Source organism: Callospermophilus lateralis, chromosome 1, assembly GCF_048772815.1.
Source record: "Callospermophilus lateralis isolate mCalLat2 chromosome 1, mCalLat2.hap1, whole genome shotgun sequence".
Lineage (NCBI taxonomy): Eukaryota > Metazoa > Chordata > Mammalia > Rodentia > Sciuridae > Callospermophilus > Callospermophilus lateralis.
Window position 1 is genome coordinate 127,574,252 of NC_135305.1, and position 69,965 is coordinate 127,644,216.

Genomic DNA, 69,965 nt, shown 5'->3' on the forward strand with positions numbered 1-69,965 from the left:
GCTGCCTGCGTTATTCTATAATTTGGAATAATTGGTTGGGGGAAGGGGTCGGGGAAACCAGGCAGGGGCCAATACTTATTGGAGATTACAAGTCCCAGTGGCTGAAGCAAGGTCTGAAAGCGAAGAGCCTGGTCCACTGCAGGAGGACGCCTTCTGGTGGGGAACTTAACGGGATGGTGAAGAGGGGAAAGGGGCATGGTGTGTGTGTGTGTGGGGGGAGGCTGCAGGGCCTAAGTTTGGGAATCTGTGGGAATCGGAAGAGGAATTTGAGAGTGAGCCTGTGCGTTATAAATTATTCTCTTCTGATCCTCTTAGAGGTACTGAAGCCAGATTTAAAATTAGGTAGTCAGTGTAGTAAATTGGGTCTAATATCATATCGAGTGAAATCTAAAATGGAGGCCATACTGACAATAAAACGCAGGACAACTCATGGAATGTTAATGAAGTCTCGGAAAGGCCTCAGGCCAAAGTCCACCCCAAAGAAATGTTAATGGAACCCAGGAAACAGTCCCCAACAGATTTGGAGATAGCCCATCCCAGAGAAGTGATAAGCCCATCCCAAAAAGTGATAATTAAGTCCTTCCTGCCCATACTACTTGTTTGGCCCACCTGTGTCCTAACCCTTCCCCCTTACATTCCAACACCAAAACTATAAAAAGGGGAGACAACCGCACTTCCACGGATTCCACCTCTTGGGTCCCCTTCTTCCTCCGGGAGAAGTCTTTTCTGCTGTCCTTTAATAAACTTCTAATTTCTACTCTGACCTTGCCTCCTCCAGCTTCTTTGGTGTTATTCTTCAACATTGGGGAAGCAAGGACTCCTCACCGGCCAACAGTGGTAACAGTACCTTAATAAAGACTGACATCATTTTTAATTTTTTGACTGCAGGGCGCTTTTTCCTTGAAAGAGTCACAAACCCTGGGCACCGGAGCGCCCTGTTCAGCCTCGGGAAAGTTCCAGGCTGGACCCGGTCCGTCCAGTTCACATTGAGGGACTTTGCAGAGGACCCCCGCAGGAGAAGCGAAAGATGCACTCCCAGACCTTCTAACCGCGCAGCACGACGACCCCAGGGCCTCCTTTGTCATTTCCGGGTACATGAACTTACTTTCCCTGGGGTGGAGGTGGCACGGTGGAGACTTCTGCCGCCACCACGTGTTAAGGAGCTGCTCTTCCACGTAGGACCCACGTGGTCCCCGCCACTACTTTCACTCCCGTGGCCTCAGGTACTTCCGGTCGCAGGTGGTCATGTGACCCAGGTCTGGCCTATCACAGCCCACAGGCCCCTGACCAGTGATTGGTTCGGCGCTAGACAAATGATCGGAGTTGATCCAATCAGAGTGCAGCTGGGGAGCGAGCCTGCGGCCGAGGGAGGCGCTCCCCCTAGAACGTTCGCCTGCCAGGGGGTCGGCTCTGGTGGGCTCTCCGTGGGGTCGGCGGGACGTCGTCTGCATCGAGCCCGGTGACAGGGGAGTCAGGTCTTTCCCGCTTGCCTTTGGCGTCCAGGGATCTTTTCGGGAATGGGTCCGTCGTGCAAACGGTATTGAGCCCACCTTCTGTGCTGGAGGGCGCTGGGCTGTGCGCAGGCGGACGCGCGTGACTGCTTCAGCGCGGCTTCTCCGGGCCTCGTTCTCAGCGTCCCGGGTTGGTAGAGGTCTGATTCTTTCATCAGGTCTTAAAGTCAGTGCCGAATCTAAAGGTGGCATTTACCAGCTCACACAGGCAAGTCCAGGGATGTGCATCACGAGCTCAAAGGAAGTGTCCCAGAGCAGTGCTTTCTAAAGCCTCTCTCAGTTATACTTCCTTTTGAAAAATTTGCACCCCCCCCCACACCTCTGGAGGGCCCCAGGAACTAGGATTAGGCTACACTCCCAGACATTCTAAAAGTTTTGAGACAGGGTCTTGCTGAGTTGTCCAAGTTGGCGTCTAGCTTGAAATCTTCCTTTTTTCTTTCTTTCTTCTTTTTTAAATATAAACTTAGTGCTCAGACAAGTTCGTGCAGTTATTCCCATCTAATTTTGTAGCTTAGTCAAAATAGAGAATTTTTGTTAAACTCACTTTCATCAAATTATTGGTTTTGATTTAGGATGAACAAATCTCAAAGTAATAAAGAGGCAAGTCTGGCGCTAGGTGCACCCAAGTCCAAGTCACTATCATCTGTCTCCCAGTTTTTTTTGTTTGTTTGTTTGTTTTGTTTTTTTGCACCAGGGATTGAACTCAGGATGCTTAATTACTGAACCACATCCTCAACCCTTTATTTTGAGACAGGGTTTTGCTAAGTTACTTAGGGCCTCATTAAATTGCTGAGGTTAGCTTTGAATAGAGACTCTCCTGCCTCAGCCTCCTAAATCGTTGGGATTAGCACCACCATGCCCCACCAGCCCAGTTCATTTTGTCTCTACTTCCTTTACTCCATGTTACTGACTGTTGTCTTCCCTTCGGAGTCCGATGTTGAAGCCAAATGTGCAATAAGGCCTTTAGGGAGGTCATTAAGGTTAAATGAAATCTGAGAGAGAGGCCCCATCTGCTATAATTGGTGCCTTTAGAAAGAGGAAGAAACCTTAGATCTTGCCCCACTCTCTGAGCCTGCAGGAAAGGCCATGGGAGGACACATCCAGAAATTCATCTCCTCTAGTCACCAGAAACTCAATTTGTTCACATTTTCACCATGGACTTGTAGCTTCCAGAACTTGAGAAAATAAATCTATTGCTTAAGCCACCCAGGCTATGCTATTATGTTAGCCTGAGTTTATTAATACAATCTTCCATTAAAAATCAAGAACAATTAGACTACTGGAGTGGCTCTGTACAGCCAGAGGAATGAGAGGTTTTGCTCCATTTGTGTACAATACATCAAAATGCATTCTTCTGTAAAATGAATAAATACATAAATTAAAAAAAAACCCCAAGAACAAAATCAACATAGCACCAAATTCCAAACTCCCATGTGTTATATGTATAGATTATTATTTTCAAATGTATTTTTATTTATTTTTTTGTTGGTATTGGGGATTGAACCCAAGACCCAGCACATGCTGGGCAAGTCCTCTACCAATGAACTACACTCCCAGCCTTTTTTTTTTGAGAGAGAGAGAATTTCAATATTTATTTTTTAGTTTTTTTTGGCGGACACAACATCTTTGTTTATATGTGGTCCTGAGGATTGAACCTGGGCTGCACACATGCCAGGCGAACGTGCTACCACTTGAGCCACATCCCCAGCCCAATCCCAGCCTTTTTTAACTTAATTTTTTGAGACAGTGTCTCCCCAAGCTGCCCAGGCTGGGCTCAAACTTTCTATTCTCTTGCCTCAGTATTGGGAGTAGCTGGGATTACAGGTGTGAGCCACTGCACCAGGCTTGGTCCCTCCTCTTGGCCAACTAGATAATAACAACAAGATTTAGGGTGGGATCTTTTTCTTACCAAAGGACACCAGTCACCATAGCATATGCACTGGAGATTCAGTAGGAACTCTGAACACTGGCTCTGTTAAGCTTCCCTGGTTGGCAGTACCTTTTCTGTATCAAACAGTGAAAGTACATGGTCCTGATCTCACCAGGAGGGAACAATGGAACCCAGGCACGGGGTGTGGGCAGGTATTTCCCCCACTTCTATCCTATGCACTTTTTTAAAAACCAATATTTTAATTATAGTTATTAACACATTAATTGTAAAAATCAACGGGATTCACTGGGATATCTCCCCATATGCAAATGTTCTATGTCCATCATGCCCATCCACCCTTCTTCTACTCTCAATCTCGCTGTCCTCGCTTTATTTACTTCTTCCCATGGCTGATGTTAACCTGCATCCTCCCCCTGTAAGCAGTGGTTAACTGTGAATACAGCAGTTTTCAGTGAATTTGGAGTCCTGCCAGCGAATTATCAAAGCTGAGAGTGGTTTTGCAAATGCCCAGAACTTGCAGTTGGTGTCTGAAGTGAGGGTGGTCTTGGGGGGCTGTTCCCTGTGTGTGGCTGACCTGTACTGAGCACCTTCCATGACCAGGCACCTCTCAGTTCTCCACACCTCGCCCTTCTTCTTTTTCCACTTATTGGTCTGTATTCCTGTTTCTCCCACTGGGCGTGCACCCCAGGGCAGAGGTTGAGGTGCTTTACATATGATGAGACTAATCACCATACTCAGGCCCTTTAGGAATATGTGCTTTATTTTCTCTTGGCCTTTATTCACACCAGACTGGATATGGTTCTGATACCACCAGGTATCCCTGACTAGGCCCAGGAATGCTTCGTGGGAGGGCCAAAAGATGGGAACCAGGTGGGCTGAAGGAGAAAGGGCAGTGTGGAGTATCCAAGGACACACTAACAACCTTATAGCTCCCTGTAGGGAGGGGAAATTCCTGGGACAGGGTACCTTGGCAACAGGTTGGAGCAGGGGCAGGTTCTTGATAACATCACTCAGGGGAGTCTTTAACTTCCCAGAGTCACTCAAAATTGGCCTCCTAGATCCAGCCTGACTCGATTTACCTATCTACACTGACTGCCTGTCTAATTATGGCTGCATCCCCCCCTCTAATTTTAGGAACTGCTTACTGCTGTAAGGAGAAGGGGTGACATTTGTTCTGGCTGCTTCAAAGCCAGAGGGGGTGACATGAGGGGGCACGACATGAGGGGGCAAGCAGCTTTGGAGTTCGCTTTTAGAAGTCAGGTTGAATTGAAGTCTGGTTGGGGAAGAATCGGTTGTAAAGTCATCTGGGGATGGGTGCTTCTATGAGAGAAACAAAACCATGAGTACTGAATAATGTTGCAGCAGCTGGAACACGTCACTGTATAATATTAGTCCTCCTCCCAGGAAGAGTGAGGACTGAGAAGTTGTCCCCTAACAAAGTTGGAGAGGACAAGGCCTTTATTTAGTAGTATAGATCTTTAACATCCCCAGTTATCAGGAATGTAAACACAACATTTAACTTTTAATGTTACAGATGTTCATCCCCATAAGATGTAGTTAAATAATTTAATGTCATCTGGTCTTGTAAAATCCTTCTTCTGTTATGACCTCTGTGTCTAGTAGAGAACCCCTTAATGCTGTTACTTAGGGTGGGATAATCATACTAGCAAACACCAAGCCTACCTGTGTAGGTGAGGAATATCTGTAGGCCTTAAACTAAAAACTACTCTGGCAGTTCCTTTTGATAGTGAGTTTCTTTTGATAGTTAGCAGACATTCCTGTCTAAGAACCTCTCTTTTGTAGCCTTCAGTCTTACTTATTTTGGGGGCTAACACAAGGTGTATACCTTAAATTTCTTCTTCTTATTATTATTATTTTAAATGCCCAGGAATGGCTGTGTTTCAGTTTTAACTATTTTTGCTAGGTGTTTAAAATGAAGCAGTCAAACTGACTTTTGTTTCTATCTATTGTTAACAGTCGGTTGAGTTTCCATGGGAGTCGCTCCTGGGGGAACTTAAGAGCAGTTCTGCTAGTGCAATTTGCGCTAGGATGGGTCCAGGTCTTGCTTGACCATGTGGCTTCGCTTGGAAGCATCAGGGATGTCTGCCTTCTCCAATGACCCTCCTGTTCATAGCGAGTGCACTGATTGGCTTTCTGTTATCCAGGGGTCTCATTAATCTCCCTGATTGGGAGGTTATGTGGCTCAGAGTTGCAAAGCTCTTTAGAGAAGTTTCCTGCTCCCTGGATTTAGACTGACTCAGAGGGCAAGAGCCAAATATTGGTTTTCTTGGCTCTTTTAATTTAATTTTATTTTTTATCTTGATCTTAAACATCTAGCAAATAAATTAAGAGTATTGGGCTTTAATGTCTATAACTTTACAATTATTTACCTTTTTTATTAATTGGGGTCTCCATTATCCTATCTGTCTTGTAGGTGATGGCTTATTATCTTAAATTAACCCAGGTTGTGTGTTCTTACAGCAATACCTCTTGCAAAAAATTAATAGGCAATCTTTAGACCATTTATAAGGAAAAAAAACAAAATAAAATTAACAAGAGTAAAAACATATTTTATTTCTGTAATAGCTACTTTGAATTTTGGCTGAGTTACATATTATATCCCCTGTTTGAGATCCTAGTAATCTTCAGAAAAATCAATCTTTTGACCACAACTTTAAATGAACTGAAATCTGGCCCACTGTGGAATCACTGTGATGTAGTAAGATGGGATGCAGAACCTTATCTCAGGTAAGGCAGGACTCTTCATAACTCTTTATAAATCTTAAGTGTTCTAGTTCTGAAGCTGATCTTTGCTTCTTAAATATCATTTTACAAAGTTTATATATATTGTTGCTCAAGGTCATGAGAATATTTTCTAACACAATATGATATTACATTTAAAACATGAATTAAAGAAAGGCTGAGAACTTTTAACCTTTTGTGGAAAAGTAGCAAAATGTTTGTGTTTTACAATATTAACCTTTAGATAGATTAGGCTCTCATTAACTTAAAAATACATTTAAATTGTACTCCAGTGTAAAAAATAAATTTATATATCTTATTGATAACAGGCCCAGTTATAGAATAATAAATGATATAAATAAATCTCCAATGTTAAACTTGTAAGCTTAAAATTACCATACAACTTTATTTTGGAGAACACCAGTTTTATATAATGCTCTTTTAAAGCTTCTTATTGAGCAGGTCCATTATTTTGTGTGACCATTCCTAGGGCCTCACTGACAAATTGGTTAAATTTTGCTCCATAGGTAAGTCGAGAACAGGGACTCAAATTAAGGCCCCGTTTAATGTCTTAAAGGCTTCCAAAACCCGTTCATAACTCACAGGGGGAGTAAACTTTTTGGTAAATTTATCCTTTAAAAGTAGGTGGCCCTTTATGGATTCAGGGTTTAGGGTGGTGTTTTTTATTGTCTCCTGAGTTTCTTATGAAAATAGCAGGGCTTTCCTGGGGTCCCTGAGTAATTTCAGAGACCTTGGAATAGTTAATGGGCTTTTGCTTGATCCTCCTGATGGTTTTCAGGACCAACATTTGGAAATGTGTATTCTTCTAAGCATCCTGTTCATCATTTGGGTCCCAGTCAGGATTGTTTCTGGGAATCACCTGCACGCTAGATGAATAATTAGGTTTGTTTCTAGTTTGTGATGCTGGGGCATGGGCAAGATGTAGGTCCGTCTCCAGATTTTTTAGCTACTTGCTTTAGGGTGGACTCCTTCTTATTAGAGGCTAAAGTTTGGCTAAGTAATAATATAATATCTTTCCAGGTGAGGTCAAGCACCTGGCATAAGTTTAGAAACATCCCAATATATTTATTTAGATCTTCTGACAATTTCCCTGAATTTGTTCTTATTTGTTTTAAGTTTGGAGGGGGGGAATCCTCTTGATTTCTCTTCCTCAGTAGATGATTCCTTAAGGCCTTCTCTCCTGGTAGACATTGAGGTTAGTTTGACAACACATGAAAACGCGGCACTTTTCCTGATCATCTGTGATTTCCCAGTGTGTCGACTAGTGGTCAATCTACACACTGACTTGAGAGAGAAGCTCCCACCTGAGTGATGGAAAAATTCAAGTTTTCTCCCTCATCAGAGAAAACTCTTTATCCACTGTATTAGGGACGTCTCCCTAAACTTGAGCTTCATTACCGTCCAGAAAACCCGTCTCTCCTCACCTGGCTTTGCCAAAGTTATTTCTGGCTTCCTTTGACAAAGTGCTAGCTAGGGTCCCTGTTTGCCCTGTGCCAGAGACCCTGGGAGGATCCAGACTTAAGGGCTTTCCTCCCTGCCACCGTAACTCCTGATTATGAAAAACCCATGAAAAAACAGGATAATTGTAGATATCTTAACCTTTTGTGCCTAACTGTTGTCCTGTAGACTAAAGGAATCTCCTGATGCTAAGGAGAACTCTATTGGTTTTAACAATATAACAAACACCACTTTCCAGAGGAATTTATGGGAGGAGTTGGTTAAAATAGAATGCCTCCCTCTTGCAGCATTTTTAAAAAAAGTACAGTAAGTGCATCTGAGCACAGGAACAGTAATGGGAGATTTTAAACTGGCTTGTGAAGGCTAACGATGCGAACAAAATGAACTAGATGTTATCTCACTAATCATCTGTCTTTCCCTCAGTCCTACAATATTAATTGCTAGTGTTTCTGATTGGTAAAAGGAAGGGAGCCTCCAGGAGGGCATGGATGCAGGGATGGGGAGTGTTGTGTGGCCCGCATGGAGCAAACAAGTAATTGGGGCTTTCCCTCAATGCCATTCATCTACCCATCACCTTAGATACCCTTTAGGGTAGTTGGGAGGAGTTTTCAGAGAAGGAACCTTAGGATTTTCGCCTAAGTGTAGCCCAAGCCAGAAATTCCGCAGTTGTTTCAAACTCCTTCCTCCACCTCCATGCATCCGAGGCATATCAGGACTAGGGACACTGTGCACTCACGCCAGTTGCTCTCCAGGCCTGGACAGAAGAGTAGGAAGCGGCTTCAGCAGAACCCAACATGCCCGCTCTGTATTGAACAGGTGATTGACAGCTGCCTAGGCTAGGAAAACTTTCACCTGAGTCTTGAAGAATGGCAGCTGCACTAATGCATTTAAATAGCCAACGGGTGCTCTAAATCCTCCAAAATGAAAGAAGAAAGATGCACCTCAAGCAAATGTGGGGTGCATGGAGAGGAGCTTACCTCCTTGTAGAGCTTGGTGGAACCTCCAAAAATGATACCGCTGCTTATCAGTGATGAGTCCTGCTTCCCCACATGTTGAAGTTTGAACGTTAGAGAAGCACACCGAGGCAAGCATATGAAGCAGGGTTTATTTAAAAAGGGGTAACTGAGACTTCTCTTGCGAGGGGAGAAGGGGGCCATAGCTGGTGTCCTAAGAGGGGAGGTGTTCTGCCCTTTTTATATGTCCTAGGCATTCTTTGTTCTCCTGCCTTTTCCCCCTTATCTTTTAACTTCCTTCGGACAGACTAGGCCCAGGAATGCTTGGTGGGGTGGCCAAAAGGTGGGCTGAAGGGGGAAGGGTAGGATGAGCAGCCAAGGACACATCAACAACCTTATAGCTCTCTGTAAAGAGGGGAAATTCCTGGGACAGGTTACCTTGGCAACAGGTTGGAGCAGGGGCAAGTTCTTGATAAGATCCCTCAGGGGGCAGTCTCTAACTTCCCAGACTCACTCAAAATTGGCCTCCTAGATCCGACCTGACTCTATTACCTATCTACACTGGCGGCCTATCTAATTCTGGCTTCAGTTCCTTCAAAAGAAGGTTAGCATTATCCAAATCTGCACCTAGTTTATTCTGATAGCTTTGTAAGGTTGTCAAAACTCAGGGAATGGCGAATTTTAAAATAAATAACATGCATGTGTAAATTCAGAAATCAATCCCGCCAGAATAGCACTAACAAGCCCCGCCCCACCACCCTGACCCCGCCCCTCAGCCCCGCCCACAGACTCCTGCAGGAGCCTCCGCTGGGAGGGGGCTGCAGTGAGCATGCGCATAGCGCCCAGGCGCGGTTGCCGTGGCAGCGCCAGCCCGAGGAAGGGCGGCGGCGCCAGGCCAGGACCGTGGCTGACTGAGGCAGCGACGTTGCCACCCGAGAGTCCGCGGCCTGGCCGGAGGCGGTACCGGGCAGGCTTGAATCGCGGAGTGCTCCTCCCGGCCGACGGGGATGCGGGACCGGCTTCCGGACCTGACCGCTGTGAGCACCGAGCGGGTAGCGGTCCGGTCTGGCGGGGCGGGGCTCCGGGCGGAGTCTGGGACCCAGCTGGCCCGGCGCGGGCTCCGGGCGGGTCCTGAGGTCCAGGACCGGCTGGCAGGGCGGGGGCTCCTGGCGTTCTGGGCTCCTGGGGCAGCTGGGCGGGGGCTCCCGGCGGGTTCTGAAGTCCGGGGCAGCTGGGGCGGGGGCTCCCGGCGGGTCCTGAGGTCCGGGGCAGCTGGGCGGGGGCTCCCGGCGGGTCCTAAGGTGGGGGCAGCTGGGGCGGGGGCTTTCGGCGGGTCCTGAGGTCGGGGGCAGCTGGGGAGGGGGCTCCAGGCAGGCTGGGGCTCCAGGAGGTGGTTCCAAGATATAGGATTTTAGAGTTGGGGGCATTGCTGGGATTGGTGTCGGCATGCTGGAGCTCCTGGTAGGAACTCTGGGCTCGGGCTACTGGGGTGGGGCTCACAGCATCCTGGTGCTCTGGGTCCTCTGGGAAGGGGCTTCCGGGGCTGCAAATCTGAGGTGGATCCCACAGGGAGTTATCTTTGCTGGTTTTGGTGTGCTCCTTCGGGCTATTGTGGGCCAAGGTTACTCTCGTGAGCCAAGGTCTTGGTGAACCTCAACAGGTGGGATTCAGGGTGGGGTGACCCAGAGTCTCAGGGAAGGGGCTGGGACCCAGCATGACCCCCTGAGCGGCTGGGGCTGTGCTTCCTGGGCAGAAGACTGCTTGGAGCTCAACCATTACATGGCTTGGCTGGTTCTTTCCATACTTACCACAACCAGAAAGGCCTGGCCAACTGTCCTGTCATGTGAACCCTGGTGCCCCACTGAACTGGATGATGGTGGGGTAGGGCCAGCTTGTAGTTGCATCTTGTATTTTCTGTTTCCCTAGTAAATAGTGTACCTGGGGAAGGAGGCTGTGGGTGCTGAAGCTTTCTTAACACACCTGGTAGAGTGCATAGGCACTGCTGAGTGACCAAATGACCATTGACTCCAGCAAGAGGAAAGTAGCACAGTTGAAAATGGAAAAAGATTTTAAAATACTTTTAAGTGACACATGGTATTGTACCTATTTATGGGGTGTAGTGTGACATTTCAATACATATGTGCAAAATGTAATGTTTAGATCAATGCAATTGACGTATCTATCACTTAAGATATTATCATTTCTTTGTGCTGTGAACATTCAAAATCCTTTGTAGTAGCTATTTGGAAAAGTACAGTTACTTGTTGTGAACTCCAGTTATCCTGCTGTGCTCTAGAGCATGAGAAGTCATTCCTTCTATCCAGCTGCACCCTGGACCCATTAACAATATTTCTCCATCAGTTCCTCACTCACACCCTTCCTTCCAGGCTCTTATGACCACAGTTCTGTTCTCTACTACCTTGAAATCAACCTTTTAGCTTCCACATATGAGTGAGGACACACAGTGTTTGTCTTTCTGTGCCTGGCTTATTTCACTTACCAAAAGGACCCAGTTTTATCCATGTTTCTGCAAATGACAGAATTGAATTTATTTTACTGGTTGAATTATATTAAAAGTGGAGCTATTTTTAATGCATTCATGTGTATATGGGTGACAATGCTGTGAATGAGATGGGGACAGCAAAATTATGGTGGAAGTTTAATAGATGTTCAAGGTGAAACATTTTAGCCAACATAAATAGTTATGATTTTTCCCTCTCTTAAAAATGCAAGTACTAATTCATGCTGGGTATTCATTGTCTTGCTTTTCCTGTACACAAATGTAACCTGTGTTCTCCAAATGGCTGCATAGAACAGCGTCTGAGGCCCACTGCTCTGAAACACCTTTTGCCTGTGGTACATTAGCTTGCTTCCGGAATGGGGCTAGGTCAGTGTTTAGTGTTGTAGTTGGGAGGAGAGAGGACAGGCGTGGGAGTCATTGTCAGTTCTGTGAGTCCTGTAAGGACTCTGAGGAGAGCGCCTGGTACTCAGGATCATAGGGTCTGTGCCTCATACTCCTCCCCAAAGCTTTCTTCATGATGGCTTTTCTTTCTTCCCCTTTGTTAATGGTCAGCTAACCATCTTGATGGTGGTCTGATTGTTTTTAGTGGTGCTGGGTACTGAACCCATGGCCTTATGCATGCAAGGCAAGCACTCTAACAACTGAGCTATATGCCCAGCCCCAGTTGCCACCTCTTAATACCCTGGCTGAACCATTGGTAGTAAGAACATGTCAATTAGCATTGCTCTAAACTGTAGACCTAGAAGGGAAGTCACTGTAGGCGAAGGGACACAGCAGTCAGCAGCCTAGTAGAAGCTTCTGTTGTGGACTTGGCTGGTCTTGGACAAATAATTTTTAGCCTCTCATTGCTTGAGCTTTCCTGTATGTCAAAGGGGATGGTAATGTATTTTCTTGCTATCTTGTGGAGGAAGTTTTCACAAAATTATCTAACATGTGAAGCTCTGCGAGAAGATGGGAAGGGAAGTACTATGTAGTGCCACTAATACTTAGTTAGGTTTTTTGTTTTCAGGAAGTTATAAAAAGCAAACTTCTCCTTAGCATAAAATAGCCAAAATTGAATTTGACATGCTTTAGATATGAAGAGCAATAGTAAAAAATCTACCTTAGAGCCACCAGATGTAAGTTTAATTTTTTTTTTTTCCAGACAGTATGCCTTTCCCAAGTATTTTGGGAGTAGCTGAGCTGGGTATGGTGGTGCATGCCTATAATCTCGGCAGTTTAGGAGACTGAGGCAGGAGGATTACAGGTTTGAAGCCAGCTTCAGCAAATTAGTAAGGCCCTAAGCAACTTAGTGAGACCTCATTTCAAAATAGAAAAAAAAAAAAAAAAAAAAAATATATATATATATATATATATATATATATATATATATATAAAGGGCGGGGATATAGATCAGTGGTAAAACATCACTAGGTTCAATTCCCAGTTTCAAAAAGAAAAGAAAAGAAAAAATTGGGCAGTAGCTGCATGTATGACCACAGCCGTGTTTCTAAATGGCTGGTGGTGTTCATAGGTAAAGTTTTGTTTTTAATTTTGGTAGTTAAAATGGATCATCTACAAGAACAAAGTATTTGAAATGCCTTCAAAAGCTTTTTTAGCTTAATGTTACTTCTTTCTGAGAAGGTACAACTACTTGGAAAGGACTTCAAGTTAATTTGTCCAAAGTAATTTTATTGACAGATTTTGCATTAACAGATTTAGTTCCTCCCAAGCAGTGATTCAGGCATTGAGCCATCATTCATTTGGGAACAGAAAGCTTAAGTTAGTGTCTAAGATCTGGACTCTAAATCCAGAGCAAAAGTATTTCTGATTTGCAATACATAAAATTAAGTTCATCTAACAGATAGCTTTGGGTGACAGGTTTCTCCCAGGCAGTGTACTAGGTGCAGAGATGTAAAGCTGAATTGAGTGCATGCTGTGGGGAAAGGAAGTCGTGGGGAGGAAGAGTGAAGAAGGCATGCCGGAACACACTTCAGGATGTGAGTAAATAAGAACGGAACGGCCTGTCTGTAAGTAACAGCTCCAACATGTACTGATTGCTTTTTTATAAGAAGTTAATGCAAACAGGCGTATCTCTTATAGTGAAGTGTAGGGACGCTACACATTTTAACTCTGGGACTTGTTTGAATGATGATAAACAGTAGCTGGGTGGTATTCATTAATAGATCCAAGAGTAATGAGCAAGTTATTTTTCACCTTGTGATCAATGTGATGAATTGCAAATATAATTTTTTAGAGGTCAGGAAACACTGCCCAGACATTTTTAGTTATTTTTTGAGAGCTCAGATTTGTACATGTAGTACAGAATGGTGTACAATAAAGACTCAGATACCAGTTAATAAAGTATGAATAGGAAAGACAGTGTAATGGATCTGATGTAACTTTCCTGTGTACACAGGTGAATACACAGTGAACCTCATCATCATATTACGACCACAAGACTGGGGTCCTAATTAGAATAAAATGTACTCCATGTTTGCTTAAATATGTCAAAATATACTATAAATATACTATAAAGTAGGAACATTTAAAATACTAGGAATATCACAGCATTTATAATTTTATATGTGAAAATATTTGTGATTTTATATCTGTATATGGTAAGTGTAAAATTTCATAATTTATTCAGTCCTGCTAAATGTATTTTGTTTATTTTTCATAAAAACATTCTCCACAGTGCATCTCTAGTTTCTCTGTTCTTGGCTATAATAAAATTATATGTTTATATATAAATATATTCTTTCTTTAAGATAGCAGAACCTGTACTTTCCCAAAGATTAATTAACTTCAGTTATATTCAGAACTGGAGGAGTAGGCCTTCTAGGAGGTCCCTGGTCCCGTGGCACAGGGCATGGGGTGTTGCTGTGGTCCTGGCACACGCCACTCCTCTCTGCCTGTGTCTGCACTGCTGCCTGAGTGCTCCCTGCTTTGGGCCTGCCCCATACTTCTCCTGGTCTCAGCTCAGGCAACACCACCTGGAAGTCTTCTAGTCTTCCCTTCCTGTGTCCCAGAGCTGGCCACCCTCTTGTCTTGGAGTATTCTGGATGCAGATGCAGTCAGCTTTTCTCCCAGGACACTTCCAAGATTGGATCTCTTGAGAGCACACTTTGTGCTCAGAGGCATCAGATTTCTCAGGGTGCCTGTTGTAGAGCACCTGCTTGGTACTTGTGGAATCATTGTGTTTCCATATGAAGGTGCCCCTGGGTATGGGACACTTAGATGCAGTAGAATCTGCTGTCAGTGAGGTTCTTCCCCTTGCCAGGGACCGAAAGCCAGAGCTGACACAGGGAAGGCAGAGTTGTTCAAAGGTGGAATGGTGCCTCCCAGACCTTGAGGGCAGCCCCCAGGGATGGAGCTAGGTGAACAACCAGGCTGTCCCTCACTGTGTGACTCACTTAGTGTTTGTCCCTGCGTCTGTTCCTTGGTTTCTCTCTGTCCTTTTTGTGCTTTCTCCACTCTCCACCCCTCATCCTCTTAACTCCTCATTCACTCATTCATTCCCCTGACCCTCACTGAGTGGCTGCCACATGCCAGGTACTGTTAGGCAGGCATGAGTTGGGACCAAGCAGATGAAGTTCTTCACCCTCTGAGACTTGCAGTTAGGGAGCTGGACAGGAAACAACACAGCCAATGGATAATAAGATGTCTTTGTGGCTTCAGCTATTAGGGAACTAGAACACAGTGAGCTGATGTGGAAGTGGGCTACTTTGAACCTGCTAATTTGGGATGGTCTCTTGGAGCTGAGATTTGAATAGGAGGGAGCCAGCTGTGGACAGTTGGAGTGGGTAGTGCTCTAGGCAGAAGGTGCAGCAAGTCCAGAAGCCTTGAGCTGTGAGTAATTGGTGTGGAGGACAGAGTGATGACTGATTTGGTTGCCATAGTGTGATGGGGAGAGGTGAATGAGGTTGAAAATGTCAGCAGGAATTGGCCCGTGCTGGTTTCTTTCATGCTCTGACCTTGTGGAAGCGGCCATACTGAACCTCAAGTTAAATGCCCTCCCAGTTAAGCTCCTTGTCCATCCTCTTGGTTCTGATCCTGGTCCTGATCCTGGGGAGGGAACATGTTGGCCCTGTGTGGAGAGGTGGGGGAGGGGGATGCTCTGGCCAGAAGCCATGGTCAGCCTAGCAGTGTCCCCTGTGCGCACACCGTGCTGTGGCGTTAGCAGCCAAGCTGAGCAGTTTGGCCTTCGTGAAGCTAAGGGTTGCTCGTGCCCTGTGGCTTGGTGTCTCCTGCCCGGATAGGTATGGGTGTGGCATCCCAGAGCATGGCTTAGTGGGGCATGGGGAGATGGACAAGAACGTGATTTGCTGTGCTGGAGCAGCAGCATGTTAGCCCAGGGGAGCCTGGACGAGGACCTCAGTGTAGTCACTCCGTGGAGGGGAATGCACTGGGCTGGACTGCGTATAGAGCCCCCTGTGGCGGGACTTGAGGACAGGACCACATTGCAGGAGCACTGGTACATCTGACACCACTGTGCAGAGTATCACATGTCTGCCAGTCAGTATTTATGTAGCATCAGTGATGGAGTCAAGCAGGTAGCAAAAATACATTAAAATTGTAACATTTTACTATAGAATATAAGTTATGATGATTATACAAAAATGTAATAATTATATATAATATAATTATAGTCAGTCTTTATCTGTATTTAATTACAAATATCTTTCCTTTTCTCCCCCAAATGATTAATTTGAAAACAACTTATTGTGTTCTAGCAGCAAAGGCCCTGCAGCCCCTGTGTGGAATTCCAGTGTCCTTCGTGTCCCACAGTTGCTGCCTGTCTGGAAGGCTTTTGGTGTGCGTGTGAAGAAAACCGCTGGGCCAGGCCAGGGCTTCTGCCAGCCTGGGTTCTGCTCCTGCGGTGGTGTGGCTTCTGTATTCTAAAGGATGGGTGTCTGGATGACAGATCACGTCTGCTCAGCAGTCTCTAACCCTGACAAAGACTTGCTGCCCATTGCTGGCCACAGTATGCGCATGGGGAGATTGTGTTTTTACTCTAATGCTGATTTCAAGGAGAATTCTTTTCATATTTCACAGAAATAAAATGTTGAAATTTCAGTTTTTTTTCTTCTTCTTCTTTTTTTTTTTTTTTCCTTTTTCTGATGCTGGGGATTGAACCTAGGGCCTGCTTCTGTTGGGCAAGTGCTCCTACACAGAGCCATACCCCTAGCCCACCCAGTGTTTGAAGGTTAACCCTCACTTTGACACTTTGAAAATCCAGTATGTCCAATTGAAGAGTATTGCCAGTGCTTCTTAGTAAATGTTTGCCATAAGCTGTTTTGTTATTTATAATAAATGTATTATCAAGAGATTTAGATGGGCTATTCCTACCAACTGTCAAAAAATAATAAATGTACTATCATAAACGTGGCTATGGTACAAGTGTCCACACTGTCTCAGAATGAAAGATTGAACCTGAGTGGTTCTTGGAGACAAGAATAATGCAGTTTAGGCATGAAGCCAAAGGTCATAGTTAGGACTGAGAATTCCAGGTAGAAGCAAGACAATAGTCATGTGGCTCTTTCTTGGTATACAGGTAGAGCAACAAATTATTTGCATACAGGTGATTGAGTTTGTGAGCAAAGGTGGTGTATGATATGAACTTGGCGAGTTGGTTGGGGATTGGGATTCTGTGATGTTATTCAGTGATACTGTGTGGACTGTAGCCATACAGAACGGGGATAGTGTGAGGCTGGAGACCAACTCCTGAGCACTGACACAGGGATGGCTTTGTCCTTGGGTGGCAGGTGAGGAGCTGGGCTTTTGCTGTGGCTCAGGTGGGATTTGTCTCCAGATGGCAGCAAGGCTCGGGGTGGGAAGTGGGGCCCAGGACAGAATAGGCTGTGCGTTGGTGGTTGTTGAAGCTGGGTGAGGGTGACATCAAGGGCTCCTAATAGCATCCCCTGTTAATTTTGAATATTTGCAAATTTTTTTCTTTTTTTTTTTTAAATTGTTTTAATTAACAGACTTTATTTTAAGGAGACTTGTTGATTTACAGAAAAACAAAGCACATAGTACCATGTTCCCATATGCTTTCCCTTATTCAGAATTTCTACAATTTTTTTCTTTGTGTATTACTGAGAAACATTTTATGTAAGCACAAAATCAAAATGTTTTGCGCAAATTTTTTTCATAACAAAAAGAAAGACTGAGCAAAACTAAAGCGTCTTTGAATGTAGACCTGCTTTCAGAGCAGCACGGTGTGCGGTTGTCTGCGGGAGGTGTGGGAACCAAGGAGGGGTGCTTCCCATCTCCCTGCACTGTGGGCCCCAGGTGCGTCCCAGCGTGATTTCAATCATGTCGTGGTTGAGTTCTTTCCTGGCTTCTGTTGAGTGATCAGGTGTCTCTCTGAGACCTGCAATTGAAGAGACAAGGCGAGGAATCACAGGCACATGGTGGCTACCTGTGTCCAGCTATCCTTCAGACACTGGGGGGGCAGGCAGGCTGAGGGTGCTGGTGGCTGGAGAGTGGGCTGTGCAGGTTCCAGGGAGTAGGGCCCCACAGGAGGCCACAGCGTTGGCCCACTCAGGAGCCAGAGTGTCTGTAGGGCCCAACAGAGGGGTCTGCAGTGCAGCCCCTCCCTCCCATGGGCCCAGGCCTTTTTCAGAGCATGGTGTGGGAGTTGGATGGACAAGGCCACTTCTATGCCTGCAGAGTGTCCTGGGCAGTGCTGTCCTGTGTTTCAGCCTCCTTACTGCAGAAGGGACGATAAAAGTTAATGGGGACACATGTGTTAAGTGTGAGCGTAGGTCAAGGATGGTTCTTAGCTGAGGTAGGAGAATAGTGCAGAAGGGAAAGGGCTTGTAAGTCACCCAGACCTGGCTTCAGCTGCTGGTGAGACTTTGAACATGTCCCTTGGCCTCTGTGTTTGCCCTGCTATGTGGAACAGGTGACATGTCTGCTGTCCTTGGTGGTATGGGAGGGTCACCCAACATAGCGCACAAAAGTGCTCACACCCAGGGTCCAGCATAGGGTCCTCGGCAGCCCTTTCTGCCTCTGTGGTGCAGCCCTGAGGAGGCACTGAGTAGCTGTGGGCGCTCTGCCAGCCCCTGCTGCCAGCTGTGGTGTCTTTTTAGTTTTGAGTGCTGCTTTGCTCAGGACTTGGAGCTTGGGTCAGGAATAGGTGTTAAAGCCTGTATTGGTCACCAGTGGGTTTCTCATCCTTACACCTGGCTCTGAAGGAGGTGGACTGGGTGGCAGCTCGGGCTCAACCTGCTGAGAGTCCAGAGCTTCGGGGTCCAGAGCTTCGGGGAGCAGCAAGCCTTCTTTGGATGTGCAGTTTTAATGCAGAGTTTGGGGAGCAATGTTGGGTTTGTGGCACAGCTGACAAGAAGATGGTGTGGCTGTTCCCCAGGTCTCACCTGGGGCACTGGTGTCCTGAGATTGCTGCAAATTGTGACTACAACTGGGTAGCTAAAACCTCTGAGCCGGAGTCGGAGGTCCAAGTGTGGGCACCTCGGGAGCCATGGCAGATCCCCCGTGTCTTGGAGACTGGAGACGGGTGTCACAGTCCTCAGCATTCCATGGCTTGTATTTGCCTCACTCCAACCTGTGCCTCCCTCTCACCTGGCCATTTGTCTTCCTTCTCATGTCCCACCCTGTTCCAGAATGACCCCATCTTTAACTAGCGACATCAGCAGCAATTCTGTTCCAAATCTGGTCCCCTTGCTGGGGTGCTGGTCCTTGGCCTGTTGGTTGCACAGAGAGAACTCTCAGCACTTCTCCTGGGCTCCAGCCGTCTTTCTCCACATCCGCGTCAAGGGGAGCAGAGTGGTGACCCAGCGTGGCCAGGACACTTCCCAAAAAGCCACTCACAAAGGGTGCCCACAAGCCAGCTGAAAGCGTACAGGTGCCCACACCCGAGAGGCCCTGCGCCTTTCTGCGGTAATCCTCTGTGGCAGCGGCTGCCTCTCCTCTTCTGGCCGTGGTGTCAGAATGATGCCTGGTGAGGGAGTGTTTGTGCCTTCTGTGTCCTGTTATCTCGGAGCACAGGCTGCTTCCCTTCCCCTGAGCTAAGAACTGTCTTATCTACACAGGCAGCCTGGGATGGGTGCTGACAGATGGGAAGAGACTATTAACGATTTTTAGGCCAATCGATTTTGCCCCTGTGAGGGTTCTGAGGGTTCTGAATAATACAGAAAGAAGGATGTTTTGCACTTTCCTAACACATTTTTTAAGTTTTGCAAATTTTTCTTAGCTAAATGTTGGTAGGATTTTTTTTTCTTTCCTAAAACTGTCCTAGGAGGTAGAGCAACAGTTATGTTTTAGGCTGCTCAGTGGGTAATCTTCAGTTTGTGAAAATTCCTGAGATTCGTTGCCAACTCAGGGTCTGTGAGGTTGGAACTGGGCTGACTCAGGGGGCCTGTGGGCCCCCCCCCCCCCCCCCGGCCCCGTCCTTCTACAGGCCAGACTCCGATGGAGGTGCTGCATGGCAAGGCTAGAACCAGCGTTGTGTGGTGTAGACTCCAGTTCTGTGTTGTTCGTTGCCTCTCCCTGAACTTGGCCACAAGCTTTCTTGCTCTCTTGGACTTTTGGCTGTTGGTTGCTTTTGACTTCTGGGAATGGTGGCTTCGGGCGGGTCCATGCTATGATGGCCTCAACGTCCCCTGCCACTTGTTCAGATACAGTGCTGGACAGTCTGGCTGAGGGGGCTGCTGGGTGGGTCAGCATGCGCACTGTGACCAGCCCACCCTGCTTGAGAGCCCCCCCGGGTGAGCCTTAGGCATCTTCTAGTGTGTTCTTAGGGGCCTCTGAAACTGGCTCTCGCGAGCAGGGTTGTTCTTGCTCTCGGTAGTACTTGCTACAGCGGCTTTCTTCTTCCCAGTGTTACTTGGTACCGTCTTCCTTAATTTGTCTTTCTTTGTTTAAGTTTTCCTATCATTAACCGTGATACATGGCTCAGAGAGAGGGAGGAACACCAGCTTATGCTGTTGGTTCTTGGAAGATTATTTTGTATTCTAGGAAAGTTAACTAGTGATGTCAATTTTTTTTTTTTTTTTGTACTGGGATTGAACTCAAAGACACTCAACCACTGAGCTGAATCCCCAGCCCTATGTTGTATTTTATTTAGAGGCAGGGTCTCACTGAGTTGCTCAGTGCCTCACTTTTGCTGAAGCTGGCTTTGAACTTGTGATTCTGTGCCTCAGCCTCCAGAGCTGATGTCAGTGTTTTTATACTCTATGAAAATATAAATATGCAGTACAGTTTCACTTCTTGAATCTAAAACTAGTTTGAGTTACATTGACTAGATTGCTCAGTACTGAGGAACATAGCCTTTGTTTTTCTCCAGAGCTTCTATGTTTCCCGCCTCACTTCCACTGTAATCTGTTATATTGAAAGAGTTGCAGAATTAAATGGTCCTGGGTAGCGATACTTTGCTAGTTTGTTACTTTGGTGCTGTGGTGAGTCAAACTCTTTCGGGTCCTGAATTGCTTTGTATTTCAATTCACTATTTGTGCTTATGTAAGAATTTTTAAAAATCTGATTTTTACATTTTATGTTTCTCATTTTAGTGTAGGAAAAATGACGATGGAGAGACGACTGTTGTTGTTGAAAAGGACCATTTTATGGATGATTTCTTCCACCAGGTAAAAGCATTTGATGAAACTTAGCCATAGCCTTTTTCTTTAAACACAGTTATGCTGATGTAGCGATAATCTTGCCATGTTTGAGATGATATTAAAGTGAGTGCAGTCACACACTGCATGAATATCCTGGACAAAGGAGACCGTAGGTTTGATGGTGGACCCACAGGCTGTGCTGATTTGTCAGGTACGCTTCATTATGCTCACGAAAGGAACAGCCCTTAATTTGGTCCCATTGTTGAGCGGTGCATGACTGTATTTTTAAAAAATTATTGTTTGCACTCGAAAGTTCTTTGGATTTTTACAACTATCAAGATGCTAGTTGGTATTGAGAAGGTTGAAGTGGTGGTTGTGCTCACAGCTGGTGTGAGGGTGGGTGTGCATAGCAGGTGAGGCTGCTGTAGCGAGCAGCTGGACTCCTCCCCAGGCGGGGGGATCTGTGCCCTGGGCAGAGTGGGGCCATGACACTGCCCACTGTGCCCACACTTGTCTCTCAGTCGGAGCTCATGGTGCCAGACAGTACTTCCTGCCATTCCCAGCGCCCTCAGGAGACCAGCCAGACCCTTTAATAAATTGTTAAAAGTTCTCACAGGGCCTGAGGGCTCCTTAGTCCTTTGGAAAGCAGAAGTCCTAGCTGCAGAGGTTGAGCTGAACTCAGCAAGCATGGCACACACCAGCAGTCACTCTGTGTCCTCCACAGCCACATAGATCCCCATAGAGTTCTCTGGGGCTAGAAGGGAACATTTGGTATGTTTTTAAGATCTGATGGAAAACTATATTTGCTTACATACAAGACTCTTAGAAGAAAGATTGTAAGTGATCTAGTGACTGGCGTTTAGACTATGGAAGATTGTCAGAAGGGCCATTGTGGAAGCTCTGATCTGATAGTGGCCACTTGGCCATGCCTCAGGTGTGAGTACCCAGACCCTTGGGAACCACGTCCCTCTAGCCCACAAGGCGTGCTCTTCCCCCACTGCTGCTTCAAGGATTATAACAGGTTTAATATTTTGATCTAGTGTTGCATAATTGCAAATTTTCAAAACTCAGTCATAATACAAATGCTTAGTTAGTCATGAGGAAAAGAAATGTTCAGTGAATTTTTTCAGGGTGGAAGCTTCATTTCCAGGATTTATGTTGATTAGGCAGACTTTGGTCAAGTATTTGCAGTTAACTCCTAAAACAAAGTGGTCAATCAATACATGGGTTTCAAAATACGTAATGTGTTAATAAAAACATACAGAGAGTTGAGTTCAGTCCCCAGCGTTGCAAAAACAAAAATATACAAAAAGTTAATGGTTTCTCTGATTCAACCAGAATTCTTGATTGTCTAAGTCTGCTCACTGGTTTTCAAGTATTTGTTAGTTCTAAATTTTACCTAATGGGAAAAACATAAGAATAAATTGTTAGATATAAGAACTATAGGAAGAAATTAAGAGACTGGATTGCTGACTTCATTTCTTGAAAATAACTCTTGATTGCCTTGGGTCTCTCTGCCACTCTGTCAATTACGATGTTTCCAACATCTTTCCCTGGGTGCTCAGCTCTTTGTAAGAATGTCTTGTTTTAGAGACTCCCTTAGCATTCAGTGGTGTTGAACACAGTAGGAAAGGTGATGCGTAGCCATTCACTGGATGCCATCAGGCTATAAGTTTTGCTGATCTGGTCAGAATTCATTTTTGCTATTTCCCTCAGGGATGCCGGAAAAGCAGTTCACTCATGCTTTGGGACAGTGGAGAGGGATTGAATTCCTTCAGTTTCCAACATAAGCTTAAGCTTCCATTTGTTAAATAGTAGCTTTGTTTCGCAGATTATTTCTGTGAAATGACTTCTTAGACAAATAGAGAAACAATTGATATTTGTCAGTGCAAGCTCACTTATAGAAAATATCATTTAGATCTTAAGCAAAACATAGAATGCTGCAGAAGACAGGGTTTTGTGGATGACCAGTGTGTGGTTAAGACTGACACGGTGCTCTCGAGTGGCAGGGATGTCCTTTTTGAGAGGATGATTATAATAGAGAGACCCTGTGTGGAGGACTCATACATGGGGTTGGAGCTGGCACTGCCACCAAGGTGCCTTCCTCCCAGGACGGAGCTCTCAGCCTCGGTTCCCTTTCCTTTGGAGCCCCTTGGGGTGTGTCACAGAACTCTCCAGGGCTGGAATCTTCCCTTTGCTTCTCTATGTGCCGTGGCTGCATAACTCTGAAGTTACTTTAGAAAGCGTACTTGCAAATGCACCCTGAAATGTGATAGCCTTCATGATGACATAGAAACATTTTAAAGAGTTTTAATCATAACATTTTTTACATGATATAAGTAATAAGTGCAAAGTGCATGCTGTCATGCAGACACTGTGTAAGCCCACCTGGCCTGGAGGAACAGCTGCTCTTAAAATGCAAAATCGTGTGCTGGACTGTTAATACTCTGACTTTCCAAGTGCAGTCTAGGGTCCCGAGGCCCCCTCAGGAGGCCCTGTGGTCAGACCTACCTTCATAGTAATACCACAGTGTTGTGTCCACCCTCATTCCTGCTGTTCCACTGAGGTACAGAGGCAGTGTTCAGAGGCACACATTGAACACAAGAGGCTTGTGTTCCGCAAGCCTTCCACCAGACTAGAAATAGATCTACCAAAAAAAGTCAATCACTGCTGCTACTTTCACTGATTTTATTTTTGGGAAAATATTTTTTCCCATAAAATATGTTAAATTAGTGCATAATATTTTTGTATTGCTGCTGTAACAAGTCACTACAAACCTGAGAGCTTAAAAGAGCACAGATTTATTGTTCTACAGCTCCAGCTCCAAAGTCCAGCGTTCTGCAGCAGTCACACAGGCTGAAGCGAAGGTATGGCCAGGACTGTGCAGCAGAGGCTGCAGGAGAGCATGCCCTGTCTTTTCCTCTCCTGCCCTCGAGGTGCCTGAAGTCCTGGCCTACCCGCAGCCCTTTCTTCTGCCCTCCCAGCACACCTGTCAGCCTGATCCCATCATCCTGTCTCCTCCTGATGTTCTGTGTGGAAGGCCTCTTGTGGTTACATTGGATGGCCCAGATAATCCAGGATAATCTCCCAACTCAGTCCCTTTGCCATGTAAAGGGACATGTTCCCCGTGCCAGGAGTGGCATGTGGACATGGCCCACCATGTGTAATGGGCTGTTACGACTGTTTTCCAGTAGATGTGCCTCCTACCTCAGTGGTCATCTGTTCTTCCTGTAGCCATAGCCAGCTCGCCATCCTCTTCTTCCTGAGAACATTGTGACCCTGTCCAGGGCCAGCCTGGATGACTCAGGACAATCTCCCATCTCAAAGTCACATGGGTAAAGGGTGGTTTGCTGAATGAAGTAACGTTCACAGATCCTGGGATTGATCTGGAGGGCCGTTGTGGAGCCTGGAAAGGTCTTACAATGAGGACATTAGGTTTTAAATGAATGTTGACCAGCTTAGTCCACTTAGAGATCAAAGGTAATGAACAGAAAAGGCTGGCCACATGAGCCGTAGCCACGCCCAGAAGGACATTCCTGTAGGCACTCTGCAGGGTGCACCCCTCCCGACGAGGGCTGGGCTGGTGTTGGCACTACCCACAGTGATGCCTGGGGCTCGATAGTCTGCGGAGTTTGCTGGTGAGTATCGACGCTCATCTTAAAAAGCAGGGATATGGTACCTTTCTCGCTCTGTTTTTAATGATATCACGGAGAATAGGAAAGGTTCTTATTTCTTTATGTAGTATTTATTCAACTATTTCCCCTCTATTCCTCCTTTTTTAGGTAATGGAAAGTGATAGAAAGTTTGCGCTCGCCCCAGGTGATCCTCTTTGTGTCTCCCCTAGGTGGAGGAGATCAGGAATGGCATAGCCAAAGTAGCTCAGTATGTGGAAGATGTGAAGAAAAACCACAGCATCATTCTTTCTGCTCCAAACCCAGAAGGAAGTGAGTTGTTGGTTGTAAGAAAGCCTGTCTGTCTGTCTCTGCTTTCTCTCCTGCTGCCTACAGCACAGGCCTCAGCTCTAGCGTCACAGTTGGTGGAGCGAGGTGCTTGCATGAACTCCAGTGCCTATGCCTCCACACAGTATCCCCAAATCTCCGAGTGGCCCAGTGTCCACCCAGGGAGGACCACTGGTGTGAGATCCAAAACAACATTGAAATGACATTGCAGAATGGTGATTTGACCTGAAGTCCATGTCTTGCCACTTTTGGACAAGAATGACAGAATTTTGTGTTCATGCCAGTTAGTAGGAGGTGGGTCTGGAAATGGCCTTTACTTGTCAGAGCCCGTGGAAGGACAAGACAGGCTGAGAGGGGCTTGGGGTCTGTGGGAAAGCTCCTGTGAGGTGTGTGCGCAGTGTCTGCTGCAGACAGCTGCGAGCAAGTGAGTTTAGGTAGCTAGGGTTGTTGGCGGTGTAACATCCCCTGGATCTGTGTGTGGACGACCGTTAAGGTAAACTCAGATCTGAGCGAGCCATGGCCACAAGCCAGAATCCAGTTGCCATTATGGGGCAAAATTGTTAAAAAAAAAAAGCTAAAAGCAGATATGCTTTTTGTTAGATTATTTAGTATCTGTGCACTAGAAAAATAAGAATTTGGTTTTAAATCAAAAGAGAATACATTTTTTAATTTTAAGATTTCGCGTGTCTTATAAAATGATGTTGTGGGCTCAGTAGGTGTCCTGTTTCTGACTTAATAGAATGTTTCCCATATGTGCTCCTGGAGCCCAGCCAAGGACTTAGATGGTCGGTGACACACACTCTGTGGCCACGCACATCTGTGGGCTGCTTTGTGGATGTCTCCTCTTGGAAAGTTTGGCGTCCTCAGCGCAGCAGTGACTGGGGGGTCCTGCCACACAGATGCCTGTGTGGCCTTGCTTGGTCTGACACTTGTGCCCAGGTTACTTTGTATGTGGTGTTTGTCACTACTCTGCTCAGTTCTTAGGGAGACTTCATGTGTATAAAGACCAGATATTCTTTTGAGTAATGTTGCCTCCAAAGCTTTTTTTTTTTTTTTTTTTTTTTTTGGCCACTAAGAGCAGATATAACTGTTTTCTGAATGAATTCAGAGCTATTGATATTTCAGAGCAGTTCCTTTTGGGCTTTAGGTAAAACTGCTGCTTTTAGTCTGCTGTGTGACCGGGTGTGAACCCCAGAGTTGGAAGCCATGTCCAGAGGCTTACTAGGTCTCTAAAAAGCAAAGTACGGGGCTGGGATTGTAGCTCAGTGGTTGAGCACTTGCCTCACATGCGTGAGGAACTGGGTTCCATCCTCAGCACCACATTAAATAAATAAATAAATGAAACAAAGACATTGTGTCCATCTACAACTGAAAACAATTTTTTAAAAAAGCAAAGTACAGTTACCCCCTTACCCCAGTAATGAGTCCTAGGAGAAGGAGTTCAGGATGGTGCCTTAGCAAAGGGCTCCTGTCCCCTTCTTGTCCTTTGTTCCCAAAGAAACAAGTGGCCCTGGTTCCTGCCAGGTCAAGCAGGAGGGAGAGAGGAAGTGGGAGAGTTGAGTCTCCAGCTGTCCACAGACCCAGGGGACAGGCAGGCTCCTGGGTGCTGCCGTACAGACAGCAATAGTAGTCTTCTCATGTGGTTCTCAAGAGTAGTCAGAATAGCTCTTGCTGACATCTCCAGAGGTCAGCCTTCCCTCCAGTCTCACAGTACTGGACTCCTGAAGATCTACTGTGTGCTGGAATTATACAAATGAAAGTATTCCTTAATGCACAGTGGATTCCTGTGTGAATGCCATGTCCCTCTGGAAGGTGTGCAGGTCAGTTCTTTTTGAGTGGTACCATCTAGTGCCATTCCTGGTTCCGGATGCGAGTAGCTTCTCCAGTCTTTGTGAGGACCAGAAACACCCCATGCATTTCAGATGCGGGTTGGGCAGTATGGAGGAGCACCCCTGGGGCCTCTGGAAAGGTGTTCACAGAGGAGGCCATGGGCAAGATGGTCTCTGTGCTTTAGTCTCTGAGTTTTTCTGGTTTAATCTAGTAACAGATAACCTTTCTAAAGTGTAGCTTTGTGGAACTCTTCCTTTGCTTTGAAAACTTCAGTGCTGATTACTGCTTGTGGAAGAAACCAGAAACTCTGCAGCCTGGCCTGTCTTTGGTCACCTCCACAGAGGGTCACTTCAGCCGGGGCCAGGGCTCCTGGTCTTGGGCTGCTGTGCTGCCTGAGGTCTTCTTGCTGTGTTGGGAGCCTGCAGAGCCTCTGTTGCCTCCCGCAGGATCCTCCTCCTGAAGGTGGCCTTGGCCTTTCGGCTAACTCTCCTACCCTCCCTTGCTGTCTGTTAAGTTCTGCCCGCTCTGTGTGTCTTTCTGCTCTTCCATCAGACTGTACCAGGACTGGCCTCTGGGGTGAGCCTCCCAGTTGCAGGCCTGTGGCGCTCTCAGTCACTGTTGGGAATTGTTTGATTGTCAGCCAGCTGCTGGCACAGGACCTTCACAGAGAAGAACCAGGCCCCTGGTCTGCTCCTGAGGCTCTAGGAGCCAGGCCTGCCTCAGGGCAGTGGGGACACCGAGGACCTGAGGAGGGGCAGGCACAGTGCCTGGCTACTGCCCTGCAGGGGGAGGCAGCAGTGTCTCTGCCACCTGTTTCATCAGGTCATGGGCGGGGGTTGGAATCGTGCCCCCTCCCAGGTTCTGGTGGAAAAGGCTCCGGTACTGAGGGCTGTGTGGTGACCGAGCCCTGTGGTCTGACTTGAAGGCAGCTGAGCCGTGGGCCATCCTTGGGGAACCGCCATTGAAGGTGTAGGTTTTTTGTTTTGTTTTGGTGCTGGGGAACCCAAGGCCTTGAGCATTTGAGGCAAGCACTCTGCCAACTGAGCTGTGTCTCCAGCCCTGAAGGTGTGGGTCTTCTCAAGGAAAAAGAAGCTCTGCCACAGAGATTGTTTTGTGTAAATTGATTGGACATTAGTTTTGTCGAATTTTATAGCTTAGTGCCTTCTTTTACATTTTTAAAGAAATAAAAGACGAGCTTGAAGATCTGAACAAAGAAATCAAGAAAACTGCTAACAGAATTCGAGCCAAGTTAAAGTGTAAGTTTGTTTATTTATTTATTTATTTTAAAAAATATTTATTTTAGTTGTAAATAGACCTTTATTCTATTTATTTGTATGTGGTGCTGAAAATCGAACCCAGGGCCTCACACATGCTGGGCAAGCACTCTACACTGAGCCCCAGCCCTGGCCCCTAAGTTTAAATGCAGTCTTACGAATGATTATGGATGGTGGGAATGTGAACTATTGCTTTTCTCTTCCTTACAGTTTTTTAAAATACTTTTTAAAAAAATATTTTTTAGTTGTAGTTGGACACAATACATGTATTTTATTTATCTATTTTTATGTGGTGCTGAGGATCGAACCCAGCACTTCCTACGTGCTGGGTGAGTGTTCTACTGCCAAGCCACAACCCCAGCCCCTCTGCCTCACAGTTTTTAATTAAAATTGTGACCTCTTTAGAGCATCTGTGTGTATTTGGATGCACTGACTCATGGCCAGGGGCAGAAGCACTTAGCATTGTTATGCTGTTGTTTAATGGCCTTCCCGGCCACACTGCAGGTGTCTGAGGACAGCAGCCACTGTGACACTCAGTGTTACAGCCGTGGATGCTGCTGCCTCCAGGCTTGGGCAGGATCAAACAGAGGCTGCCTTTTCCTGGTCTGGAGAAAGATGCGTTGCAGCAGATGTGTGCCTGCCGTGCCTGACCGGGACCAGCCCTGCTCCTGGGGTGACTGTGCCATTCAGTGAGCTGAGAGCGATACTCAGGAGCCAGGGCCAGCCGGTGGGGCTAGCACTGCTGGATACGCCAGTGGCTTGGCCCCTTCTTCTGGGTCTTTGCAGTGAACGGAGCTTCCTTTTTTTTTTTTTTTTTTTTTTTTTTTAATGTGTGTATGTGTGTGTGTGTGTGTGTATTTATTTTAATTATTGATAGACCTTTATTTTGTTTATGTATATGTGGTACTGAGAATTGAACCCAGTGCCTCACACATGCCAGGCAAGTGTGCTGCTGCTGAGCCCCAGCCCCGGCACCTCCTTTTTTTTTGATAAATCATGATTTCTTTCTTTTTTTTTTTTAATTTATTTTTTTTAGTTATTGGCAGATACAACATCTTTGTTTGTATGTGGTGATGAGGATTGAACCCGGGCCGCACGCATGCCAGGCGAGCGCGCTACCGCTTGAACCACATCCCCAGCCCAAATCATGATTTCTTACTGATAGTTCATGTTAAGAATTCAGAAGGATTTTCACATCATCTTGGGGATAGTACATCTTTGTCTCTATTCATCTGTGCCCCAAATCATGGTTCTGCGACACTCATGTGATCACACATTTACTCTGTCCCGTGGTACACATGGAGCAACTCACAGGAGCACACTAACCACACTCACTTGCCATCAAGAGTGTGAGTACCAATAAAACCATGGCATTTGCAGGTCAATGGATAGCGTTGGAGAATATAATGCTAAGTGAAGTTAGCCAATCCCCAAAACCAAATGCCGAATGTTTTCTCTGATATAAGAGGCTGAGTCACAGTGGGATATGGAGGGGGAGCATGGGAGGAATAGACGAACTCTAGATAGGGCAGGGAGTAAGAGGGGGCAGGGGCTTAGAAATGATGATGGTGAAATGTGATGGACATCATTATCCAAAACACATGTTATGAAGGCACAAATGGTATGAACATACTTTATATACAACCAGAGATATGAAAAAATTGTGCTCTATTTGTGTAACATGAATTGTAAAGCATTCTGCTGTCATGTATAAATAAAAAAAATTAATTAAAAAAAAGAGTGTGAGTACCTAAGACAGTCAGTTGTTAAATTTTGTGGTGCTGTGGATGGAACACAGGGCCTTGCACATGATAGGCTAGTGTCCTACCACAGAGCTCCGGCCTCAGTACTTTTTGTTTTGATTGTTTTTGATAGTGCCAGGGATTGAATCCTGGGGTACTTTACCACTGAGCTACATCCCCAACCCTGTTTAAATTTTTTTTTTTTTTTTTTTTTAATTTTTGAGACAGGGTAATACCACAAGTTGCTGAGGCTGGCTTGCATTTGTGAGCCTCCTGCCTCAGCCTCCCAAGTAGCTGGGATTGCTGGTGTATACCACCATGCCTGGCAGTGGTTTAATTTTTTGGTCACTTGTTTGTCCCTTCATATATCTTAATGAGCTATACAGTCAAATTCCTGGGTTTTAAGTCACTTTGAATAGGTCTTTTCTGTGTGATGATGTCGCTAAATAACTTGATCTATAGTTAGGTTTGTCTCATTTTTCTTTTAATTATGGAGATTGCAATTTTTTTTGTGTGTGTGGCACTGGGGATTGAACCCCTGGGTGCTTGACCACTGAACTATATCCCCAGCCCTTTTTATTTTTAATTTTTAATTAAAATATTTTAATTGTCAATGGACCTTTATTTTATTTATTTATATGTGGTGCTAAGGATTGAACCCAGTGCCTCACACATGCTAAGCAGGTGCTCTGGCACTGAGCCACAACCCCAACCCTTTCATTTTTTATTTTGAGAAAGGGTCTTGCTGAGTTGCTTAGGGTCTCACTAAATTGCTGAGGCTGGCCTCAAAATCATGATCCTCCTGCCTCAACCTCCTGAGTCAGTGGGATTATAAGTGTGCACCACCATGCCCAACCAGAGATTGCTTTTTAAAACATTTAATTTTGTTTTATAATTATGTGAAGTATTTATGTCATTTCTATAAAACAAAACGTATTTAAAGAATTCGGCTTCCCCCATGCCTCTTCCAGCCTTATTTCTCCTTCCCACTCCATGGCAACTGTCTTTGAGATGTATGGTTGTCTTTCTGTGCACATGGATAGCGCACACACACATGCATACATATTTACTAAGAGTAGTAAAACAATCTCTCTTGATGGACAGTCTTTCCAGGGGATTATTTTAAAAGACAGCCTATTCTAGTTTTAAGAGAAGATATGTTTCAAAGAGTAAGAAAAAAACAGTTGCGATTAGGCTCAAAATATTTCAGTTTTTTAAATTTAAAAAATAACTCTGTCCTGTTTGTTCCTAGCCATTGAGCAAAGTTTTGATCAGGATGAAAGCGGGAATCGAACATCTGTGGATCTTCGGATACGAAAAACCCAGGTTTGATTTTCAGCCTCACTTAGATTGAAGTAGTGAAGAGTAGAACATTTTTGTGTGTGGCACTGGGGGTTGGACCCAGGACCTTGCACATGCCAGGAAAGCTCGCTACCACTGAGTCCCATGCCCAGCCTAGAGTAAGTTATTTTACTTTCTTTTTTTTTTTTTTAAAGAAAGAGTGAGAGAGAGTGAGAAAGAGGGAGAGAGAGAGAGAATTTTAATATGTATTTTTCAGTTCTTGGCGGACACAACATCTTTGTCTGTATGTAGTGCTGAGGATAGAACCCGGGCCGCACGCATGCCAGGCGAGCGTGCTACCGCTTGAGCCACATCCCCAGCCCAGTTATTTTACTTTCAAATTCAAACTAATTCTGTCTTTACTGTCATTTTTATCCTCAAGACATTTTTGTGTGAAAGTGTAGTGTCATTTATCAGTGACATCTTTTCCGTGTGGAGAAGTGTTTTCAGCCCTCAGTGGGCTTCTCTTCTGTGAGCAGAGCTCTGTCAGTGGTGTGGTCTTGGCTTCAGTGGATCCACGCTGTGCAGAGAGGAACCAGAGTGCAGAGCCCTCCCTGCAGTGGTGCTGCAGCTCATGAGCTCTGGCCAGCCTGCTTGCCCTCAGCCTTGCTCTGCATTAGTAAGGCCTGTGACCGGGAGTTGCGACCTCTGTGAAGCATGGTGGACACGTGTGGACAGTGGAGTTGTTTATGAAAGTTAGGGTGGTGCACGTGGTGCCTGCATAGGTTCTGTTACAGGGCACCGCTTGGCTATTCTTACTTCCCATTTGAAGGAGTAGCATAAATAGTATGAGTTTCTGAACTATAAGGTTTTCACAGACCATTTAATAGAATAATGGTTTTATTATATGCTATATGTTAATTTTAATCATTTTATATATTAATTGTATGTTCATTGATTTTTTTTTTTTTTTTTCATGTTCTTAGCATTCTGTACTGTCTAGAAAATTTGTGGAAGTCATGACAGAGTACAACGAAGCTCAGACTTTGTTTCGGGAGCGAAGCAAAGGACGCATACAGCGCCAGTTGGAAATAAGTGAGTAAGAAAAACTGTTGAAAATGCTTCCTTGGGCTCGGGCCGTAGCTCAGCTGGTAGAGCGCCTGCCTCGCATTCACAAGGCCCTGGGTTCAAGCCCCAGCACCACACAAAAAAAAAAAAACAGAAAAAGAAAAAAAAAAACCCTCCTCTTTCCTTGAGGCCTCACTGCAAAGTACTTTCACTCCAAACTACTAATTCCATCTCTGTTGTCACCAATGTCATAAAAACTAAAAGCCTCTCCTCGCGCTCCCTGGTGCTTGAATCAATCAAACCTGTCATTTATTTACACCAAAAAAATTCTAAGCAAGTGTACTTTATTTTCTGATTATTGAAATTTCAAAAGTTTTAATCTAATTCGGAAACTTCACTCATTATGTGTTTAAGTATTTCTGTCCTGCAGCCCCTCCCACCCTGTGGATGGGAGATGGGCCTCTCACAGTTTGCTCCTCCATTTGACCTGCTGTGCTAGCTCCGCCCCCTTTGTAGGAACCCCTGCTGTCCTCTCCACAGGACTAGTACTGTGTGGCAGGACAGTCGGCTGCATGACCCTGCCCTGACACAGTTGCCCCATGCTTCTGATTCTTCCGGTGGCACTGTTAACAGCTGCCTAGGAAGGCGCATGGGGAGGTAGAAAAGCTGTCCAAAGCATTGGTGCCTCAGTCAGGGTTTAGACTTCAGGCTGAAAGCCTTGTCTCTGAATGACGCCACACTCTGAGCGTGGTCTCCATTGTTGCCTCTCAGCCGGGAGGACCACCACAGACGAGGAGCTGGAGGAGATGCTGGAGAGTGGAAAGCCGTCCATCTTCACCTCGGATGTGAGTCCGGCAGCTGCCCCCATCCTTACCCACATGGGTTTTCCTCTCTGTGACTTCCAGACTAGTTGGGAACTCATTCATATTCTTATTTTTGTTTTTAAAGATTATATCGGATTCACAAATTACTAGACAAGCTCTGAATGAGATTGAGTCACGCCATAAGGACATCATGAAGCTGGAGACCAGCATCCGGGAGCTGCACGAGATGTTTATGGACATGGCCATGTTTGTGGAGACCCAGGTAATCTGGCACCTCCTCTAACCAGGTGCCTCATGCCAGGTCTCACCTTTGAGCCCACTCTTACGCAGAACAGACATGATTTTGGAGCTAATCTCAAAATTCAAAAGTTAATTATAATGTTAAGTGTGACTGAGGGCTGGGGCTGGGTTTGGGGCTCAGAGGTAGAGAGCTTGCCTAGCATGGGTGAGGCACTAGGTTCAATTCTCAGCACCATATATACATACATAAAATAAAGGCCCATCAACAAGTAAAAAATTAAAAAAAGTGTTATGCTGAAATGCTGGGTACAGCTCAAGATTCCAACAGCAGGGAGCTTGTCTAGTAAATTGAGTTATGGTGTGCTCGTGTCCCAGTCAGCCGTTTAGACAGCCAGAGGCATCAGAGACTTTCTGCTTGTAGAGAATTTTTAATGAAATATGCAAATGTTTTTGTAAAATTTAAAAAAATTAAGGTTAAGGGGGATACTAAATTTTTATGTATATATCCATTTATATGTGTAAATATAAATTTTTATATAAACACACATGGCATGAGCACAGCTACATAGAACAGTGTTTCCAAAGGAAGGAAATATACCAGTCTGATTAAATCGTGAGCTCCAGGAATGTGGATTCTCCTTTCTGAACACATAGACTTTCAAGTCTCCTCTGAGAGCCACATCCCAGTGACCACGGGGAGTGTCTGCAGGAGTAAGCATCAGGGGGATGCAGGCCACGGTGCAGATAGGCTTGTACCCACAGCATTTGGTCTGCCTGCGTGCAGGCAGAGAGTGGAGGAGGGTGGGAAGACCCCCTGGGAGCACTGGAGAGAGGTGCCATCACGGCAGGTGACACTTCGTGTAGCCATGTGCCTGGGATGAGTCTGGACTGCCCAGTGGCCTTCAGAGCCCTGCCTGGGGCAGTTGCCCCCAGGTGAGGCTGGAGCCTCCCACCAGCCCTTCTGAGCAGCGTCTCCTCCCTTCCTGAGAGTGTTTTGGAGGATGCATGCTTCCAAGAAGGCTGACACTGGGTCATTTCTGTGACCACCTGGATTGCTAAGACAGGGTGGGGAACCATTTAAACACACAGGTCATTCCCATGCGCTTCACCAGCCTTTTAAAGAGCCCTGTTTATTTTGAGGAGTTTTATTATAAAAAGTTGTGTGGAAAACTGCAGTACCGGGCATTTGCCACAAGAAACCCACAGCCAGGGATGGGTGGGCAGAGGTACCCTTCTGATTTGGGGCAGACCCCTTGCCGCTCAGGCAGGGCTCAAGAACTAGAGAGGGGTCTGGTGGCGGCTGGGGTCTTATTTCAGGGAGTACATGATACAGTAAGAACAGTAGTTTAATCTTTATAGCTGTAGATACTCCAGGACACCCCAGGCTGTCACTGTCACTGTCCTGTGCGGGCGCAGTGCCTCGCGCACCGCTAGCAGAGCTTCTCGCCCCATGGGGCTGTTGGGGCTGTGCTGCGTGCTCCAGTCCAGGTGCGCCTCAGGGCTTCTGGGGGCTGACGTGTGGGTGGTGAGTCGCCTTCCCTCCTCCTCAGCACTTGGCTCGTCTCTGCTGCAGGGTGTCTCCTGGAGGACAGCACCCAGGTAACGCATCCCCCTGGCCTGTGTGGCCCCTATGGGGTCAGACTGTGTGTGTGTTCATTCATTCAGTCAAGAATGTCAGACACAGCTGTGGTTAGCTTCCTGGTGTTTCCAAGGACTAGCAGTGGGCTCCCGCCTATTGGAAAGTTGCTGGCCTTGTGAGGATTGTTAGGCTAGTGGTAAAGCATTGTGTGACCCAGAGCTCCCCCTCCCATCCTGCTGTCTGTGGGGCTCACTGCCGGGCCTGCCCGGTGCCTGCCCGTGCCTTGGTCGCCAGCTCTGCTGCTCCCTTGGTTGGTTTTGAATGCGATCGAGTTGGGATGGCTTCGCTTTGCATATTCACGGTGTCCTCCCTCTCACTTTCCTTACATATGCGGACATGACATCCATCTCATGCACATCGTGTCTGTGTCAAGACTGTTTGGTGGCTCTCTGAAGAAACATAGGTGAGTCATTTTGAAAACGTCTTCTAAGGTTGAAACTTTGTGTTTTAAGGGCGAAATGATCAACAACATAGAGAAAAACGTGACGAATGCTGCAGACTATGTGGAGCACGCTAAAGAGGAGACCAAGAAAGCCCTTAAATACCACAGCAAAGCCAGAAGGGTGAGTTTGGTCTCTGACCACCGAGGTGGCTCTCTCTGGCTTGGGTCCAAGTTGGGATGCAGTCACGTAAGTCTGCTGGAAAGGGAGCCAGGAGCACAATCCCTTACCTAGATATCTGGTTGAAAGCTGGTGATCATTAGCACAGTCTTAAAGCACAGCAGGTAAGCGGAGTGTGGGCCATGCTGTTCTCAGTTACAGGAGCTCTTCACAGGATGGAGCCACCACTGACCTGTGTCAGGGAGCACAGGCTTCAGTCCCTGAGTTCTGTTTCCCGGGTGTTATTTGAAGGGAGCTAACTGATGGGATTGGGAGTTCGGGAGTTGTTGGTTACATGTTTTATGCAGTAAACATTTTATTCCTCACTCAGATTATTTGATAATGGTTGGAGGAAAGAAGAGAATGAGCTGAGACTGTGGGCCTGGCATCTTTTGTGGTGCCCTCAAAGACAGGTGCCCTCTTGCTTGGGATGGGTGTTCCCAGAGCATAGTTGAAAGCTGCTAGCTAGCTCAGGGCTCTGCAGGCCTGCCCCTCGAGTGGGTATGGATTTCCACATTTGGCTGCATCCAGAGAGATGCTGAGGAGCATGTAAGCTTGTCAGTGAGTTTCGACATCTTTGCCTGGATCTTAGGAGTGTCACCTCATGTATAGTGAACAAGCTCTTCCAAGGAACCCCGAAACTGCAGTTGACTCCCACTGGGGTCCAGAAACCGCCCGTGGTGTGTGCTGGCCGGGCTGCCTGTTCCTCTCCCAGCATGGAGCACCAGTCTGCGTGGGGTGTTTGTCACGCTCACCTTCTCGGAGGGCTGTTTGGCTTCTCAGTGCCACCCACCCTCAGAGGCCATGTGCTCAGTGTGGGCTGGGGCATCTCCGTGGGCTGTCCACAGAGGCTGTCTTCAGTGGGGTCGGCTGGAGTGTGTGCAGTGTGCAGAGGCAACCGCAGAGGCACAGCCTGGCACCCCTGCCTGCTTGGCTGAGTGTGTTCCTTAGATTCTGTGTCACCCTTCTTTAAGACACCGACTCTTAACATGGACTGAGGGGGAGGTCCAGGTATAAAGTGCCCCACTAGTTCTGGGCACACAGTCGACCTTGACTTTCCTCCCTGTCTCCACGACTCGAGCCTGCCCCTTCAGGGAGGTGTCCGTGGGCAGCTTGGCTCACAGATAGGAAGGGTGGGGGTTGTGGCACACGCTTCCTCACGCTGCGGAGAAGTCGGACTGTGTGCTGCCGGGCTCAGCGGGTCACCTGTGTGCCAGGCATGGCTCCAACATCGCCCCTGTCTGTTGGGTGAAACGCCTGATAGCCAAAGCTGCCCAGCCTGCTGCCTTCACCCCCAGCTGCTCCATGCTCTGCTCTGTCCTTCCTGCTGCTGAGCATGTCATCTGCTGACATCCAGGGCTACCCCGGGGGCTGCACAGTGCCCGAGCTTAGGCAGTGTCTGTGGATGGTCATGTCCCTGTGGTGTGTTGGAAGCAGCGATGACGTACTGCCTACAACACAGGCAAGACAAGACAAGGCAGGGCTTCCCAGGCAGGGTGCCTGCTCCCAGTGCCCGGGACTGGCTGTGTGGCTTTGTACACACAGAAAATCACCTACTTCTGTCTGTCAGAAATGTACGGAAGCCATGGGGTTATACGGCACCCCATTGAGGTACCCAGTGTCCTCGAGTGACTGATCATTTGGTCTCTGAGCAGCCTGATCTTGTAAATCACGTCACTCTTGAGAACCGAAAATTACCTAGCAGGAGTCAGCCGATGTCCTGCAACACAGAGTGTAAGATTAGTTCTGAGGACCATCCCGTCTCCAGGGACGTGCATCTTTAACGTGGGGATGTGCAGCCAACCATGGGATAACCAATCGCTTTTCTTTGACAGAAAAAGTGGATAATTGCTGCTGTGGCAGTGGCTGTGGTCGCCATACTTGCTCTAATCATTGGCTTATCAGTTGGCAAGTGACGGTGTAGCTGATGCTGGCGCTTGCCCCCGACAGGGCAGCAGTAAGTAACTAACCCACTGACTCCTCCTTCCCTCCCTCGCTCAGGGATTGCCACTGCCTGGCCCTGAGCACTGCCACCATGTGCATGTGGGCAGCTGCCCAGGCCCATGCAGGCCCACCTCCTGTGGTGCTGGGACCCTCTCACTCCAGCTCAGGGGCCTTCAGTGAAGGCCACAGCTGTGCCAATGAAGATGACCCTTCATTAAGAACTAACATTTAACGTTGTAATCTAGCTCTTAAGTCATTACTTTTAGAATAACGTCAACAACTGAAAATCACTTTGTCAGACGCACAAACTCATTTTATTGTGGAATTGGAGGTTGGAGCTGGAGTTAGGAGAACATTGACTGGAAGTGGTTGTCCTCCACCAGCCTCTCCGCTTGGCAGGTGTGTTTCCAGGTCTCTGTTGGAGCTGCAGGAGTTGAATCACACGCATGGCCGTTCTTCAAGGAGTCAGTGTAGAGATCTGGTTTCCCCAAAGTGCCATCGTCTTGTTCACTGAGTTCCTTCCCCGTGCCTGCAGGGCTCCTTCTGCACTTGGAGTTTCCCTTCTTGCCTGGTGTGTTAGCCTGGGCATTCCCATCACTCCTCTGCAAGAGCTCGGTGACTGTGACTGGAGCGTCAGGGCGCTGGGCATGGGGATGCGGTGCTGGGAATGCGAAGGCGGCTCAGACACTCGGTCTCTTGGTGCCTTGTTTCTGTTTGTTTAAGGTCAGGACAGAAAGGGATCCTGTCCTGCCCAGTTCCCTCCTGCTTGTCAGTCTGACTCCTTGCTTGTTTCCCCCTGGTGGTGCTGGGGTTTGAGCCGGGGTCCTCACTTGGCACCTCGGCCCTGAGGTCTGCTTTCTGGGAGCATCAAGCTGCGCTGCAGTGAGAGGATGAGAAGCTTTTGCAGTCTGGGTCTGACAGGTGCGCAGGCCCAGAGGCCCTGCTGAGTGTCCAACAGTGTGCACTGGCTGCTGCTCTTGTCAGCATTTGTTTTCTAGATGTGGGAGGACTCGGCCTATTTCTATGTGTCTTTCTTTCCTAATGCTTTCCTCTTGGCTTTGTTGAAAAATGGCATATGTTAAAATAATGGTATTTTTAATAGCTTCATAATTCTATTTTTTTAGCCCCTTGATAGTTGAATGTGGTTGTGCTAAAGTTGCAGTTTCTTGTTTGGGCCCACTGAGATGTACTGCTTTTCATGGATGCTTCTGAGTGTTGTTATTGAGTAAAAGAAGGTTCTTTTGGCGTGGCCCCCCTGGGAGTGGGGCTGAACTTGTACCTCAGGCCAGCTGGCCATTTTGCCTGGTGCCTATAAATAAGAAGGAGCACAAACTGACCTCCTTCATGTATGTAGTTTTGGACATGAAGGTGGATTGATGACATTAATTATGCTTTTGAAAAAAGCATTTCCTTTTTTTCTTTCACCCTCAAGCAAATCCTGTCAATGCCTTGCTAGAGTCTAGGCACTCCACCTGCCTGCCCTGTGGGATGGGCAGGCCCAGGTCTCTCTGTGGAGCTGCCTGATCCTGAGAGCTCTACAGCCCACAAGAGACACTCGCCTTACACGGGAAGAGATGGGCCCTGAGGTTTAGGTACCATTGGCAGCAGAGCCGGCCCTGCACCAGCTTAGATGAGATGGCTGTTAAATACATGGACGTGGGGTGCAGGCGTACACCTGAATTCCTGCTCCCTGAAAGCCACTGTTCTGCAAGCCAGATGTAGCAGGGAAGTGCACACCTGTGTGGCACCAGCTGCAGAATTGCAGGAGAGGGCCAGGCTGGGCAAGAGCAGGGGGCTCCCAGGGCGGCTCCAGGCAGAGACAGTCACAGGTCCTGAGGCGCAGGACAAATGGCTGTGGAGGAAGGATGGGAGGCCAGGGCAAGAGGTGCACAAGGAGGGTGCCGGCCGGAGCTCACAGTGAGACGTGGGGGACGACGGGGTACAACACTGTCAGAAAATCCACGCCTTGCGGACATGGGGCACCAAATCCAAAGGAATCTGGTGTCCACAGGTCCTTGGCCCAGAGCTCCCTGTGGAGGACCGAGTCAGTGTCTGGTTGATCTCTTACACACGCATATGCTTAGACGAAAAACAGGGTAAATGGGATTTTTTTAGTCAATGAGAAATAAATTGATTCAAGCTTTTAAAAAGATGTATGATATATCCAATTAACAGCAGTTCTGGAATTTATTTTAATCATAGGAAAGTATTTTCAAAGGAAAGGACATATTATTGCACACAGGTAGCCGCACTACACCATTCCCCTCCAGAGGCAAGTGGTTGCTTTAATAGCACATATTTTAAATTAATAATTGGTTGAGTCTAATAAGCACATGTCCCCAACTTAATACTTTGACTGTGGAGTTTTCCTTGTTCCCTACTTTTCTCTGATCTGTAGGGATTCTTAATAATGGTCTTTTATTTTAAACTATCCCAAATATCAGGATTTTGTTAGGAGATGACACTGTTGATTTGTTTGATATATTGCAAATTAATGTTTTTTTTTATCTTACAGAAAATGATGTTCATTATTATTTGTGTAATTATTTTGCTTGTGATCCTTGGAATTATCCTAGCAACAACATTGTCATAGCAACCACATCCCAGGAGCTGTTTATCCTTGGAGACTGAGCACGTCTTCAACAAAGTCTGCCTCCTCTCTGCTCTGAGTGACTCTCAGACCCTGCACTGTGCTGGGTGCTGGCTTCTTCCTGGTGAAGCCAGGAGACAGGCACAGTGGGACGTCGTGTGCTGAAAACACCTGCGCCCAAGGGTGTGACGCAGGCCACACAGCCTTGGGCTCCAGATGGTACACCGCAGAGTTGACAGTGTGATGCTTGCTTCAGTGGCCTTGAAATAAGGAATTATTGACAATTTCAATTCTTAAGATATGCAGTGTTGAGAATGCAGGTCAAGTTTAATTAGGGTTACTCCATGTTACGAAGCGTTAGATTATTCCCCCCTTCTCCCAGGTAACGTATATTAATTAAGAGGCTTTTTGTACTATATGTGTTGATGTCCTGTTTACAGAAATAATTTTTATTATCACAGAGTTGTTTTGTAAGATTTCTGTAATTTTAAATGTTTAATATATATTTAACATCTTCATTTACCGCATTTTTATATGCTAAATATTCCCACATGAAGGAAATTGGAAGCGTCATAATCTGGGGCCATCTTTGAATGGCCGTGCGCTGAGTTGCTGTCACCACAGCAAATGCTGGCATCAGAGCCTTCCTGCCTCTCAGGTGCCTTCTGTGGGTCTTGACTTGGGGAGTGTGATGCGCCTGCTGCCCTCCAGGAAAGTCGGACTGTGTAGTTAGCTTTCTACCTGTTCCAGGACTCACGGGAATAAATTATTAGTTACTGCATTGTAAAGACAGTGGTCTCTTCTTTGTTCATTATTGTGTTTCCCTTACTGCATTGATGGTGTCTGAATTTAAGACAGTGATGTGACTGAAATTTAGCCACTCTCAAAACTCAAAAGAGATTATTCCTAGACATTGAGAAATTCTCATAAATATAAATATACAAATCATAAATGTATAAATCACTTAAAGCCTCCCCCGCCCACTTAAAGTGTCAGGGGTGCTTTACCACTGAGCCACATCTCCAGTCCTTTGTATTTTGAGTCAGGGTCTTGCTGAGTTGCGTAGGGCCTTGTTAAGTTGCTGAGGCTGGTCTCAAACTTGTAGTCATCCTGCATTAGCCTCCTGAGTTGCTGGGATCAAAAGGGTACGTCACCACGCCTGGCCTTAAATGCTCTTAAGTACCTGATAGTCTGTGGAACTCTCCAAGTTAATTTTCAAAGAAAACTGTTTAAAACTATGATGCTTAAACAGTTTTCTTGCTTATTAATGTTTGAGTAGGATGGCTGAGTGGGTGAATGGACAGCTATTGAGGTAGGAGCCAGTCCTGGGCACACGAAGATGCCCAGCATCTGGGCAGCTTCATGCTCTGAGAGCAGATGAGCCCTGACTATCCCTTGGCGTTGTTGGGTCTGACCTGAGATAGACGTGCTGATTTCGTCACCAAGTGTGAGTGCTGTCCCTGATTGCCCAGCAGGGAGCTCCCTGTTCACCTGCACACACCGTCCAGCTCGGGCTCTGGCTTCTGTCTTTCCTCACCGCAGACCTCCTAGCACCCAGGTGCCTTGGGATTCTGGCTCTACTCTGTACTGGTCTTGGGGTAGCTGCCGCAGGAGACACCCTATCTATGACGAGGCCAGAGGCGTACCCGGCTGGAGGTGCTGCCACCCCTGTGTGGGGGTGTCCCAAGTCCACTCTGGACACCTCTCCACTCTTGCGCCCTGTCCCTCTGAGCAGCCTCAGCCCTCGCCTCCCTCCTGCCTCGGCCATGTCTTCTGGCGGCGGGCGGGCTCCTGGGGTTGTGCACATGCTCTTTGGTTTGTACTTTGGATGTTTAAGTCCTTTTTAGGGGACACATTTACATGCTTAGGTCTCCTGTCCCTATTTGGAATCAGAGTTTTAAAAATACATTTGCAGATTAACTTTTTAATCATTTAAAAAAATACCTTGTGTTTACATTTAAGAAGTTCTCGGGAGCTAAAAGAAATACTCAACCTCTGTCTTATGATTCCTGGAAAGATTTTTGGGAGGTATTTTGTTGTATGTCCATTAATAAATTGTTCTTCTAACACTGTTACCTCTTGTCATTATTGTGCAGGGCAATGTGAACTGATCATTTAAAATGTTATTGATGAAAATTGTTTAATGTTGTCACAATCTTTTGTTCATGTCTAGGACATCACATGAAAAGCTGGGGATACGGCACAGTTTTCCTGCCCTGGCTTCTGTTCTGAGCATGGGTCCTGCTCTGAGGCTTCTTTGCGTGTCTCATGACTTCTGTCAAAACTGGGCCTTTATGCTCTGACTGTCCCTCTGGTCCTCCCGCCCCTTCCCTCCCAACAGTCCCCCCCAACTTGGGGTCTTGTTTTAGATTCCACTTATGAGAGGAAACTTGGGATGCTTGTCTTTCTAATCTGGCTGGTTTGCTTGATGGGAGCCCTTCCAGCCCACCTACTCTCCTGCAGACCCAGGTGGTAGGTAAGGCTCTGGGTGCACACCACATCTTCATCCATGCCTTGTTGGACGCCAGGGTGGTGGGTAAGGCTCTGGGTGCACACCACGTCTTCATCCACGCCTCGTTGGAAGCCGGGACTGGCTCCACAGCTTGCCTGCTGTGGCTGTGCCCAGTTGGACGCTGGCCTGTAGCTGTCCCCGCCGCGTGCTGACTTAGTTTCTTCCCCAGGAGTGGATGGATGGCATGGGCCACCTGAGGTTCCACAGCCGAACCATTGTTTATTTGAAGCCTGCCTTCCTGGGACCGTCCTGTGTCTGCACAGATGTGTGCCAGCCAGTGACTTGACAGGTCGTGCTGGGCCACTTTGTCTGCTGCTGTGGCTCTTCTGAGGGTGGGACAGGCTACATTCAAGTCCACCTTGGCCTTTCTGGGCCCTCTGAAGTAGTCACCGTGGTGGGGCAGTGGGCTGTCAGAATGGGGCCTCAGTGAGGCTACTTCATGGTTGCAGTGCCCACCATGAGGGACACGGCATCTCTTATCTCTAAAAATCCTGTTTCTCTTGTCCCTTCAGGCCTGTGAATGGCGAGCCCTTCCTGTTGTTGCCAGCGGGGGACCTCGGGCATCCACCTTCGTTTCTCATCCTGCCCGTGTCTCTTGAGAGTGGCCAGATGGGACCATGGGGAGGGGGTACACAGATGTACTCACAGTCAGAGTACTTGGAGAATGCAGCTGCTCCAAGTCAGGTGGGAGGGATGATTGCCCCAGAAGAAGGGTGTTTGAAGAGGGGCAGGCCATCACCTGGGAAACGCTCCGAAAGTGTGGGCCAACAGGTGCTGGGGTAAAGGCCAGAGGGAAGGGGCTCAGCAAGTTGGGAGGCAGGAGGTGGCCGGCTGAGGGGTTGTGGGAGGGTCCCAGTGTCAGATCATCAGGAGCCTGCCGAGGCCAATGGAGGGTTTCTTCCTGTCTTTTTTAAAGGGAAATGAAGGAAAGGGAGTGCAGCTGGGGAGCAAGAGGCCAGGGAAGTGGTGGCCAAGTGGGGGGTAACCAAAGGTGACAGCAGAGGTGGACAAGGTTATGGTGCCTCTTCCCTTGGGTGCCTCTTCCCAAGGTTATGGTGGTTACTCATAAGTAGTGGATTTAAACAGAGCCTCACTGTAGTCTTGACCAGGTGTCTAGAGGCCTTTCCAGGAGGCGCAGCTGCTCACGGGGCTCTTGTTGTACCTTGTCTTGGACCAAGCTGCCTTGCACATGGCCGTGCTCAAGCCTGGCTCACGGGCACCCAGCTATGCCAGGTTACATCCCCTCACCCAGGAACACATTCCCTTTCTGCAGACACGGCCCAGACCACCTGTGGGTCTATGAGGTAAGTGTGAGCAACTCGAAGGAACACCAGCATGACTCAGGCCACCAACCATACCAGGGCCACTGGGCAGTGCCAGGCATCCTCGTGGGGACCCACAATGTTATCCATGCATCTCCACCTACTGGAGTGGCATCTGCCTTGCCACTGGGGAGCCTAGAAAAAATGCCCTGAACTCCTGGGCCTGTCACAGGTCAGTTCTCCCACATCCCGGCAGTAGATGGCATCCTGGTCTTTGATACCTAAGCAGGCTTGGGATGTCTCTGGGACCTTCCCCTGAGTGCCCATCAGCAGAGGGAACAAGCAGCGCCCTCAAGTCCCCACCAGAGGGCGGCTTTGAAACACTGTTTAATTCCCTTTGGGCACATTCCTGATTGCAGTTAACCTCTGCAGGAGAGGAGACCAAAGAGAGCAGCCAGACTGGGTGGGCCCTGCTGAGATCTGAGCCAAACAAAACAGCTGTAAACTTTGTTGAGGTAATCAGGTAAATATGAATGTGCACTGTGTAGAGAGCGGGCCGTGCCTGCCCCAGTGACTCTGGTGAAGAACAGCAGCTCTCAGGCTGTGCCTGCCCTGAGTGACTCCAAGGTGTGTAGAACAGCAGTCCTCAGGCTTTGCCTGTCCTAGTGATTCCATGTGTAGGACAGCAGCTCTCAGGCTGTGCCTGCCCTGGTGACTCCATGGTATAAAGCAGTAGTTTGCCATGAACTGCTTTGATTTGAGTTTCAGTGTCGAGGTGGAATGATTCTACACCTTGTTTGTACAAGTAAGTAACCACCACCTGCCCAGCACTATCAGAAGGTTTAAACTGATAAATAAATCAGTCATACCAATAAAAATGACTGCCTGTGAACTTTTTGAATTAATCTGAAGCACACGGATACATGGGTATTTGACACTTAGATCAGCAAAAACATGCCCATGATAATAGTGAGCACACTAGATCACCAAATGAATCAACTCTCTTACTGAAGGCCCGCAAGGGAGGAGCACCTTGAGACTGGACACAGAGGCACCTGGCCCTGTCACCTGTTCACTCATCATGAGCCGTGCCCAGGAAAATCCCCACAGTGGACCCTGGCCCAGTGTGAGTTCCTGACCAAGTTCTTGGCTGGTTCCAGTCCTTAATCTTATCAGACCACCTGCAGTCACTCTGCATTGGTATCTGTTCTCTGCCTCCACTCTCAGTTCAGTCCTTTGAGCCTTGGTGACGCCTTAACCCTTCTTAGCCTCTCTGTAAAGTGTATGTTACTGAATACGTTATCTACCATCTATCTTCTCTCTCTCTCTAGTTGGCTAAAGTGTGAAGTGTGACTTGAGTGTTGGAGATACTAGAAATTAAGATAGGAGCGAGAGCTGTGATTGCCTGTCCTGGGCTTGCCAGGTGGCCCCTAAGTCTTTAGTGAATGAATTCCTCTATTCAGTGGACTATGACCCCTTGGAGAGACAGATGTGTGGTCTGCGTCCGTGACAGCACTCTCTGACCGGCTGTGTGTCGGCGGGTAGTGAGGGAGTCGCGGTCTTGTTGGCCGTGACAATGTCTCAGGTGATACCATGTGACAGTGGGGTCTGTTTCAGAAGCACCAGGAGCACTCCCCTCCCACTCCCAGGAGGCCAGACCTCTGGCCCCGCAGGCTGCTGTGGAGGGAGTGGGCCTCCAGCTGCTTCTCCCTCCGGCTCTAGTGTTTCTGCCTCACTGTGCTCCAGGAAGGGGAACCAGCTGCTCTTCTCTAGTGCGGAGATCCTGACTCGGATGGGTGCCGGGTGGGTGCCAGGCGGGTTTAAGCAGCGGGCGCTGGAGGTGCCAGGCAGGACGCACCTAGGGCCGCTTTGGGCTGCGCCTTATCACTCTTGCTGGTGCCTGTGGTGTGAGTTGCTTTGGCAGCATCGTCTTTCCTCAGCACCTTGTGCTGTGCTGGGCACAGGGTGTGTGTTCCTGGGTGGCAGAGAGCTCCGGGGCAGGATGTCCTCAGCAGGGATGGGGCCTGCCTCTCTCTGAGGTGACGGGCCACTGGCAAAGGCCACAGGGCATATCAACAGCCGCTCTGTGCCATGTTGGGCTGGAGGTCTGCCCAAGTCAAGCAGAGGTCCTGCCCAACTTCAAGTCCAGTGTGGGAGGTGAAACCAGCACTGACCAGGTCAGCAAATCCCACCCAGCACTATTTAGGAGAGCAATAAAGACCTGCAGAACCGCAGGCGTGGCTGCCGTTGGGAGGTGCTGGCTGGGGGAGCCGTCCCAAGCTCTGGGAGCTGCCGGGAGCAAAGGCAGCTGCAGTCCCACCAGTGAACGCCAAATCCAGTGGCTTGGGCTGGGCTTGCCGTGATTCTAGGAGTTGACTCTTTGGTTAGCAGGGCTTCTGTTCCAGGAGCTGAGCAGCTGACCGTGCCAGAGGGCCTACAAAGGAGCACAGGTGGGGGTTTTCAGCTGGGGGAGAGGAGACCAGCCCAGGCAGAATGGGAAGGAAGGGAAATGAAGTCAGAAGTGGGGGACAGGAGATGACGAGGGCAGAGTCCACTGGGGGGGACTCTGGTGCTGGAGACGAAGAGCCCACTCGGGGAACCAAGAGAAGGGAGGACCCATGGGTTCTTGCTGTTGGGGTCTGGAGAGGGCAGTGGCCAGGCTGACCTCTCGGCTCTGCTTGTTTACTGTTGATGGTGTTTGCAGTGGGGTTTCCGGGTTGGCATCACCTGGGAACTCATTAGAAATGCAGATTCCTGGACCCTCGGCACTGGTCCCCGCTGTTGCGTCTCCTGCCTCTGGTTGGTGTGCTGAAGGCTGGCATCCTGCTTGGCTCTCTTGCTTGGGCCTCAGCCCCCATGTGTGAGCAGAATGTCCCTGGCTGCCACATGATATGCTGAGGTGACCTTGTACTATGCTGTGATTGTGACTGTGGAGGAGATAAGCAGACCTTCCCCAGAAGGGCTGCCTCCATGGGCAGTGCCAGACCCACGACTTGGCTGTGTCTGCCCTAGATGTGGCGAGTGTTGGACTTCAACATGTGTGAGCTGTGCAGTGACCTCCATCCCCTCTGAAGGTCTCTCCTGGCATTTTCAAGCCAGCAGTACCCCAGCAGAGGTCATTTGTCATCCTGGGAAGGAACAAGTGCTACTTTTCAGGGTGGTAAATAGCCTCACCTTGTGTGGCCTTAAAAACCGACCAGCATCACCTGGTTAGAGGAGTCCATGTGCACAGGGGTCTTCAGGGGCATTGGGCCGAGCCGGCTTCATCTGCTGAAGGGCCCCAGACAGTTCTAGTAGGCGAAACCCGTCTTAGTTGGAAGAGGCCAGAGAAAAGGGATCTACCCAGAGGAGGTGGAGATAGGAAGGCCACAACCCTGTAGGCTGACGCAGAGATGCTGGAAGCCCGCCCCCTGCTGGCCAGCATGCTGTGGTCCCCAGGGTTTACCTAAGGGCAGGGAAACACACACTTATGTGACATGTGCACAAACGTTCTTTAAGAATGTTATTCAACAGTGGAAGACAGGACACAGCTCTTTGTACACCAGCAGGGGGCAGCTGGTAAATGTGGGTTAGCCATCTAAGGAAAAGTGCTCATTCAGGCACCTGTATGATGCAGGCATCTGCATTCTGTTCTCTTTGTGCAGATGAAGAAATGGAGGCACATCAAGTTTAGGTGACTTTCCCAACATCCCCCAGCTGGTCTGTAGCCATCAGGAATTTTGCTGGAGCCCAGTTTTCTGGCTTCACAGTCTGGGAGCCAACAGATGCCCAGGCTGCCTCCCAGATGAATGTTAGCCAGGAGGTGCCCTCCTTACCTGCCAGCCTGTCTGTGGCCATGGGTCCTCGGTGTTGGAAGGTGTGGGAAAGAGCCCCTGCTCCTGAGCTGGGAGGCGAGTTGGACCCACACAGATGCCCACATTGACTGACCCAGGCCCTCTCCCAGAGTAAGCTAATGAGGAACCACATCACACCCGAGAGTGTCACCTAGAATCTCACGAAGTGCCCAATAGTGGGAGCCGAACCTTGCATGAGCTGTGGAATGTTCCCCCTGCTTCTTTTCTGAAAAAATGAGAATTCCTACTCAGGGGAAGTGTTCAACCAATAGAAAAGCCAGTTGCAAGACAGAACTTAAGAAAACAAAATCAAACAGCAGTCGTGTAAGATAGTGTGCAAACAGAATGGTACGCCCAGGCAGGTACAGGACACGCACAGCGCATTCCTAGGGACCCTGCGTCTTCAGCTGTGGCACATGTTGGGCTCACTAGGAATCCATGCCACCCTACAGCCACACTGTCACAAAGAGACGGCAAAGTCTTCGCTTTTTTCTTGTCTTGGATGCAGAAGCTCTGGGAGGAGGTCAGCAGGTGGCGCTAGAGGGTAGTGCTTTCCTCAGCTGCATGAGGTGCTGGCAGAACCCACCTGGCCTCCAGGTGACAGAGGTGAGCAGAGGGTGACTGTTCAGTGTTGGCACCTGGCAGGGGCCCGCCTCCTTCCAAGCGGAGCAGGGGGACATGCCAAGTGACACAAGCCTGGATCCTCGCCAGCGAGAGCTCCAAGCGCACCTTGGGCCCTGAGAGTACAGCCTGAGCCCAGACGCTCCCCTCATACCTAAGCAATCTCAGCAAGCCTGGGACAAAGTGAAGAGAGGCTGCGGCAGAGGGGCGGGAAGCCATCGAGAGAGGGGTCAGGACCACCTTCAGGGTGTAGCTGAGGGGGGTGCACTCTGTCTGCCTTCCATCTCTCCCTGTCACCTGTCTACCTACCTACCAGAGCAATGTGCTCCCCAGAGCCCCCTGTTTGAAATGCACTGCAGATGCCCTGCCCCTTCTCCCCAATGTCCCCTTGTTCTGAGGATGAGGACGACGCCTGCATGGCCACATCACACAGTTTGCAGGCTGAAGGTCACCCTGGGGGCTCCTGTCCTTGGTGCCCACTCAGGTTCCATCCATCACCCTGTGGCTTTCCCTGGCACTGCTTCTCTGAGTCCAGCCCAGGCCGGGCGTGGGTACGTGGTCAGACTCTTGAGTGTGTGACAGTCCCTGCTGCTGCTCACTTGTCCTGTCATCTCCCCTGGGTCTGGCTTTGCCTGTGGTGTCCCCGTGACCTTGCTGTGTTATGCAGCCCTATCAGATGGCCCAGGTGTGAGGAGCTGCCCGTGTGCCCTGGCATCCCTGCTGTGTGGACTGGGCTGTGGGGCAGGTGTATCCCTGGGGGACCCTGCTCTGGCCTGCTGTACCTTGGTACTGCTCCTATGCTCACGGGGTGGCCTCTGAATCTGGCACCTCATGGGGGGTTGGTTCATGCTCCATAGCATTTTTGCAGTTGAAGTCTGGAGACCTTTGATGAGAAACAAACAGACGAATGAGAAGGCGCAAAGCCTTGGCCGGGGACGGCCAGCGTCTCCTCCAGCCTCCCTCAGTCGGGGCCCACCTGCCACAGGACACTGTAGCAGCCGGCAGGTGTGGCCATGTCCCAATAAAACCTTATTTACACCTGCCGACTGGACAGGCCCTTGCCGACCCACACTTTCACTTTTCATGGCCTGACCCCAAACTGAGAGTTCCCCTGATGGTGACTTTCCTGCTCTTAGGAACGTGACCCTGAGGCTTTGGGGTTCTGATTGTTGGCACGGGGGTTTCAAAGGAGGACTCAAGGTCTACGGTGACCAGCTGTGCCATCTTGAGAGTTCCTCGGGGACTGACCGTGTGGAGGAAAGCCCCGCTCGGACGGGTTGGAGTGGCCCCAGGCTATCTGTGGTGGAGCTGTCCCCTAGCCACAGACTCACTTCCACCTCTCGCCTCCACTCCCCTTGGTCTGCTTGGCCCTGAGAGCAAGATGACTCCCCGCTGATGCGGTATTGACATCAGGGAGCCAATTTCTAGAATTCCTGTCTCTTGTAGCCACAGGATATCACATCCCAGGAGGAAAATTAAGCAAATCAGGATGTTTATATTTAGTGTCCCAATTAGCCACGTTTCAGCAGAAGAATCTTTGTCACTGCGAGGCACACACTCCAGGGACAGTCTGCTGGGAGCATGTGGTCATGCACTCATTGCTCAGCTCCATTGGGCTCCATGGAACAGGCAGCATGACCTGGATTGGGCCGACCAGCTCTGGCCCAGAGTGTTGCGTAGTTACTGACACAAGAACCCCAGGTGTCCAGTCCCACGCTCTTGGGGACAGCCCCAGAAAACCCACGGCCAAGGGAGTATATGTGGGCTCCATCTGGGATGGTGGGCGTGTGTGTCGGTTGGGGACAGTCAGCTGGTTCATTTTCTCGGGAGGGAGGCTTGTGGAAGATTTCACAGCAGGACTAGAGATTGTCATTTATTTGTGATGCCATCGGACAAGTGCCACCAAGCCTGGTGTCTTTGCTTCCGGACCCCAGTGGGGAAGCTGGGTGTTGACACTGCAAGCTCAATGCTATATCCAGGATGACTCAGGACTCCCTGGGGACCTAACAAGGAGGGACAGGGCAGGCAGAGACATCTTCCACCTGTGTCCCTGTTTCCCCTTTCCATAGGAGACCGGAGCTTATTTTTAAAAGTTGAAATGGACATTTTATCCGCACCTTCTGTAGAAACCAGAGCCACAGATTGCAAGCGACCTCAGGAGGATCCAGGAAGGCAAGAGGCCGCCTCACCCGCCTGTGCTCCCTGGGCTCGGTTGGGGGGTGCGTGGCCTGACTTTGCAGCCTCTTATTTAAACTTTAACCAGTTCCTCCCGTGCCTGAGAAGGACCCGCACCTGCTATTTCAGCTCATGGGGTTCCTGCTGGGTGGTAAACTGAGGCCGGCTCCGTCTGCTCTGTACTTGGAGAGTCACAGCTTTCAAATCCTAGTGGGAATTTCCTAGCTAATGAAAGAAAAATGTGACAGTCTATACTCTTCCTTGTCCGTGACCTTGTGTTCTCTGCTGTCAGGTGATCTTCTCCATGTGATCGAGGAGGCGTGGAGACTCACCATGCAGCCCGACAGCCCTGTCCCTCAGGGCTCGTGGGTGCTGCTGGGCTGGACCCGAGATTCCCTTTCTGTAACTTTCCTAACAGGATAGTGGCAGCTGGCAGCCTGCTGTGGAGCTCGTGCCCAGTCTCAGATGGATCTGTTGTGGCCGCAGACCACCAGTAGCTGCTGGGTAGGAAGTCCCCTGGCTTGGGCCATGCCCCCACCTGTGTGCCTGAGTGTCCCCTCCTGACACTCAGGGTTCAGGCGGGGTAGAGACAGCTGGAGGGTGGAGCACCTCCCACACCCGGGTGGCCACGCGCGTGGGAAGTGCTGTACTTGGAGAGAGACAGCTTGTGGACTTCCAGGGCACTTTCTGTCCTGGGCTTTGTTAGGGTTTGGAAAGAGGGTCCCTGATAATGCAGTGTCGTGTTCTTCACGACTCAGACACTCAGGGTCACTCCAGGGGAACTGGGCTCATGAAATAACCACACAGATAGAGACACCTTTTTCTTTGGGTCCTGTGACGGCTCCTCTGACCTTGGGGGTCCATGGATAGAGCAAGAGAGCACTGCTGACCCCTTTTATTGGGGAGAAGCCATTCAAATGAGGCCAGGGGTCAGGTTTCAGGGGACTGAGTCTAGCTTCTTGATGTCCACTGTCGGCAGGTTGACGGACATCTAAGAAGGCCACACCCAAGAGCAGAGCAAGAGAAAGGGACACACAGAGGGCGACTCCATGGAACAGTCTATCCCAAATAGGGCAGAGGGGTGGGATTACAAGGGAACAGGTGAGTGTAGCTCATCCCCACAGGTGACACGCCTACACCTGAAGTCATGCCTTCGACTTCCCAGGCTGGGACAACACCCACGTCACCGCAATATGTAGTGACCGGTCAGAGCCCCTTGCTTCAGGACTGGAAGGCGGGCTGCATTCAGAGTGGCCCCCCACAACGCAGGAATGCTCGGAGGGGAGGTGATTGTGCTGGGAGAGCTGCAGCCTCATGGGGCCAGCGAGCTTGAGTGGACTGGCCCGGTGGTGACTGTGGGCAGGTGGGGCGGGCTGCCCTGGAGGGGTCATCTACTCTCTGGCCCCTTCTGTCTCCCTCTCTCTGCTTCTTGATCCCACCATGAGCTGAGCAGCTTCCCTCCCCTGACTCTTCCACCATGATGTTGAGCCTCGTCTGGGCCCAGAGCACTGGAGTCAGCGGTCTCTGGACGGAGACCTCTGACCCTGTGGCCCCAGTGGATGTTTCCTCCTTAAGTAGTTGTTGTTTAATGTTTTTTTAAGCTGTAGGTGGACACAATATCTTCATTGATTTATTTTTATGTGGTGCTGAGGGTCGAACCCGAGCCTCACACGTGGGAGGCAGGCGCTGCGCCCCGGAGCTACAGCCCAGCCCCGCTAAGTTGTTTTTGTTGGTATTTTGGTTACAGAGATGAAAAGCTGGCTGCTGATGTCCTGCCGGGGTGGGGTGTGTGGGTGTGTGTAGTCAACACCTGGTGGGTATCCAGGAAGGATGTCTCAGTGTCTGTAAGATCTGACTTTAATGTAGTTTAATTCCCCTTTTAGGCTCACGGTTCAATGGGTCTCAGAAAGAGCAGGGTTTGATAAATAGCAGGGTCTTTCGCTCTCTTGCTTCCAAGACCCATCTCTCTCTCAAGAGGCGGCCACTGCTCTGTTTGTAGTCAGCTCCCTGAAACAGCCACAGGCACCCCCTTCATATACCAGTACAAATGACTAGCTGGGGATGGATAGGGTAGGATGAGCTGGATGGAGTGGGTGGGAATTCTGGCTTGATTGCCATCAGAAAATCAAGATAAAGTCTTTTTTTTTTTTTTCACTTAGTACATTTTAGAGTTTGTAATGTAGCAATAGGCCTTTTTAAAATTGGGAGTGCTAAACTATGTATCAAAATTTTTGTCAAGTTTTCTATTGGATTGCTGGCCTTTTCTTAGTGATTTGTAAGAGCTCTTTATATATTAAGCGATGCAGTCCTTACCTCATCAAGAGGCAGGTTTATCATGAAGCCAATGAGGTGTCAGTTTCAGAGACCCTCACTTGTATAAACCCTCACAAGACCCTGGAAAGGGCCTAGAATTATGTCCACAAAATTTACTCACAAAAGTTATTTGAACTGAATCATTTAAGACTGTTGTGTTTTTCCACTGAGACTTTCCCTGATGCTAGTGTGCCCAAGAGGCTGTGGACATTTTGAGGGGACCTGGCTAAGAGGAAGTGGAGTTGGGGATTTAGTGGGGTAAGTTTGGCTGAATCCTCGTTGCTCCTGGGTGTAAACTGTTACCAGCCGTCCTGGCACGGGTGGCTTCCTCTAAAATCCCTCTGCTCTGTGCACTGAGTCATCTCGTGACCCCATGTGACCCACAGACACACCACCACGTACGGTGCCAGCACCACAGCCTGAGTGCCAGGGGAGGGAGGAGCCCTGAGATGTGTGGAGGCACAGCCGTTGGGTGGACAGTGCTCCAGTTGCCTCCATGGACACTGGGAGGGAGGTGGCTCTGCAGGAGGCTCCACAGAAGCCTCAACAGTGCAGCAAACATGAGCATGAGCCACCCCAGGGTTACCAGGGTCTCCTGGTGGCACTAGAACCAGGTGGACTCACCAGAATTCCCACCCGGTGCCACCCACCCACCCACGTACTCCATCCACCCCATCCTACCAACTCCATCCAATCTGTCCCTTCCCACCCCACCACCCACCCCATCCAACCCCATTCATACCCATCTACCCTATCCCACATCCCACCCACTCCACCCATTCTCTACCACCCACTCCACCCTATCTTATCCACCCCCATTGCACCCACCCCATCCCACCCACCCCATCCATCCCATACCACCCACCCCACCACACCCCACCCCACCCCATCCTGTCCCAGCCATTCCTATCCAATTCTTGTTGGTGACTGCTTCCCCCCTCTTCCCTGAGACTTCAAGTGACCATAGTCTCATCTCCCACATGGCCTGTTCTCTGCTGCCCCCCCCCCACAAACAGACCACTGGGTAGATTTTTCCAAGAGAAAGGCCCAGCACAGTGCAGCCTCGGGTGAGTGCCCACCTTCCCAGTGCTGCCTGATGAGACTCAGGTGGCCACACTCGGAGGCTGGCCTTGACACCGGCCGGAGAGGAAACTGCCCGTGCTCTTGACAGCTGGGCTGCAGAGGCTCTGGTGTTCCGTGTCAGCAGAGACCTGTCACTAGCCACCCTGCAGTGGTGGACGCCGTTCAATGCTGAGCCCTCAGAACGGCATGGCCACCAGAATGCCTGGCACTTTGGTGGGCAGCAGTTCCAAGTAGAAAATGCCCGCTGTGCCTCAGCCACAAGGAGGACAGGAAAGCTGCATGGCTCTTATCCCTGCTTCCTTGCCACTGGCCAGCTCACTGCACCAGAAGGGAGAAGTGAAGGGCGTGTGGCTTGCCATAGCTCTGGCAGCCCATGGCCGTGGGCGGCAATGCCCGGTTTTTGGTCAGGAGCTGTGGGTGCCTGAGACAGGCATCCTGGGCCCTGGGCTCCTGGTTCTCCCAGGAGCTGGTTCCCGCCACGCAGCTCACGTTTCAGGACTTCAAAGAGCAGGTGCAGAGCCCGTCTTGACCCCTCACGGAGCCCAGGGCTTCACGGGCACCCACGGCACGAAGGGCTCTAGTCTTTAGTGTCCAGTGTTTACACACATCCTGCTCGTTGTGAGGTGGGGACACACCAAGAACGGGGTCTTCATTTGTGTGGATTCTGGCTGCTACGGTCAACCCTGGGCTTCGGTTGTCCAGTCCATGAAATGGCCCAGCTCACACGGAGGGGTGGGCAAGCACCCCTGACTGATGTGAGTGGGTGGCACCTCTGCAGTTATTGTTCCAGAATCTTGGATGTGGGGTCTCCGTGGCCTACGGGACTGATTCAGAAGCCCGTTTCCTCCCTGCTGAGAAAGTGCGGGGACAAAGCCAACATCAGAATCCTCTCTGAAGGGGCCGCTTTAGTTCCTGCCAAGTGTTTCATCTGTCAATAATCCTGAGGAATCATTGTGACAATATAAACAGGACATTTTTGTAGCAAGAGGAAGGCTGGCTTCTTCAAGTTCACATAGGTGGGGTTGGGTCAGGCTCAGGGTCACTGTGACCCCACTTCCCATGATATGACATTGGCCACTTACAGGGGACACTCAGTGGCCTTTGTCACGTGCAGTGCTGTGCAGCCCCAGCCCTGTTTGGTTCCAGGTCATCTCACCACCCAGAATGACCCCCGACCCGTAAGCAGCGGCCTCCGCCCAGCCCTGGAGGTGACTGTTCTGGGCACTTCATGGAAACAGAATCATGTGGACAAGGCCTTCTGGGTCTGGTCCTGTCACCCAGCAGTGGTTTTAAGGGTCATCCGTAGTGCAGGTGGTCAGAGCTTCATAGCTTGCCAGGTTCCATGTGGCTCCAGTCTGTGGATGCACCTCGTGGTGCTGAGCGGCTGGTCTGTTGGCTGGTCAGTCATGGCCTTCTGGGCTATCTCCTCTTGCTCCTGCAGGGGGCGCTGCTGGGAGTGTGGGTGGCACCCACTGCCTCCTCCAGGGCTTCACAGGGTCTCAGTGCCCACCCTGAGGGCCTCAGCCGTGGGCTGCCCAGGGAACCGCAGAGTCTGCTCCTGACCAGACACCGGCCTGGAGCTCTGCACCGGGCACCCAGCCCACAGGGCCCTGGGAAGAGGCCCAAGCAGGCAAATGCCCAGATACCTCATTCAGGGACGTCTTCAGGACACAAAAAAGAGTCCTGGTTGGGAAAACGTTGGTGGGACCAATTTTCCATGGGAGGGGCTGTCACCATGGGAGGGGGGTCCCTCTGGCCTGTTAGCCTGAGGTCACTGTGGCTGGAGGGTGCTGGGTTTGAGCAATGTGCCCACTGAGCTTCCGGCCATTGAATGGGCCTGTTGGTGGGAGAAGCAATAGAAGGCACCTCAGAAGTCCTGCCTTCTATGTGCAGGACCAGCAGGGAACACATGCATGCTTTTCCTTGCAATTTGTGGTCATTTCTCTGGTGTCTTCTGCTGTCACTGGGAGGCTCCCACAGAGCTGAACCAGGGTGCGACCCAACCCAAGCGGCTTCCCTTTAAGGAGCCGAGTCACTTGGCAGCTTTAAATAACCAGTGGAGGAGGCCCACTCGGGAAGTGAGCGCGTGTTTGTGTGTGTGTATGTGTGTGTGTGTGTGTGTGTGTGTGTGTGTGTGTGCACGCAGGTTTCTCCTGCGCCTCCATTGCTAGGTAACTGGTGCATCTGGATCTGGCAGCCGCTGGAGTCGGACTGTTCAGGGAGATGGGCAGCCTAGGATGGGGAGGCGGGTCTGCCCCAGCAGCCTGGGGGGCTCTCCGCCAACGCTTCCCTCTGGCAGCTCCTGTGAACTCCTACGCACACGCAGGGCAGAGGCAGCGGGCCTGCGCCCGGACGCAGGGGCCCTGGCGACCTGCAGGGGGGGACCTTGCACTGCGCAGGCCAGGCGGATGCTCCAGCCCCAAAGCCTGCCGGGCGGGTGCTTGCCAGCCTCCATTTCTGAACCAGCCTTTGACCACAGCTCTGTGAAAAAGACTCCGGCAGACAGTGAGGGGACAGAGCCATCTTGGGGCGTGCGTGTGCGTGTGTGTGTGTGTGCGTGAGTGTGTGTGTGTGTGTGTGTGTGTGTGAAAACACTGGCTCCTGCCGTGTGCATGGCCGAGGCCGTCTCCCCTTTCCCTCCCTCTCCCTCCCTCTAGCTCTCCCTCCCTCCCTCTCTCTCAACCTGTCTGCGGAAAGCTAATGAATCATTCTAGCTGAGTCCCAGCAGTGTGGACACACGGATGCCCTGTGACGCTGCCTGGGTGCCGCCTCAGCCTGCCTCTGTCCCCTCCTCCTCCTCCTCCCTCGTCCCCAGTTTGTAATCTGACACAGTGCACTGCAGTCGTCTCCACGGAGAACCTCCGGGGCTTGGCACCGCTGGCCTCTAAGGTAGGCTGAGATTTATTTTTTTTCCTCCTAAAAATAGCCTCCCGTGTCCCCTCGTCTTTCCGTACGTGAGCTAGTGGCAGGGGCATAGCCAGAAACTCTTTGCCCAGACTAAGTTTATTTTGCAGCGGTTGGCGGTTGGAGGGTGCCCTTCAGCACCGGGTGCTGGCAGCGGGCTGTCTGGTGCAGGGCTTTGGCCGGGCCGCGGTGTCTCCCCACTGTCTGGACCTGATGGAACCATTTCCGAAGGGAAGGGCTGACAGGCTCAGCGCAGGGTGTTGGCGATGGTGGCGCTGTGGCTCAAGCGTCCCCTCCACCCCAGCTTTTCATAAAAGCCCCTCCAGGCAAAGTTTGCCGCTGCCCTGGGGAGAGGGCCATCAGGGTGTCCTGCTGTTGCACACAGTGGCCTCTCGGGTGGGTAGGACCCGTCTCCTTGGGCCAGAGCCGGGAGGGGATGCAGGACAGGTCGGCAGGGCTGGCTGTGCTCCGCAGCTTGGCTCAGGTGGAAACGCACGCTGCAAATTTGCCAGTTCACGTCCCACAACGGACTTGAATGATTTGTCTGTCACAACAGAGATTCCCTGTCAGGCAGAAGGTGTGTGTGCGCAGCATGTGCTGTGTGCATGCGTGTGCCGGTATGCACGCAGGCTGTTACCTTGCAATCCTTGTCCCCACCTGGCAATGCAGTGTTCACGGTACAACCCAGGAAGTTAGGTTTGGGCAGAACCTGGCCTGGTGGCCAGTGCCTGTAGCCTCCAGAAGTAGGCTCAGTCCTATCCCCAGGGAGACCCCCTGCATGTCCCTGGAGTTGGTGGGCTCCCGTAAGGGGCTGGGAGGAGGGAAGGAGGAGGGAGGACGGTCTGCTTTACCAGGCCACCTGGACTCTGGGCCGAGGGCAGACAGGGTCCACTGCAGGTTCCTGAGGACTGAGGATGGAGCAGGGGTCTCCTCCAGCACCCTGATGGTCTGTGGGTTCTCAGAACACAGGGAGAGCTTGGAGGGGAGGGAAGGGGTTTGGGGAAGAGGGAGCTAAGGTCCTAGGGTCCAGCCTGGCTGTGGCTTCCTTGTGGAGGAAACTGTTCATTAGAGCCGCCCCCACCCCCACCAAGTAAGTGAAGGATAAATGTCACAGATGGAGGGGGCCATAGAGGAGGGAGCTCACTCTAAACGTGGAAGACCCCTGGAGGGAGGCTGGTGTCCAGTCCTGGCCTCTGTGGTCAGGTCTAGAGCAACTTCCTCCTTCTGTCCACTTCTGAGCTGGGGTGGCCAGATGCTGAGAGGAGGGAGCATCTTAAATGGACTCTGTGTGGAGCAGGTCAACCTGGGGTGGGGGGACCCTCTGATAATAACTGCCTCCCCCAGCCCTGCTTGCTGGGGGCCCTGGACCTTGCTTCTGCCCCTGCTGGCTTCTGGGACCTAGTTGTGTGGTTTGGTGTCTTGGACGGTTGAATGGCTCTGAGCTCGGGTGCAGTAGCTCCGTGGGGTGTGGTGTGACAGCAGGCAGGCGCCCCGCCTGCAGTGGAGTGGCTGGGATGGCCCTGGGCTGCAGGCGGCTGGCTGGCCATATGGTTCCCAGGACGCATTGCAAAGCCTTTCCAGGCTACTCCTGGGAAGTGGCTGATGCCCACCCCTGCCCCTGACGGGGGTGATCTGGGTCAGGAGGGGTTGGTGTTGTCAACGTGCCTGAAGCAGGAAGCCAGAGAGCTGCTTCCTGGCAACCGGTGGCTATGCCTCCTGACCCACCCTGTCTGCAAAGAGCAGGGGGCTCCGCTCTAGCCCGGCAAGCCCGCCCGCCCGCCCCTGGGGAGACCCAACCAGAGTCCAGGGCCTGGGGAACTTAGAAAGCTCCCCAGGTGAGGCCAGTGTGCAGAGCTGAGAGCACCCAGCCACTTAAAAGGAGCAGCGAGGCGATTCACAGGCCTTCCCAGCCCTATTTATCTTGCTCTGTGCATGGTGGTGGCCTGTGAGAGGACAGCTGCGCTCGGGGAAGGGGAAGGTCCAAAGCAGGTGCTGCTGCCCAGCTTCCTGTTTCCTCTCACCCTGCACCAGCGAGGCAGGGGCCCTCGTCCTCCTTAGAGCAGCGACTCCCTGCACCTTGCGGGCATCAGCTCCCAGTGATGTCCTTGTGCATGGCCCATGGGCTTGAAGAGGGCTGCGTCCTCCGGGGCCTGGCACTCAGAGGTCCAGGGAGGCCTGGGACCTGCCTCAGGCAAGTTCCCAGGGTGCACTGCTGCGGGAGCTGTGGGCCAGCGGGTGACCCTGTGGCTACTGGAGCGTCTCTGAGGGGCCTCTCGGGTGTTCAGCCTTGGTGGGGGCTGTTCAGCAAGCGCCAGGCGCACAGGTGGCCTGGACCTGTAAGAATCCCACAGGCTCGTGTTGTGTCACAAGTCTCCGCGGTGCCGGTGAGCCCTGTTCCAGTGGACCGTGGGTTTGGTACCATGCTCCCTGTCTGTGAGAAGGCTTGGGACAGCCACGTGGCCCGGCTACGCTGTTCTGATTTCTCTCATCCAGAACAGTTGATGACAACTTCCAGAAGCCACCCTATACCCGCTGGCCCCCTCTGGTTGGGACAGTCCATGGCTTCTCTCCCCTGTAGCTCTTCCCACCCACGTGGAAAGCTGTGTGATGTCCTTACGGTGTGGGGGATGGCCACCTGCCTGGGCTGCTCTGCTTTGTGGTGAGGAGCCTGTTTCTGCTGTGGACACTGGAGCCTTCCAGGGTGGAGGCTGGACCACAGGCCTCACCCACTGTGCTGGCCGCAGAGTCCCGGCGCTCTCTCTCTTCTCCCCCAACCTCTCTTCCCTATACCCCACTCCTGCCCCTCTCACCTTCTCTACCATAGGCTACCCTTGATCAATGTGGAAATGACCTAGGCTTTGTGTCAGTGCCCAGGGGGGTGCATCTTGGGTTCTGGTGAGGGACAGCCAGGAGCTCTAGGCCTCTGAGCCTGGTTTTCTCGGGGCTCTTACAGCTGCTCATCTGCGTTTTAGGAGCCTCATCCGCAGGGAGGTTGCCCAGGTGTGGCCAGAGCCCTAGCACACAGTGGGGCTGCAGGGAAAGTCCCACAGACGCATCTCAGAGTGGCTGGCTGGGCTGGCATGACGTGGCGCATGCCCTCATGGTTGTTCAGGCCGAGCGGGGAGCTTCCTGGGTGCCCGTTCTAGCCGACGCTCAGCGTGGTGTGGCCAGTTAATGCCACAGCTCCTTCGGCTCTGTGATTCCTGCTCCTCGGGATCCCCGTGGCTGAGGGAGCTGATCAGGGGCTCAGGTGTAGGGTGAGCAGAGGGAGGCAGCCCCCGGGACCAGGCTCACCCATGTCAGAACCACACCTGGTCTTGCTCACTGCTGGGTCTTGGACTTTGAGCTGCTGACATCCCAGGTGTGGTCCTAGGGTGCCTGGGGGTCCATGTGGCCCAGCCTCTGTGAAAGTCAGGGGTCACATGGTGGCTTTTGAAGGCAGTTTCAGTCACCCAGCATCTCTGGACCGCATTGTGGACCCTTGCCCCTGGCTGCAAGTCTGTGTGTAGCCCTGAGCAGGCCCCACGGAGCATGGGGGCTGCAGGGTTAAAATATTCGTTCATTAAGGGGAAACCTGGAGAGGAATGCTTAATTTAGACCCATCTTAACATTTCTTAGTTTCCCCTGGACCAGGAGCCTCACCCAACAAGGAAGCCAGGCTTCTGTGGCTCTGGAGAGGCTTAACTTCTCCAGATGGGGTGTGGCCTGCAGGCCTCAGGGCTGCCCAGGAGCTGACAGGCATGGTGCGGGAGCCCAGAACTTGGGGAGGGAAAGGACTGGTGGCCTGAAGCCATTCATCTCAGATTATCTTCCTATTCATCTCCCATACCAGCCAACTGGCACAGAGCTGGTGCTCAAAAGAATTTCTTGGAAAGAAAGAGATAGAATGATGTCCTTGAGCCCCTGTCCCCAGGGGGCACCTGCTCCTGGGACCTGCCCCAGCCCCTGCCCGGCCTTTCTCATGACATCCACTGGTACATGTGCTAGGGACAGCCCTCCCCCCTGCAGAGCCACGCCCTGGAGGGCAGCATGGAGACTCCTTTCTGTCTGTGCCCTGAGGGGAAGGCCGGGCATGCCCTTGGCAGTCACTGGGCACAGAGCAGCGGCAGGACCCCAGGCCCTGCTCTGTGGAGGTATAGAACATCCCAGGTGAGGACTGTCCCCCGAGGCCAGGCTGGAGCACTCCCACAGCGGCTGTGCTGCCTGGCTGGGCACCCGGGAGGCCTGGAGGAGGGGTCATCCAGCCTGGGGGACAGGAGGACCGAGGGCCTGTGTGCTGCGGGCAGGGAGATGGTGGTGACTTGGTTCTTCTGGGCATGTGCAGGAAGTGCTGTGTTTTTGGAGCAGGAAGCACAGGTTGGGGGGCTGGGTGTTGGCTGTGAGCTCCGCCTGGGCGGGCATGCTCTGGGGGTCCCATTAGGGAGCCAACCACAGTGTCTGATGTCCAGGCTCAGAGATCCCTCCTCTACCTTTCTTTGTTCCTCCCCTGCCCAAAGCCACCAAGGAGAAAGCCCCTTGGTGGGTCCTTTGGCAGAGCTGCCCTGGGCAGCGAGCAGATCTGGTGGTGGGACTTGGTGAGACGTCCTCTGATTAAATGCTCTTGGTGTCAATACAGCGTGTCCCCTGGGAGATGGTCTGTTCAGAATTGGCAGTGCTGTTGGTGGACAGAGCAGGTGTCCGTCGGGTGTGATGAATGGTCTTTACTGACCAGGGTCTCCAAGGCTGGGATCTCTCCTGTCCTGTAGAGATAGGTAGAGTGCTGTGCAGCAACTGGTTGGTTGATCTCTGGTCCCCGTCCCCAGTTTTAGGGAATGGTGTTGGGCTAGAGGAGCTCTGGGTCTTTGGAGAGCTCCACCTGGGGGCCTGGGGGTTGCTGTGGCCATTTCCCTCCTTAGCTGGGAGCTGCTCTGGGCCTCCCAGTGCCAGTGAATTCTGAGCCTGTGACAGGCAAGAGGGTCCAGCTGGGCATGATTCTATCACAACCGGAGTGACAGGGGAAGGCCACACCCACCGGGGCTGTGTCTTTCCATCAGGGTTTGTCCCTGGCTGCGAGTGGCTGACATTCTGGTGCTCAATAAGCGTCTCTTGAAAATGAGGGTCATGATACTTGGTGGCCTGTGCGGCTGCTGCAGGTGGGCTGGTCCTCCCAAGGCTCGGTGTTTTGCCGGAACACTCCTCACCTCGGACTGGACTTGCTTGACCCTGCTTGTTGTCCCTCTCCTCCCCCTCCGTCCCCACCGGGACTGCCCTTCTCCCCAGCTCTGGGCTTCAAAGACCAGGGCCTCACACATGCTGGACCAGCGTCCTGCTCCAAGCCTCATCCTGGCACTGGGGACCTTGAACTTGGTCCTCCTGCCCAGCTCCCAGGTGGGGATCACAGGTGTGGCCCCATGCTGTCCCTGTGCTGTTCCTCCAGTGTGACAGTTCAGTGAGGGAACCTGCAGGAACAGCGCTCTTGGCTGCAGGTGTGGCACTGGATCCCGTGTCACTGTCCCTCACACAGAGTTGTCACCAGCATGTGTGACACAGGGGTGTTGGTGCTGGTTTAGACCCTTTCACAAATGAGACAGCAATCTTGAGAAACCAAGTGTCTTCCCTGCTGCAGCTTTGGAGGGACAGGCCGGGTCCCGCTCTGGGTCCCTGCACCGTCTGCATGCATCTAGGGGCCACCGTGAGGCCACTGTGGGGCCACCATGGGGCCAGACGCAGGCTGCAACCTGGAACTCTCAGGAGGTGCTCCAGAGCCTGGGCACCGGCTCTTCCTAATGGCTCTGCTGAGTGTGGCTCATGGCTGCCTGGTCCACCCCTTTCAAGTGTGCCACTGGGGCCTTGGGGTACTCAGAGCTGTGCAGCCAGTCCCTCACCACAGGCTAAGGCTGGTCCTCGGAGAAAGAGAACCTCACTTCCAGCCTGGCAGGCTGTGCTGCCTTTGTTCTCTGCAGGCCCACGCTATGTTAAGGTCAGAGCCAGCGCTGGGGACAGCCCTGGGGACAGCCCTGGGGACACTCCAGGCTCCCTGTATCTTCTCTTCCTTGCTCCTCTCTCTCCCTCCCTTTCTCTTCTCTCCTATCTTTTCTCTCCCTCTCTCCCCCTCCTTCTCCCCCTCCATCTCTCTTCTTTCACTACTCTCTCCCTCTCCTTTCTCTCCTATCCGCTCCCCTTCCCTCTCCCCCTCCCTCTTCCCCTCCCTCTCCCTCTCTCCCTCTCCCTCTCTCCCTCTCCCTTTCTCCCTCTCTCCCCTCCCCCTCCCTCTCTCTCCCCTCCCCTCCCTCTCTCCCTCTCCCTCTCTCCCCTCCCCCTCCCCCTTCCTCTCTCCCCTCCCTCTCCCTCTCTCTTTGCAAGCCTGGGCCCCAAGTGATGGTTCCTGCACCTCCTTGGTCATGCCTCTCCTGTTCCCCGTCCCCCTCCCCCTCTCCCCCTCCCTGTCCCTTGTCTCTCTCCCCTTCCCCATCCCTCTCCCCCCCTCCACCTCCCAGTCCCTCTCCCCCTCTCCCTCTCTCCATCCCTCTCCCCCTCTCTCCCTCCCAATCCCTCTCCCCCTCCCCCTCTCCCTTTCCTCTCACCTCTCCCTCCCCCTCTCCCCTCCCTATCTGCCCCTCCCTCTCCCTCTCTCCCTCTCCCTCCTCCTCCCCCTCCCTCTCCCTCTTTCTCCCTCTCCCTCTCTCTCCTCTCTTTCTCTCCCTCTCTCTCCTCTCTTTCTCTCCCTCTCTCTCCATCTTGCAAGCCTGGGCCCCAGGTGACAGGTCCTGCACCTCTTTGGTCATGCCTGTCTGGAAGCCTCCCTGCAGCCACTTGCTGGCCAAGCTGCCCAGGGCTCTGCCCAGAGGCCACACCCCTGCCTGTCCTGCCAGGACGGCAGCCCCACCCTGCCTTGTGCCCTGGTTCCCTCTCCTCACAGTGTGGGGCAGGGATGGCAGCCAGGGACGGCCACAGGGGCAGACCCTCCTGCCCTCCAGCCCACATGGGTCGCTGGGCGGTGGGCATGTGTGCATGTGCTTCTGTGGCTGCTGAGCCTCCCACCTGGTGGGTACATCCGGGGTGTGGGTGCCCAGGGCCTGAGCCTCCAACAGCTCTGCTGTGTGCATCCAGCCAGTGCTGCCCGGGGCAGGGAAACAAACCTGGCCAGGAGGGCAAGGATCCCATGTGGCTAGTCTGGGGGTGTCTGACCTGGGGAGGGGTGTGTGGTGGGCAGGACGCGCTGGGCAGCTCTGCCATCAGAGGGAAGCTGGGCGCCAGTGAGCCTGTGGAGACAGCCTCGGAGCCTCATCAGTGAGCCCGTGACTCCCGGGTGCTCACTGGGGTCACAGCACGAGATGTCACCGCTCATCAGGAGTGTCCTGTGTGCTCACGCCTCATCCAACCTCAAACAGGCACTGTCTGAAGGCAGATAAAGCGGTGGCTGCGATTATGGAGCACTTACGGCATATCCCGTGCCTCTCTGGAAGAGCACATTGCTTTACAAATCCTTCAGGGGGCACAGAGTTTGATAGATGAGAAACAGAAGCACAGAGTGGTTAAGAAACAGGCCGGAGGCCACACAGCCTGGAAGTCTCAAAGCTGAGATCAGAATAAGCCAGTCTGGCTCAAGACTGAGCCCTCTACGCCTGACTGGTGCTACCTACTGAATGTCACTCTGGACAGTCATGGGGGACCTTCTGCAGTCACTGCAGAGCCCAGTGGTGGGGTGGTGCTGTGGTTAGGGTCAGAACTCAGGCTGAGGCTGGCAGCCCAGGGACCTGCATGTGGGTCTGGGCAGGTGACTTGTGCCTCTGGGGCCGAGGACATCAGTAGCATTTCCCACAGAGATGAGGGAGCTAGCTGGTGTGACAGGATGGGGCCGGGGTGCCTGGGGGACAGTACAGCTGCTGGTGTCCCTGCTGGCTCTGCTGGGCTCCAAGCTGGCCTGCCACCAGAATAAGAGTGGAGTCATTGCAGGTGTCCCAAAGCTGTCCTGGGCAGGTCCACGGGGCTGCTCCTGCACTTCCTGCTCCCAGGTGGTGGGTGCCCTCGGCTCTGGGCCGCCCAGCGCAGCCCCCTCACTCAGCATCGTGCAGCTGGCCCGTGCCTGTCTCCCTCCTTGAAGGCCACCGTGTCACGTCTTTGCAGCACATCATCTTCAGGGGCCGCCTGGGGGGTCGGTAAGGCCCAGCTCCCTCTTTTCTCATTGCTGGGCCCTGTTCACAGGCCGAGGGACCCTGGAGGCCCAAATCCGAGGGCTCTGGACGGGCAGCTGGAGCTGCAGGCAAAGCCAGAGCGCCGTCGGTCCCTGGGCTGGTCTGCGCCTGTCCTCCTGGGCCGAGTGCCCCAGATTCTCTGTAGATGCCGCTGTGGCTTATTTACCTTCCTTCCCTGAGAACCAGGCGTCTGACGTGTGCGCCCAGCGAGCTGGCCCAGGGTGGAGGGAGACCCGGGTGCGAGTGACCCTCGTGTTTGCTTGTCCCTGGTGGAGGCAGGCTGAAGGGCCCCGTCTCAGCCTGGCCTGAGGCCCTTCCCTGGTGGCCCCTCACCTGGTGCGTTTCTGCAGCCGGGTGGCTCCTCCCAGTTCCGGGGCGCTCAGGCAGCAGGAAGGGACAGGAGCATGGGGAGGTGGACAGCTGCGTCCTTGGGTTCTGGAAAGGCCCCCGCAGGCCCAGGCGGCCTTGCGTGACTCTCTGTGTCCAGCAGCTGCCCATGCTTTGGCAGGGCCTGTGCCATGGCCCTGTGCTGCCACCGTCCCTGCCTGTGCCCTGCTGCCCTGGGTCTCTTTAGTCACCAGGGTCCTTTTCAAAGACAGTGTGTGGGTCAAAGCTACATGATTGCCACATGAAAACTGTGTGTCCTCACGGACACAGCGGCCATGGGCAGCGTGGCCATCACCGCAGCCCCTGCCCAGGCACCGTGCAGCCAAGAGGGAGGTGGGACACAGGAGCCCTCGAGCCACCCCGGCCCCTCCTGGAGGAGAGGCAGAGGCAGCATCTACACTGACCAGGGTTCCTGAGGCCACCCAAAGGTGACAGCGGGGGTAGCTGGCACAGCAGCCAGGCCAGGCTCAGCACTCCCCAGGGCCTCGCAGACACAGCCTCTGCAGTCCTGGTCAGGCCCTGGGTCTTCAGAGCTGCCATAGACATAGGCCTGTGCGCCACACAGTGGCCCAGGGGGGCCTCCTGACCCCTGGGAGGGCGCCTGGCCGGCTGGCCTCAAGCCCTCAGAAACTGCTCAGGTGGCCTCTGGTACAGAGTGAGGCAGAGGAGGCTTTGAGACAGGCGCACGGGGAAAAGACCCAGACAAGGTGGCCAAGTGACCATGAAAGCAGAGGTAGGGATGTGGCCACCAGCCAGGAGGAGGCAGAGTCCTCCTCGGGAGCCCTGGAGGAGGCCTGGTCCTGCCCACAGCTTGACTTCAAGCCTTCTGGCTCCTGAACTGTGAGAGACTATGGCCTGTTGTTTAAGCCGCCCCCCTCGTTCTAGATTGTTCCAGCAGCCTGAGAACACTGACCCAAGGGGCTACAACTGCTGCCCACACTGAAACAGGCACAGAGAGGCTGAGTAATTAGCCAGAGAACACACAGCTAGGAAACAGCAAAACTGGGATTTGAACCCGGCTGGCGGAGCCTGGAATTTGGGGCTCTCCAACACGGCAGTGCCTTGCTCCCCAGGCTACTGTGAATGTATTCCCACCCCGCTGGGGGAAACTGATCCCCAGAGTCAGTGGTGGGAGAGAGGGAAACTCTCTGAAACAGGATGACTTCCAGACTCAGAAACCGCCTGCCTAAGAGCTTGGGAACCTGACTCTGGAAAGTGCCCGCGGGGAGGGGTCAGTGGTTAGCAGGAGCGGGCTGGACCCTGCACCTGTCCACCTGCTTCCAGAGAAACCCAGGCTTCCGAATATGCTGAGTTAGACAGAAGGGGGATCTGGCACTGGGGACGCAGAGGGGCCTTTGAGGACAGCCTCCTGGGGGCTCATGGGTTGGCTGTTTCCCTACACTGCTGAAGGCTGGGCTGTCTCGGCCTCTCTCTGCATCTCCCCAGGACCCAGCCCTGAACCCTATTCTTCTCCCCTAGAAAACTCCATTGCAACTCAGCCTGGCATCAGACTCTCGCTCTTACTCCAAGTGAGGAGAAGTCACTGAGCCCGGGGCGGCTGGGCCAGTGTGTGACGCTAATCAGGGCTGGGCCGGGCAGTCACGTGAGGGAAAAGGCTCCGTCTGATCCGATTAGGAGGACCTGGCCGCTCTGCCAGAGCCAGGCCCCTAGACCTGAGTGGGTTGGCAGGGCCACCCGGGGCGGGGGTTGGGCTTGCTGGACGGCGAGCAGAGCGTCCACTGCACGCTGTCACAGACTGATGGGCTTTCACAAAAGCTTTTCCCACCTGAATTCTAGAACAAGCTGATTTTCAAGCGTCAGCATCAGGCAGTAATTTTCGTATTAGTGAATTAAAGATTCTTGGGTCGGTTGTGTTTTAAGTGCAGTGACCCGGGAATGTGCTGGGCAGAGAGGGGAGCGGCCGGAGGAAGCCGGGCCTCATCAGGCGCGTGCCTTTCTTGGTTAATCGCTGCCCCACGGTTCTGGATACACCAATGGTAACCGCTGTGGCCCACTGAGGTGACCCAGTGACCAGAAGGCCTCCCTGGGAAAATCCATTTCTAGTCTTCTGGGGGCATCAGGAGAGCAGCGGCATTTTACTGAAATGAATTTATAGCCACAGCCTCACCGACCAGGCCCAGGAGAGCAGAGGGGCCGCCATCGACCTGGGCAGGGCCTGACCAGCTCCTCCAGTGCTGGCCTCCAGGACCGGCAGGTCAGCCCTGTCACTCACCAACCCGCCTGAGGTCTGTGGTTAAACTGAGCACAGGGAAGGGGGCCGAGGCTCCAGCATGGACGCTGACTCCAGAGCCTTCCGCATGAAGCCCTGAGCAGCAGCGGAGGGAGGCAGGGTGTACGTCCTCTGTCCCTTGTCCCCTCCTGCCTGTGCAGTTCTCCTTCAGTCACCTGGCTGGTGGTGGTGACGGCCACAGTGAAGGCTGAGCTGTGGGCAGCTTGTATGCTTCTCCTGCTCTAAGGCAGATAGCCGCGCCCGCCCTCTCAGGAGGTCCAGCGCTCCTGGCTGGTAGAGGCCGTCTCGGTGGATGGTGTGGGGGGGCAGGGCCTGTGAGCCTTCCCTGGTGCTCTTGCCCCCCCCCCCCCCACTGCCACGAGCAGGGTGTGGCCGCACCTGGGCTGAGCAGGGTGGCGTGGGCAGTACCTGCCCAGGTGTCTCCCACTTGGAGGAGGCCGGCAGGCAAGAGCTGTGTGGCCCAAGGAGCTCTAGGCCCGTGGCTGAGGGGCTGTGCTGGTTTTTGACCCAAAGATCTGGAAGAAAAAGATGAAATTCTGCGGTGGCCCATGCTGCCAGGTAGGGGTGACTCGTGTGCCGCTGCCTGGGGTGGGGTAGCCCTGCCACTGTCCTCCTTGCGGGCTGTGGCGGCCGGGACGCGCCCTGGCGGGTGCACACACCTAAGTGCAGGCCTGTGGCTGTCCCTTGGCTCCCCATGGCCAGAGCTGGGGAAGCTGCCTGCTGCCCTCCCCGCTGTCCTGGCCTGGCTTCCGCAGAAGGGCAGGGCAGCCAGGCACAGGGATGAGGCGGGTGTTGCCAGGCCCTGTGCCCGCTGTCCTGTGCCCCAGCAGCCATGCCCAGGGCAAGGCCAGAGTCTGCCTGCATGTGGGGGCTACAGCGGGATACCATGGCCAATCCCCCCTGCCTCCAGGACGCCTGTTGCTCACCTTTTACTCTCTGGGCTGAGTTTGGAGGGTCCTTTCTGCAGGCTGAACCTGCTCGGCCTCAGGGCTCCATCCTGCAGGACGCAGGTGGCCCCTGAGCAGCTCTCCCATGTCATGGTTCCTGGAGACCCTGACCCTCTGGTCGGTGGTGGAGCCAGTGTGTGAGGACGGTCCACCTTCTATGATGCACACCTGTGTGCACACAGTAGGTGCTCACGAAGTGCCTGTTGAGTGACAGGATGCTTGGTGTGTGTGAGGGCTGAGTGGGTGGCCTGGGCTGCTGAACTAGCTTATGACAAACCAGGCGTCATAAGGCAACAGGGGTGCACTGCCCGGAGCCGCGCCAGGGTTGGTGGGCACTGTTCTCGGGGCTTCAGGAAGGGTCTGCTGTCCCTGCAGCGCCAAGGGCCGTGGCCCTCACCTTGGGGCAACCCCCTGGGCTCTGCCTCCGCCTTCCCCAGGCTGCTGTTTCTTCGTGTCCTTCCCATCTCCCAGGGACTTCAGACCCACCCTGACCCAGGAGGGTGCCATCTTACTTCCTGCAGTTGGGTGGTTGGGGTGGGCCTCTGGTTCCCCCAAGGTTGCAGATGCCCCCTCCGTTTTGTTCGACTCACATAGATTAAGACAAAACTTGTTAAATCAGCTGCCAATGGCAGTCGGGTATCTTGGTACCAAATCTGCTTGCCTAGCATCTTCTGGAAATTGCACACACTGGACTTCCGTGGCTCGGGCAGTATTGATGGGGCTAGCGCCTGGCCTTTTAGGGTGCGGAGAAGGTGGGCCACCTGTCCTGTGGGCAAGGAGGAGCATGTCAGTCAGTGTGGAGACAGGTTCTGCCACTGTGACAAGACCAGGGGTTACTCCAATAAGTCCACCATATGGGCTCCTGGCCAAGTGAGGGTCCAGGCTGGAGAACCCAGCTGACCACTGCTCCTCCTGCAGCACGTGCCTCCTGTGGGGCTGGGCTTCCCTCTGCCTGGAACCTTCCACCCCAGGTAGCCAGCGCCTGCTCCCTCACCGCCTGGCCTAGCTCTGCTGTCCCCTCTGCTGGGACGTCTCTCTTGGCCTTTCCTAGCCTGCTCCTCCGCCACTCTCCCCTCTCTCTTGGCCGCCAGCCTCATATCCTCTTGGTCTCTGTCCATGAGCTGCCTTCTCAGGGAAGCTGGCCTCACCCCGTGGCTTGGATTTACCCCCTAAGTCCCCAGAACCACAGCCAAACCTGTGTGGCCATCCAGGACGCTTTGTGGGACAAGAGTTCTCAGGGCAGGACAAGCACAGAGCAACGCTGGGTGCTGCCCGCTGCCCTCCTGCCCTCCCTCAGGGCTCCCTCTACCTGAGATGCCCCTGAGATGCTCCAGCAGCCCCTGGACACTCAGCACTGAAGCTGCCCATCCCTTGTGACCCTCGTAGGTCCCAGCCCATGGGCCCCAGGCCAAGCACCTCTGTTGGGGGATGGACAGCAACAGGAGGGACGTGGCCATTGGAGAAGAGGAACCTGTGGGAAACTTGAAGAGGAGACCAAGCCCCACCCTGCGGAGGGGCCCTGGGGCCAAGGGCATGAGCGAAACAGGAAATGGGGCTGTAGCTAGACAAGGCCGGTCACTCTTGCTGTCCTTTGCAGCTCTCAGGAGGGAGGCCGCGCCTGGACCCAGGATGTGGGTCCTTGGCCACCACAGGCACAGGTGTTCCTGTCCAGCTTGCTCCTGCATCCTCACGGGAGGCTCCCCAGGGCAGAAGGCTGGGCAGGAGGGCAAGTCCCTGCAGGTCAGCTCCACACCCCCCACCCTGCCCTGCCCTGCCCCATCCAGTCCCGGCTCCAGCGCTCCTGAGGCTCGTTAGGACTCCAGTCCTCGTACGCAGGGTTTGGCCTCCTCCTCCCA

General features: G+C 51.4%; 1 protein-coding gene across 3 annotated transcripts; it reads left to right on the forward strand.

Annotated features, from left to right (window-relative positions):
- Positions 1 to 9,427: 9,427 nt before the first annotated feature.
- Positions 9,428 to 41,680, forward strand: Stx2 (syntaxin 2). Of its 3 annotated transcripts, XM_076838834.2 has the most exons (11): positions 9,428 to 9,613; positions 20,610 to 20,684; positions 24,502 to 24,601; positions 27,628 to 27,702; positions 30,715 to 30,788; positions 31,730 to 31,838; positions 32,583 to 32,656; positions 32,760 to 32,897; positions 34,967 to 35,077; positions 36,949 to 37,070; positions 39,573 to 39,656. In XM_076838834.2, the coding sequence occupies exons 1-10, from the start codon at positions 9,584 to 9,586 to the stop codon at positions 37,027 to 37,029; spliced, it is 867 nt and encodes a 288-aa protein (XP_076694949.1). In that variant the 5' UTR covers positions 9,428 to 9,583; the 3' UTR covers positions 37,030 to 37,070; positions 39,573 to 39,656. The 3 variants fall into 3 exon arrangements, with proteins under 3 accessions (XP_076694949.1, XP_076694958.1, XP_076694967.1); XM_076838843.2 differs by lacking the exon at positions 36,949 to 37,070 and having other exon boundaries at positions 39,573 to 41,680; XM_076838852.2 differs by lacking the exons at positions 36,949 to 37,070; positions 39,573 to 39,656 and adding an exon at positions 34,426 to 34,474.
- The last annotated feature ends 28,285 nt before the right edge of the window (positions 41,681 to 69,965 follow it).

Excerpts from the sequence above, each read along its gene's own strand:
- Stx2 (XM_076838834.2), top strand. The coding sequence starts at position 9,584 with ATGCGGGACCGGCTTCCGGACCTGACCGCT. Across the intron at positions 27,703-30,714 it reads AATTCGAGCCAAGTTAAAGT|CCATTGAGCAAAGTTTTGAT; the intron begins GTAAGTTTGTTT and ends GTTTGTTCCTAG. Across the intron at positions 32,657-32,759 it reads CGTCCATCTTCACCTCGGAT|ATTATATCGGATTCACAAAT; the intron begins GTGAGTCCGGCA and ends TTGTTTTTAAAG.